The sequence below is a fragment of the Aquarana catesbeiana genome, linkage group LG13 (assembly GCF_042186555.1).
Source record: "Aquarana catesbeiana isolate 2022-GZ linkage group LG13, ASM4218655v1, whole genome shotgun sequence".
In the NCBI taxonomy this organism is placed as follows: domain Eukaryota; kingdom Metazoa; phylum Chordata; class Amphibia; order Anura; family Ranidae; genus Aquarana; species Aquarana catesbeiana.
In genome coordinates, this window is record NC_133336.1 from 158,298,849 (window position 1) to 158,370,937 (window position 72,089).

The following is a 72,089-nucleotide window of genomic DNA, read 5'->3' on the forward strand; positions in this document are numbered from 1 at the left end:
AAGCAAGGTTGGCAACAGGCAGTCAGCACGGTACAAAAGGAGCAGGCAGATACAAAGTCCAGGTCACAAGCAGGTTTGGCAGCAGGCGGTCGGCACGGTACAGAGGGGTCAGGCAGGTTCAAAGTCGGAGGCAGGCCAGGGGTCAGATGCAGGCGGATAGCAGAGCAGAGTCCAGTAAACAAGCCGGGTCACAGAGAGATCAAACAGTACGCAGGAAACAGGAAGCACGGGAACAGGAATGATCGGACAGCACCGAGCACAGCATCCCAGTAACCTAAATAGGGCAACCGGCGTCAAACACCGCGACCGTGCCGGCATGCCCAGGCGCGCGCCCACGCGCACCCGCACACGCCCGCACAGGAGCCAGCACGTGTCCTGAACCGAGATCCTCTCTGACAGTGCCCCCTCCTTAAGGGCAGCCTCCGGATGCCCAGCCGGGCTAACCTATCTGCATGGGTACTCTGAAAATCCCTTAAGAGTTCTTCAGCGTGCAAGTTGGCCTCCGGTTCCCAAGAATTGTCTTCTGGTCCATACCCCCTCCACTTGATCAAGTACTGGATTTGGTTGCGTCTCTTCCTACAATCCAAAATCGCCTCCACCTCAAACTCCTCCTCCTTGTCGATAATTACGGGTTCAGGCGGGCCAGTATTGTTACCCGAAAAAGAGTTGGGGATAACGGGTTTAAGTAGGGATACGTGAAAAACCGGATGGATTTTCAATTAATTAGGTAAGTCCAGCTCATAGGCCACATCATTGATTTTTCTCTTGACTGAAAAGGGACCCATGAACCTGGGACCTAACTTTCTCAAAGGACAAGCCATCCTTAAGTTACTGGTAGACAGCCAGACCTGATTGCCAGGTTCTAGCAATAGTTGTCCTCGCTTCTTCCTGTCATACATTTTTTTGTTGTATTCCTGGGTTCTAGCCATTGTTTCTTGCAATAGTTTGTTGTTGTTGATGAAGAAGTTCATAGTTTCAGAAACCGCGGGAATCGCACATTCAGGTAAGGAACTGGTTAAAAAGGGTGGGTGAAACCCGTAGTTCGCAAAAAACGGTGTCTGTTTGATGGCCGAATGCACAGATTTGTTGTAGGCAAACTCGGCAATAGGCAGGAGAGAGACCCAGTCGTCTTGTGAGAAGGCAGAAAAGCAATGAAGGTACTGTTCCAGCGACTGATTAGTTCTCTCCGTCTGCCCATTCATCTGGGGGTGGTAGGCCGAAGAGAATGCCAATTCTATCTCCAGAGACCTACAGAGAGCTTTCCAGAATCTGGAGGTAAACTGAACCCCACGATCGGATACTATACTTGAGGGAACTCCGTGGAGGCGTACAATTTCCTTAATGAATATTTTTGTGGTTTCCAAAGCTGATGGGGTACCCTTCATGGGTAGAAAGTGGGCCATCTTGGACAGTCTGTCTACAATTACGAAGATGGTGGAGTAGCCTTCTGCCAATGGGAGCTCAACGATGAAGTCCATCGCAATCATTTTCCATGGCCTTTCTGGCACGGGTAAGGGCCTTAATAGCCCCCAGGCCTTTGTTCGGCTGCTCTTGCTCTGAGCGCAGGTAATACAGGACTCCACAAAGCTCTTGCAGTCGCTTACCAGCTGGGGCCACCAAAAAGTACGCTGTACAAGTTCTGTTGTTTTCAACACACCAAAATGCCCAGCCAATTTGTGGTCATGGCAGAGTTCCAGTACAGCAATCCTCAGATCCTCTGGGACCAAGATTTTATCCTTGTATCGGAATAAGCTGTCTTGCAAGCTTATCTCGCCTTCCACAGAAGGGGACCAATTTCTTGAGGCCTGTTTGATCCGGGATATAAGATCTCCCTGAAAAAGCAGAAAACTTTCAGCAGGGAGAATGGTGTCTGGAGGCAGAGATTCCCTGGAGTCATGAAACATACGGGATAATGCATCTGGTTTGGTGTTCTTGGTACCTGGCCTATATGTAATGTGGAATTGAAATCTCGAGAAGAACAGAGCCCATCTTGCCTGTTGTGGTCTCAATCTCTTGGCCGTTCTCAAATACTCAAGATTTTTATGGTCCGTGTAAATCAGAATGGGGTGAGCGGCCCCCTCCAATAGGTAGCGCCACTCTTCAAGTGCGGCTTTAATGGCCAGCAACTCACGATCTCCTACATCATAATTTTTTTCTGCATCAGAAAGTTTTCGTGAGAAGAAGGCTACAGGATGAAGGAGAGCCTTAGCACCTTGCCGCTGAGACAGTACTGCCCCTACCGCGACCTCCGATGCGTCCACCTCAAGGACAAATGGCAAGGCAGGGTCTGGGTGCTTCAGGACAGAAGCGGAAGTAAAAAGTTTCTTGAGTTTATCAAAGGCTGCTTGCGCCTGAGGAGACCAACAGAATCGATTTCCCTGTTTCGTCAGTTCTGTGATGGGGGGCGATTATAGTAGAAAAACTCCTTATAAATTTCCGATAAAAATTGGCAAAACCGATAAAGCGTTGGACCCCTTTTTTATCGGAGGGAGCGGGCCAGTCCAGAATAGCTGCAACCTTTTGCGGGTCCATTTTAACACCATCGGTAGAGATGATTAGGCCAAGGAACTGAATGCACTGGAGCTCAAAATCGCATTTGTCCAATTTAGCGTAGAGTCCATGCTGCCTGAGCCGGGTTAACACATTCCTGACATGCCTGCGATGTGCGGTAACAGAAGAGGAGAAGATCAGAATATCGTCCAGGTATACGATAACATATAAATCCAGGAGGTCACGAAAAATGTCATTTACGAAATTTTGAAAAGTTGCCGGTGCGTTGCACAGGCCGAAGGGCATGACGAGGTATTCAAAATGTCCGAACCTGGTACGGAAGGCTGTTTTCCACTCGTCCCCCTCTCTGATGCGAATCAAGTTATAGGCCCCACGGAGGTCGAGTTTGGTAAATATTTTTGCTGAACCCAATCTTTTTTGAACAGTTCTGGCACAAGAGGTAAGGGATAGCGATTTTTGATGGTCACCTTGTTGAGTTCTCTATAATCGATGCAGGGACGTAGCGAGTGGTACTTTTTCTCGACAAAAAAGATGCCTGCCCCGGCTAGTGATGTCGAAGGACGGATAAAGCCTCTCTTAAGATTTTCATCAATATACACTTTGAGAGTACCCAGCTCCTGCTCTGTTAAAGGGAATATTCTCCCAAAAGGAACTTCAGATCCGGGCAACAACTCAATAGGACAGTCGTAGGGTCTATGAGGTGGAAGGGTCTCAGCCCCTTTTTTGCTAAAGACATCGGAGAAGTCCTGGTAAGGGATGGGAATCGCCTGCTGCGATTCCGTGTCGGTGTTCAGACACAAGAGTTGACTGGGTTTTGCAGGAGTTCCGTGCAAACAGTGCTGTTGGCAGTAACTGGAAGAGAACTTGACTTCCCCAGAAACCCAATCGATCCTGGGGTTATGCGCCTGCAACCAAGGCATTCCTAGAATAATAGGGAAGAGTGGTAAAGAAATGGCGTCCAGCCGGAGAAATTCCTGATGACAGGTGTTCATGGTGGCTAGCAGTGGGATGGTTTCCAAGGTGACCGGACCAGAGCTGAGGGTGGACCAATCCGCGAGATAGACAGCAAGTCCCTGCAATTTTGTCCGGAGAGGGATACGGTGTTGAGTCGCAAAGGTGAGATCAATGAAGCAACTGCACGCTCCTGAGTCAATGATGACCAGGGTAAGCAGATCCTGTCCTGGAAGCTGGAGGGTAATGGAGAGAGCCAGATGGTTAGCAAGGTTAGGCAAGGCAGGTGCGATTTTAGAAGTAGCTGAAAGAGACTTACGTGTCTTATTTGGGCAAGATCTCACGTAGTGACCTGATTCCCCGCAGTACATGCATAAGTTGTTGACCCGTCGACGTTGTCGTTCTTCGGGAGTGAGGGATGGGCGGAGAAGCCCCATTTGCATCGGTTCAGAAGTGTCAAGGGCTGAGGCAGCCGCTACCTGAAGGCTTTGGCCTATGGAGCTGGTAGCACTAGGGACCTTGGGGAGGACCCAAGTGGGGCGGAACAGGTTGACCGACCTCTCAGGAACGACGCTCTCTCAAGCGCCGATCAATCTGCACCGACAGGTTAATAAGGTCTTCAAGAGTTTGGGGTACGCCTACCCGTGCCAGCTCGTCTTTGAGCGAATCGGATAATCCTAAGCGGAATTGGTATCGCAGGGCCGCATCATTCCATTCAGTGTCTGAACTCCAACGCCTAAATTCCAGAACATAGTCTTCTGCAGGCCTGCGCCCCTGTTGTAGGGCGTGTAAGGTGGATTCAGCCGTGGCTTTTAACTGAGGGTCCTCATACAATTGAGACATGGCAGTGAAGAAGGTATCCAGATTATCCAAGCAGACTGACTTTTGCTCCAGGAGACTGTGGGCCCAGGCCTGTGGTTCTCCAGATAGAAGAGAAATGACAAAACCCACCCTGGTTGCTTCCAAGGAGAAGGTGCGTGGTTGCAAGGCGAAGCACAGTTCGCAAGCGTTACGAAATGCTCGATACTTGTTGCGCTCTCCGGTAAACCTTTCGGGTGTAGGGACCCTGGGTTTGGGAGGTAGCATAACCACTGAGGGTGCAGGTGAGAGCCCGGTAGCAGAAGCACCTTGCGGGTTAGCAGGTGAGGATAGCACCTGAACTCGTTCCTCCAGTCTGGTATAACCTTCTTGAAGGCTCTTCACAGCCTGCGTGAGACCCGCCAGGTGTCCGCATAGCTCCTCCATGGGAGAGGTCCCCTGCTCGGGCTCGGACATGGCTGCCCGATACTGTCAGACTTTCCCGTATCAGACTGACGAACCCGATATAGCAGAGGATGGCCTCCCGTACGTATCTGGTTCCCGGCCCCGGATAGAGCACACAGAAGGCACGGGAGCACAGAATGGTATGAGAGCCTGGCGGGTGGTTAGCAGGGATGAGGCCCAAAGTCCTGATGCAAGCTGGCAGGAGATGATAGGTAGGCTGTAGATCAGCTACAGGTGCAAAGCAGGAGTAGGCAGATCCGAACACAAGCAAGGTTGGCAACAGGCAGTCAGCACGGTACAAAAGGTGCAGGCAGATACAAAGTCCAGGTCACAAGCAGGTTTGGCAGCAGGCGGTCGGCATGGTTCAGAGGGGTCAGGCAGGTTCAAAGTCGGAGGCAGGCCAGGGGTCAGATGCAGGCGGATAGCAGAGCAGAGTCCAGTAAACAAGCCGGGTCACAGAGAGATCAAACAGTACACAGGAAACAGGAAGCATGGGAACAGGAAGCTGATGATCGGACAGCACTGAGCACAGCATCCCAGCAACCTAAATAGGGCAACCGGCGCCAAACACCACGACCGTGCCGGCACGCCCAGGCGCGCGCCCACGTGCACCCGCATGCGCCCACACGGGAGCCAGCATGACGCGGCTCACTCCAGAGTGCCCAGTAAGTGTCCTGAACTGAGATCCTCTCTGACAGATTGAGGAAGCAAAAATTACAACTGTCCCTTTTTTTATACACAGGATGAGCTCGGCCAGGAGGCGGCCATGCCCAGTGGTAGAAAGGAGGAGGCCTTGCCCAGTGGTAGAGAGGAGGAGGCCATGCCCAGTGGCAGGCAGGGGGTGGCTGGGCCCAGTAGAAGCCTCACCGAATGCCAGGTGCCTCCCCTCCACATTACCACCAATAGGCCCAGGAAGATGACCCGAACAGAGGAGGAATTACTTGCCCTCATTCGGGAAGCCAGCCAAATGCTGAGCAACCCCCCCAATGCTGAAGAGGCCTATGGTACTTGTTTGGCCACCAGGTTGATGGAACTTGAGAAGGGGCAACGCCTCCTCTGTGAGGGGATTTTTTATGAGGCCCTTCAGAAGGGGTTGAGGGGCCAGCTTACTCAAACAAGCCATATTTTGGATGAAGCCCCTCCTCCTCCTCTTCTTGCCACAAGTACACCACCAGAGGCACAGCCTCCAAGGAAGGCTGCAGAGAAGCGTGGAGGGAAGGCTGCAGGGCAGCGTGCAGGGAAGGCTCTACGGAAGAGTCGAAAGTGATTGCCTGGCTTCAGTCTGGTCTGACAGAAGACGCAGATTGTGCTTCCTATTCTATGGACTCCGCAAGATCCCAATTTTGATTTCCACTGACTTGATGTGTGCCCTGGGGGACAAAAGGCTTCACACATTCCAAAAGTGTCTCCAATGTTGCCTTCCTCATTTATGTTTTTCCCAGAATAAATGGCTATTTTATTTACCTAAAATTATTTACTATGTGTTTTTATTCAAAAACGACATTTTGTTTGTGAGTAGGCAGGTACATGTCAAAAAGACTATGAGGGTTATTTACAAAAGGCAAAATCATTTTGCAATTCAAGTGCAAAGTGCACTTTATAAATTGCACTGCAAGTGCACTTGTTGGAAGTGCAGTCACTGTAAATCTGAGGGGAAGATCTGATATGGGGGGAAGCTCTGCTGATTTTATCATCCAATCATGTGCAAGCTAAAATTATTTTTTTTGTTTCCTTGCATGTGCCCCTCGGATCCACAGCAACTGCACTTCCAAGTGCTCTTTCAGTGCAATTTCAAGTGCACCTTGCACTTGTAGTGCTAAATTAATTTGCCTTTTGAAAATAACCCCCCTATGTCAAATTAACAAGGGACACCAACCTCATTAAGGTTCATAAACAATACAAAATAATAATGTTATTGTGGTAACTTGAAACTCCTAAAAAAAATAAACATTTAAATCAATAGATTTTTGATAATTTTTCACAATCTGTGAAATATATATTGTGGAAATATAAAAGTTAAAAAGATGAGTCAAATAAATAATTTGCTACATTATTTATGGAGATCTGGCTTTTAAAAACTATAATATTAGTCATGACATGAGGATAAATAATGAAGAAAGTAGTTTGTGAGAACTCTGTGTGAATATAAGCAGAAAAACAACTTCATTCTTCTCGCATTATAAAGAAGAAAATAATGCGCTGTATTAAAAGATCACAGAATTAGCAGTGTGAGGAATGTGCTAGCTTCAATACGAAGGCTAGTTTTACCAGACCGAGCGCTTCCGTGTTGTACTTGCTTCAGAGCATGCATCAGTTTTGGTCCTTCGGACTAGCACACAGACGAACGGTTTGTACGCTAGAAAGCCGAGTCCGTTGGAAAGATTTGAAACGTTTCATTTCTAGCTCCATCAAACTTTTGGGGAAAAAAGTCCGCTGGTGCCCACATGCGATCGAATTATCTGATGGAGTCCGGTCCGCCAGACCAAGTCTGCCGGAAAGTCCGCTCGTGTGTACGCGACATTAGCCATCTCTGGTTCAGCCTACACCATATTAATGCACAAAAAATGCACATTTGAGATTCAATAAACATTTAAGGGGAGCTGTAAAACAGTTATTTTTATCATTTAATTTCAAATGCTCTTCTGAAACAGTTTTTTTTTTTTTAGTCGTGTAACCAGCACCGCACCAATCAGGGCTATGCAGACACAGACTCACACTGTAGAGAGCATAATAGAAGCCCCTCCCAAGGATGATTCCCTGCAGATGCCAAAGAATAGAAAAAGATCATGTGTACACACAACAGTGCTGCAGGAATAAGGTACTTTAAAAAAAATAAAAATAAAAATATGATATACTGTATGTGATTTATGTGAATGAATTATGGAAATTAACACTCTGTTTAGTATCACTTTAAAATAAGAAAAGTGCCTGAAACATCTGGACATTAATATTGCTGCCATTCTTTTTTACATGAATGTTGTGAATATCAACTCAGGTAAGTAGATCAGCAAAATCAAAGCAGGAAATGTAAATTTTTAACACCTAATACAATGTATATTTATTGTAATGCAGTTATTCTAATGTTTGAATCATGTTATGTGGTTTATTTAAATAATTAAAGTACTTTGTGGAGCACTTAAAGTTTATGAATAGCCAAACTTTTTTCAGTATTTTATTAAAGATTAGACCCGGAGCAGAGGGAACCTTAGAGGAGGGGCTACATGACTGGGGACAGCTGGCAGGTGCTCAGGAAGTTGGGACAGGTTAGTGTGCAGCACAGTGGGGCGGGTTCCTACAGTGCACATGTAGTGAGGATAGTGGGTGGAGCTTTTCAGTCAGGAAAATCAGTGGAAGAGGTAACAGCCCAGCAGCAGCTTTTTGTTACCTCTTATTGGAGTGATTAGAGAACATTCTTGAGCACCTCCGCATGGTGGCCGTAGTCCTCGGGCCCTGATGGGTCCAGGGGAAGGTATGTCGGATTCGCCCCCCCCAGGCAGCGGGCATGGAGGTCGCGGCCTCCAACACGATTCAGCCCTGAGCCTGCACCCAGGGTGAGCCGCCGCTCAGGGAGCCCGATTCCAGACCCTCCTCCTCCCAGGGCCAAGCGTCATGCACCTGCCTCGGCCAGGGGGGTTGGGAGGAATCCCTGTCTCGGGGGGACCCAGCCAGAAGGGGGGTGTCTCCTTCCCCCTCTAGGCCTTCTACAGCGGTGGAACGGGACACAGAAGCAGCAAGTGTGGGGCCTTCCGCCCTGCATGGCATTGCTCATCGAGGAAGAGCTGTAGGACCGGGCACGGGCTACTCTCCCAGGGCGGCCGTGGCCCTCGCAACTAGAAGCCGAGGTCCAGGTGGTGACAGCGCTGGTTCGAGAGCAGCATCTGCTGGCGGGCAGAGGGCTCAGCGGGGGAGGTCGGTAGTGAAGAGCCGCGCGGTGGGGAGGAACATGGTTGAGGACAACATCCGGGGGCACCTGGCCCTGTCGGCTTCCACAGCATCCCCCACAAAAAGGGAGGATCAGTGGTCAGAGGGAGAGCTGTCTGACTCCAAGTTTGATGTACCAGAAGTGGCGGCGGGCCAGTCAGTGCTTCAGCATGGATCCGGTGTGACGGCTGGTCGGCCGGTTTCCCTTGGGCAGCCTGGTAAGTCATCTTCTATTCTTTGCCAGTGCTTCTTTAGGGGTTGCGGGTGGGGATAGTCCGCAGGTGGCATCTGACTTGGCATCAAGGGGTGGGGGAGGCTTGGCGGCAGGCAGTGCCCCCCGGGCCTGGGGAAGCTTTGCTGCAGCAATTAGTGGCATCGTTGCTGGCGGGCTGCAGGGATATGGTGGCTAGAGGGATTGCAGCGGAGCCTGGTGCGCCACAATTTCGCCCACTGCGGCATGGGTGGCAGGTAGGGAGTCCAGCACTGGGGCCCTTACTCTGCCGATGGTTACTCTGGGGACCATGGTAGGTCCAGTGGTGCAGTTGGTAGCAAACGGGGTGGCTGCAGATCCCCAGAGGGTGGGGGGACCCACACAGGTGAGTACGAAGGGGGAAGCAGCCCCTTTGACAGTGGTTGGTGCCTTGCAGGTAAGTTTGGGGATAGGGGCCGACCCTCCAGTGGTGGCCAGGATAGCACAGACGAGGTTGGGGGTGGTAGCCTCCCCCCTTCCGGTGGTAGGTTCCAAGGTGAGTACGGAGGGGGGCGCTGCAAAGGGGTCAGCGACCACGGGTGGGATTCGGCTGGCGGATGCAGTTCTATTTGTGCTACAAGGGACCTCTGAGCGCTCATCTTAGATAAGGTTAAACCAGGCGAGAGTAAGAAAGAGGAGGAAGAGAAACGGCGTTATCACCTTATTCCACGCACATTCGGGAATTTATCTCAGGCGTTTTACATATTGGCCAGTGTCATCGGACTCCATTAGCGAGGCCCAGAGGGTTTTCGGGGGGTGGCATGGCTGCGCTATGACAAGCAGTACAGGCAACAGAAAGCAGTGAGACCATCGTTGCGATAGGATCATAAGGACATAGGTTTGTGGATGAAGCCCATGACGCAATCCAGGGTAGGGCCGCAGCCCTTTCATAGGGGGGCGGGGTTGCCCTGGCCTCTTCACCATCGGCAGGAAAGTGGAAGGGGTTCTGTTGGCAGTACAATGAGGGTACTTGCAAGTTCAGGGGGTCATGCTGCTTTAGACATGAGTGTTCGGGCTGCAGCGGTGCCCATCCCTTGTCAAAATGTTTTAAAAAAGGAAAAAAAAAACAGGGTGATGCTGGAAAAAGGGAAGACACCGGTGAAGGTGGAAAAAATGGCACCGTACCTAAGTAGGTATCTGAATTGGGGAGCGGTGAGGAAGCTGTGGTTGGGCTTTAAGGAGGGCGTCTCGGCCAACCTACAGTTGGCATATCAGCACTCTGACGTGGTTTCCAGTAAACTGCGGAAAGAAGTAGCTTTGGGTAGAATGGCGGGTCCGTTCGCGGTACCGCCAGTGGGGGATTTGGTGGTGTCACCATTGGGTGTGGTTCCTAAGCGGTAACCAAATCAGTTTCGGCTCATTCACCACCTTTCCCACCCGAAGGGTGGGTCGGTGAATGAGGCAATTGATCCGGCTCTTTGCACCATCTCTTATGCCTCGTTTGATGAGGAGGTTAGGTGGGTGCAAAATTTCAGAAAGAGGGGAACTGGTGGCTAAGACCGACATTGAGTCTACCTTTAGATTGCTGCCGGTGCATCCGGATAGTGTACGATTGTTGGGATGTTGCTGGGGGAGAGTTTTTTGTTGATAGATGCCTGCCAATGGGTTGCGCTATATCTTGTTCATACTTTGAGTTATTCAGTTCCTTTCTGGAATGGGTAGTCAAGGATTTGTCGGGCATTGGCTCGATCCTGCATTATTTGGATGATTTCTTGGTCATAGGCCCCCCTAATGATCGCACTTGTGCGATCTTGCTAGCTACTATGCAGCATGTTTTTCACGTTTTCGGGGATTCTACGCTTATCAGGAATCTGATGTTGTTAGAATTGTTCCCCATAGTGTTAGCAGTGGAGCTTTGGGGTAAGGAGTTTCGGGATCGGAGGGTCCGTTTTCATTGTGATAACTTGGGGGTGGTGCACGCGATCGACTCACTGTTGGCAACATCGTTGCCAGTAGTACGTTTGTTGCGGCATCTAGTGCTACGTTGTCTCCTGTTGAACATTGTTGTTTGTGCTGTACATATTCTGGGTGTTGAGAATTGCATGGCTGATGCATTTTCTCGGTTACAGTGGGACAGATTTCGTCAGTTGGCCCCGGAAGAGGAGCAGATAGAAGTTCAGTGCCCCAGCTGTCTATGGGATCTGGTGCTAGCACTATAATGGTGTTGGTTCAGCGGTCAGTTGCGGACGCTACCTGGCGGTCGTATGAACGGGTTTGGCGGGAGTGGCATGAGCTGGTGAGTAGCATTGGTGGCTGTCCAGGCAATGATGACAGACTACACGCGTTGCTCTATTTATTAAGTCGTAATTGCAAGGCAGGGGTGTCAGTAGCTACCCTGAACTGCAAAATGGCGGGTCTAGCTTTCCTGTTTAAATCAAAAGTTAAGTTAATAAATTAAGAAAACTGGCTACAAGGGCGAGTTCATAGGGTGGTGATAAATGGGGAGTACTCGGTATGGTCAGGGGTGGGTAGTGGGGTTCCCCAGGGTTCTGTGCTGGGACCAATCCTATTTAATTTGTTCATAAATGACCTGGAGGATGGGATAAACAGTTCAATCCCTGTATTTGCAGACGATACTAAGCTAAGCAGGGCAATAACTTCTCCGCAGGATGTGGAAACCTTGCAAAAAGATCTAAACAAATGAATGGGGTGGGCAACTACATGGCAAATGAGGTTCAATGTAGAAAAATGTAAAATAATGCATTTGGGTGGCAAAAATATGAATGCAATCTATACACTGGGGGAATCTAGGATGGAAAAGGACCTGGGGGTCCTAGTAGATGATAGGCTCAGCAATGGCATGCAATGCCAAGCTGCTGCTAGCAAAGCAAACTGAATATTGGCATGCATTAAAAAGGGGATCAACTCCAGAGATAAAACAATAATTCTCCCACTCTACAAGACTCTGGTCCGGCCACACCTAGAGTATGCTGTCCATTTCTGGGCACCAGTCCTCAGGAAGGATGTACTGGAAATGGAGCGAGTACAAAGAAGGGCAACAAAGCTAATAAAGGGTCTGGAGGATCTTAGTTATGAGGAAAGGTTGCAAGCACTAAACTTTTTCTCTCTGGAGAAGAGACGCTTGAGAGGGGATATGATTTCAATATACAAATACCATACTGGTGACCCTACAATAGAAATAAACTTTTTTGCAGAAGAAGTTTTACTTTTTAAATAGCTCTTTTTTTGTTTTTTTTCTTTGGTTCCTTCAGGCTATCAATTAAGGGGAGTGGTTAATTGCTCACAGGTGCTTGCAGCCTATATAACTGTGTGTAGGACTCATCCTGAGCCTGCTCAGTGTGAGGCTGTGGAACTTAGTCCAAGTGGAACTGGTCTAAGTGGTGAGTTAAAAACCAGAGTTTAAAACAGGAGGTTATAGCAGGGGTCATAGTACCTGTGTAGTGTGAGTACATGAGTGTTGTCTGAGTAGTGTGTGTGGATCGTTAGTACTTGTGTATTGTGTACTGTATACTTGAGTATTGTGAGTGCACGTAGGTCTGCGACTGTTCTGCGATTGCACGTAGGTCTGTGAGTACCTGTATATTGTCTTGTTGTGTACCTGTGTATTGTCTTGAGTATTAGTGCCAGGAAGCTAGCTGTTAGGTAATTTGGACAGGGTAAAATCCCCAATCCTCACTAAATTTAATAGGTACGATGCCCGGCGGGTGTGGAGAGGCGACTCTTTGTACATCTTGCTGCATGCATGCGTTCCTTGATCATCCGATCGAGGGCAAATACTGCTGTGCAAAATGTAAGCACATTGTTTCCCTGGAAGCCCAGGTTCTGAATCTGGGGAAGCAACTGTCAGCACTGAGAAGTCCCTCTATACTAAAGGAGAGCCAGGAACGTACACGGCAGGTGCCGGCAGGGGCCAGCACAGAGGCGGGTGGAGACAAAGAGGTGCAGGCACTAGCAAAGAGTAGATGGGTGACAGTCAGGAGGGGTAGAGGGGGAAGTGCCAGGGAGGCCGATCCAGAACTGGAGCATCCCAATAAGTACGCTCCATTGAGTGACATTGGTGAAACCAGTCAGGGATCAGCACTGCTGGAGCTGAGGGACTCTCCTAGCTGCCGTTGGAAGAACTCCTCCAGTGAGAGTGGGGGGGCAGCAAAGGGAAAGGAAAGACAGATTCTGGTGGTAGGGGACTCAATTCTTAGAAGGACAGAGAGGGCAATCTGTAACCAAGACCTGAAGTGCCGAACAGTATGTTGTCTACCGGGCGCTCGGGTTCGGCACATCACGGATCTTGTGGACAGATTACTGGGAGGGGCTGGGGAAGACCCAGCTGTCATGGTGCACGTTGGCAGCAATGACAAAGTCAGAGGCAGATGGAGTGTCCTAAAGAACGATTTTAGGGACTTAGGAGCTAAATTGAGGAAAAGGACCTCCAAGGTAGTATTCTCAGGAATACTACCGGTACATTGAGCCACACCAGAAAGGCAGAGGGAGATTAGGGAAGTAAACAAGTGGCTGAAGAGCTGGTGTAGTAAGGAGGGGTTTGGGTTCCTGGAGGACTGGGCTGACTTCTCAGTCGGTAACCGGTACTATAGAAGGGACGGACTGCACCTAAATGAGGAGGGTGCAGATCTGTTGGGAATGAAGATGGCCAAAAAGTTAGAGGGGTTTTTAAACTAGGCGATGGGGGGGAGGGTCCAGAGGCAGAGATAGCCAGCGCGGAAGATATTCCAGAGGGTAGTATTGGGGGCATTAGTGGTAGGTTAACCAAAGCACAAAAACACAAGGTGAGTATAGTAGCAAGTTCTAGTTGCAATCTCGAAACACCCAATACGAGGACAATATGCGACCGGTCTAAACTATGTGGCATGTTCACCAATGCCAGGAGCATGGCAGACAAGATGGGTGAACTAGAGATACTGTTGTACAAGGAGGATTTGGATTTTGTGGGAATTTCAGAGACCTGGTTCAACAGCTCTCATGATTGGCTGGCAAACATTCAAGGGTATACCCTATACCTCAAGGATAGAGAGGGTAAAAAAGGGGGAGGGGTATGCCTATATATCAAGAATAATGTACAAGTGAATGTGAGAGATGACATCACTGAGGGAGCTAGAGAGGAGGTGGAATCCTTATGGGTGGAGCTCCAAAGGGATGAAGCTAAGGGGAAAATAATACTGGGAGTATGCTATAGGCCCCCTAACCTGAGGGAGGAAGTGGAGACAGATCTCCTATCACAAATTGGATTAGCAGCAAGGACGGGAAGTGTTATCATAATGGGGGATTTTAATTATCCAGACATAGACTGGGCGGAGGGAACCGCGCATTCATTTAAGGCTCGCCAGTTCCTTAATGTCTTGCAGGACAATTTTATGGGTCAGATGGTAGACGCACCAACTAGAAATAAAACATTACTGGATCTACTGATTACCAACAATACAGACCTGATCACGGATGTGGAAATACGGGGCAATTTAGGTAACAGCGATCACAGGTCAATTAGTTTCAGTATAAATCACACAAATAGGAAACATAAAGGGAATACAAAGACACTGAATTTCAAAAGAGCCAACTTCCCTAAACTAAAAACCTTGCTAAAAGGCATAAATTGGGATAAAATATTAGGAACAAAGAATACGGAGGAGAGATGGGTTTGCTTTAAGAGCATATTAAATAAGGGCATTAGCCAATGTATCCCATTGGGTAATAAATTTAAAAGAGCGAACAAAAGTCCTGGATGGCTTAACTCCATTGTAAAAATGCATATAAGAGCAAAGGAGAAGGCCTTCAAAAAATACAAGGTTGAGGGATCATCCTCAGCATTCAGGCTTTATAAAGAATGCAACAAGAAATGTAAGGGTGCAATTAGGACAGCTAAGATAGAACATGAAAGATACATAGCGGAGGAGAGCAAAAAAAATCCCAAGAAATTCTTTAAGTCTGTAAATAGTAAAAAAGGGATGACAAACCATATTGGCCCCATAAAGAATGAGGAAGGACATTTGGTTACAAAGGATGGGGAGATGGCGAAGGTATTGAAGGTATTGAATTTATTCTTCTCCTCAGTCTTCACGAGTGAATCGGGGGGCTTCAGTAACCAAAATTGCAGTGTTTATCCTCATGAAACAACACAGGAAGCACCTCCATGGTTAACAGAGGACAGAATTAAAATTAGACTTGAGAAACTTAACATTAATAAATCACCGGGACCAGATGGCTTGCATCCGAGGGTACTTAGGGAACTCAGTCAAGTGATTGCCAGACCATTGTAATTTTTACAGATATTCTACTGACTGGAATGGTACCAGCTGATTGGAGAAAAGCCAATGTAGCACCAATATTTAAAAAGGGCCCAAAACACATCCCTGGGAATTACAGACCAGTTAGCCTAACATCAATATTATGCAAACTCTTGGAGGGGATGATAAGGGATTATATACAAGATTTTAGTAATAAGAACGGTATCATTAGCAGTAATCAGCATTGATTCATGAAGAATCTTTCTTGGCAAACCAATCTATTAACCTTCTATGAGGAGGTGAGTTGCCATCTAGATAAAGGAAGGCCCGTAGACGTGGTGTATCTGGATTTTGCAAAAGCATGTGACACAGTTCCCCATAAACGTTTACTGTACAAAATAAGGTCCGATGGCATGGACCATAGGGTGAGTACATGGATTGAAAACTGGCTACAAGGGCGAGTTCAGAGGGTGGTGATAAATGGGGAGTACTCGGAATGGTCAGGGGTGGGTAGTGGGGTTCCCCAGGGTTCTGTGCTGCGACCAATCCTATTTAATTTGTTCATAAACGATCTGGAGGATGGGATAAACAGTTCAATCTCTGTATTTGCAGACGATTCTAAGCTAAGCAGGGCAGTAACTTCTCCGCAGGATGTGGAAACCTTGCAAAAAGACCTGAACAAATTAATGGGGTGGGCGGCTACATGGCAAATGAGGTTCAATATAGAAAAATTTAAAATAATGCATTTGGGTGGCAAAAATATGAATGCAATCTATACACTGGGGGGGGGGAGAACCTCTGGGGGAATCTAGGATGGAAAAGGACCTGGGGGTCCTAGTAGATGATAAGCTCAGCAATGGCATGCAATGCCATGCTGCTGTTAACAAAGCAAACAGAATATTGGCATGCATTAAAAGGGGGATCAACTCCAGAGATAAAATGATAATTCTCCCACTCTACAAGGCTCTGGTCCGGCCACACCTGGAGTATGCTGTCCAGTTCTGGGCACCAGTCCTCAGGAAGGATGTACTGGAAATGGAGCGAGTACAAAGAAGGGCAACAAAGCTAATAAAGGGTCTGGAGGATCTTAGTTATGAGGAAAGGTTGCGAGTACTGAACTTATTCTCTCTGGAGTAGAGACGCTTGAGAGGGGATATGATTTCAATTTACAAATACCGTACTGGTGACCCCACAATAGGGATAAAACTTTTTCGCAGAAGAGAGTTTAACAAGACTCGTGGCCACTCATTAAAATTAGAAGAAAAGAGGTTTAACCTTAAACTACGTAGAGGGTTCTTTACTGTAAGAGCGGCAAGGATGTGAAATTCCCTTCCACAGGCGGTGGTCTCAGCGGGGAGCATTGATAGCTTCAAGAAACTATTAGATAGGCACCTGAATGACCGCAACATACAGGTATATATAATGCAATACTGACACATAAAATATATATAAAACAGCGCTCGCAAATGAATTCATGTAATGTAGTGATCTTTAAAAATCCTCTTGCAGCTGCAGGATAAAAGTGCTTACACTTTGATGATATATAACAAATAAACCTGCGCTAGCAATTTACTAAAAATAATTGATTAACTGTACCAAAACCAAATCATAAATAATCTATACAAATAATAGTGAATGTGAGAAATGTGTAAAAAATATTGATAATGTATACCATACACAATTAACCGCGCACTGGGTGAAATCGTGCATGAAATGCACTAATAAGGAAAAAATATGCAAAGTGAAAGAGGACAAATCGCAAATATATGTGATGAACAAGCGCGACTATGAAGTGATATAGTGTCATTAAACTAATGCAAAAATTATATAAAATAAAAGCACTCTCATAAATGGTGAATGACAATGAAGTAAGCCTCTAAACAATCATAGACGCCAAGTGAGAAAATGAAACAAAAAAGTCAATTGCATCCAAATTTACAAATGATGGAATATCCATAGCTTTAAGTAGCTCCTTCACAGAAGGGACAGATGGCAGACTTCCAGCATATTCATCCGCAGGATGATATATGGCTACCGATATGCTGATGTTAAAGATGGTTGGGACCATAGAACTCGCGTTCCACCAAAAAAGAAGGGAAAAATATATAGCACATCACTTCCTGTTTTGGTGGAACGCACGCCGATCAGCGGCGAACCGACCAACTATCTGAATGCCTGCTCTGCATGCCGGTCTTGTGAGTAGCGCATATATGCGCAGGTGACCTTATGCTATCCTAAGGTTTTATGCTATATATTTTTCCCTTCTTTTTTGGTGGAACGCGAGTTCTATGGTCCCAACCATCTTTAACATCAGCATATCGGTAGCCATATATCATCCTGCGGATGAATATGCTGGAAGTCTGCCATCTGTCCCTTCTGTGAAGGAGCTACTTAAAGCTATGGATATTCCATCATTTGTAAATTTGGATGCAATTGACTTTTTTGTTTCATTTTCTCACTTGGCGTCTATGATTGTTTAGAGGCTTACTTCATTGTCATTCACCATTTATGAGAGTGCTTTTATTTTATATAATTTTTGCATTAGTTTAATGACACTATATCACTTCATAGTCGCGCTTGTTCATCACATATATTTGCGATTTGTCCTCTTTCACTTTGCATATTTTTTCCTTATTAGTGCATTTCATGCACGATTTCACCCAGTGCGCGGTTAATTGTGTATGGTATACATTATCAATATTTTTTACACATTTCTCACATTCACTATTATTTGTATAGATTATTTATGATTTGGTTTTGGTACAGTTAATCAATACTGACACATAATCACACACATAGGTTGGACTTGATGGACTTGTGTCTTTTTTCAACCTCACCTACTATGTAACTATGTAACTATATGAGAGTTTAACAAGACCCGTGGCCACTCATTAAAATTAGAAGAAAAGAGGTTTAACCTTAAACTACGTAGAGGGTTTTTTACTGTAAGAGCGGCAAGGATGTGGAATTCCCTTCCACAGGCGGTGGTCTCAGCGGGGAGCATCAATAGCTTCAAGAAACTATTAGATAAGCACCTGAATGACCGCAACATACAGGGATATACAATGTAATACTGACACATAATCACACATAGGTTGGACTTGATGGACTTGTGTCTTTTTTCAACCTCACCTACTATGTAACTATGTAATTCTTGATGACTTTGCTGCCTGGCTACCCTACTTTCTCTCCTCTGAAATACCCACCATTATTCTTGGTGACTTTAACATTCCTGTCAATGTTAACAGCTCAACTACAGCTAAACTTCTCAACTTAACCTCATCTTTTGACCTAACCCAATGGACACATACTTCCACTCACTCCAATGGTAATACCCTTGACCTTGTATTCTCCCATCTCTGCAACCCTGGCAACCTCACCAACACCCCCTTTCCTCTATCTGATCACAACCTCATTACTTTCACTGTATCCTTGCCTCCAACCACCCATCCCTCCAAGCAGCAAACAATTACTTGTAGAAACCTTCGCCACTTTAACCCTTCTCTTCTCTATTCTGCTACTGACCACCTATATGACATAATCTCTCCCCTGTCCTGTCCTGACCTGGCCACTTCTGTCTACAACAGTTCACCCTCATCATCACGAGATGCACTTGCTCCTCTAACCACACGCAGAATTAGGCCCCGACCGTTACAACCCTGGCAAACTGACAACACTAGAAATCTCAAGAGACATTGCCGTGCTCTTGAACGACTGTGGCGTAAAACCAAATGCCTGCAAGACTTCACCCTATATAAATCTGCCCTTCTAAAATACAATTCATGCCTCCATGCTGCCAAACAAGCCTACTTTGTCTCTCTTATTAATTCCTTGTCATCCAGTCCCCGTCGGCTCTTCTCAACCTTTAACTCTCTGCTTCGTCCACCACCCCCTCTACCCACTAACTCACTCACTGCCCAAGAGATTGCCAATCACTTCAAAGACAAGATCGATGCAATTCGTGAGGACATCTCCACTGTGCGTACGTCTTCCCCACCCATCATACCTTGCCCAGCAGCACATTCAACTCTCTTTTGAATTGGCTACTACGGAAGAGGTTACAAAAATTTTCTCGGATGCCCACCTAACCCATTGTCCCTTGGATCCTGTTCCCTCACAACTACTACGGTCACCCTCTTCTTCTATCCTATGCTCCCTCACCCACATCTTCAATCTCTCCCTTTCTAGTGGCATTTTCCCCTCCCCTCTAAAACATGCACAGATCACTCCCATTCTTAAAAAGCCCTCACTGGACCCTACTGACCTGAACAACTTAAGACCCATCTCATTACTTCCATTCACCTCTAAACTTCTAGAACGCTTAGTCTACAACCGTCTTAGCTCCTATCTCAATGAAAATAACCTTCTTGACCCCTTACAGTCTGGCTTTCGCTCGCAGCACTCCACGGAAACTACCTTACTAAAACTCACTAACGATTTACTAACTGCTAAAACCAACAGCCAGTACTCCATACTCCTACTACTTGACCTCTCTGCGGCCTTTGATACTGTTGACCACCCGCTCCTTCTCAATAAACTACATTCCCTTGGCCTCCGAGATTCTGCTCTATCCTGGTTCTCTGGCTATTTATCACAGCGTTCCTTCAGTGTCACCTACAACTCTGTCTCCTCCTCTCCATTGCCCCTTTCTGTGGGGGTCCCCCAAGGCTCGGTTCTTGGACCCCTTCTCTTCTCTATCTACACCTTCTCCCTTGGTCACTTAATAACTGCCCACGGCTTCCAATACCACTTATACGCTGATGACACCCAAATCTATCTGTCTACTCCTCACCTCACTCCTTCAGTCTCCTCTCGCATTACTAACTTACTAACTGACATATCAGCATGGATGTCGCACCACTTCCTTAAACTAAATCTCTCTAAAACTGAGCTATTAATATTCCCCCCCGCCCGTGCCCCCCTCCATGACTTTTCCATCAAAATCAACAATGCAACCATCAGTCCCTCCCCTCACGCCAGGGTACTAGGTGTAATCCTAGACTCTGACTTGTCATTTCAGCCTCAAATCCAATCGTTGTCAAAAGTTTGTAGAATTCACCTCCGTAACATCTCTAAAATTCGCCCTTTTTTAACAAATGAAACCACCAAGCTCCTCATTCACTCCCTTGTTATCTCTCACCTTGATTATTGCAACTCCCTTCTCATTGGCCTACCGCTCCATAGGCTATCCCCTCTTCAGTCTATCATGAATGCTGCTGCCAGACTTATCCACCTTACCAACCGCTCAGTGTCTGCCAACCCTCTACTTCAATCCCTACACTGGCTCCCAATCACCCAGCGAATTAAATTCAAAATTCTAACCACAACATACAAAGCCATTCACAACTCTGCCCCAAGCTACATCACTAATCTTGTCTCCAAATATAACAAATTTTGACCTCTCCGCTCTTCTCAAGACCTCCTGCTTTCAAGCTCTCTCATCTCCTCCTCCCATGCTCGTCTCCAGGATTTCTCCAGAGCCTCTCCCATCCTCTGGAACTCGCTACCTCCATCTATCCGGCTATCCCCTACTCTTGCTACCTTCAGGCAATCCCTGAAAACTTATCTCTTCAGGAAAGCCTATCACGTCTCCAACTAATCTACCACTTCCACCAGCTCATTCCCCACAGTTACAACCTTTTGTACCACCTGCCCCACCCTATTAGATTGTAAGCTCTTCTGAGCAGGGCCCTCTTAATCCTATTGTATTGTATTGTATTATAACTGTATTGTCTCCCTTTTATATTGTAAAGCGCTGCGTAAACTGTTGGCGCTATATAAATCCTGAATAATAATAATAATAATAATAACTATGTAACTATGTAAGTGGGGTCGAAGACATAACTAAGGCTTTCATAGTACGGAAAGCGCTACGTGGTTACAGAAAAGGGTGAAGCCTGATTCCAGGCATCCAGTGTCATTGGGAATGTTAGAAACTTTGGTGGGGGTGTTACTCCGGGTTTGTTTTTCTCCTTTCGAAGTTCAGTTGTTTAAAACAGCTTTCGTGTTAAAGTTTTTTGGGGCCTTGAGGGTGGGCGAATTAGTTAGTCCCTCAAAATCGGTTAGTGGGGGGCTGAGTCGGTGACATTACTGATACGCAAGTCCAAGACGGATCAGTTGGGAAAAGGGATTAAGGTCGTTTTGGGAAGTATGCCTTGCTTGGCAGTATGCCCGGTCAAGGTTATACGGGAGTGGTCTGTTTTACGACCTCCCGGTAGTGGTCCTTTGTTAAATCATGAAACTGGTTTGCCGTTGTCACGATATCAGTTCGTGGCGATCTTTAAAAAGTGCTTGGAAATGGGGGGGGTCTTCAGTTGGTGATTACTCGTACCATTCTTTTTTAGAATTGGGGCGGCAACGGAGGCGTCACGCTGGGGTTTGAGTGATCAAATACTACAGCGGATTGGGCGATGGGAGTCACATCGTTTCAGGTTGTCCGCCCTCACCTACTGTAGGGAGAAAAGGGGGGGAATTCTATATGGTGTTTGTCATGTGTGTGTTTTGTGTGTCATGGGATGTTTTTTCTGGGTGCTTGCATGATGGGTGTGTGATGGTGATTGTCCTCTGGGTCTATGTTTCTGTGTTTTTTCTTTCTTTTCAGCCCCTACCTGTCTGATGTGGATCCTGGGCCATTCCTATGTGCACTGGGGGGAATAGATATGTGGTTCCTGGGGCTTCAGGAAGGTCTCCAGTGGGCCTTGCAGCTGTAGCGGGTCGCCCACGTGTAAGGGATCACTGGTGGGCATCTGTGGTAGGGGTCTCGGGTTCCTGAAAGTTGGAATGGTGGTGGTAGATATATATATGGATATATACTATCTGGTGTGGTATGGGTTGGAACCTTTCTCGGGATGGGTACCTTTCCCTAATTGGTAAATGGACTATCGGTCATCGAGCTGAAGGTACAAGAAAGAGATAGGCATTTGTCCCTGTGCTGAATGGATCACAGCTAGGGGCCGGGATGCTATGATGGTGGTCAGCCGATGAGATTGTGGGGCCTTCTTTCAGGAACCTCAGACATAAAGATTATTTCTGGTTAATAATTTATGTTGTTTGAAATATATGTTTTATATATTTTTTTATATATATATATATATATATATATATATATATATATATATATATATATATATATATAGGTTAATGTCGATACTGTTCTGGTTTGGATTTAATAAAGGGGCCCTTGTTGGCCATTTAATCCAGAAGTTGTCATGTGTTTTAATTAGATTTAGTATGTTAAGTTATTATTTAATGGGGGTGGTTTTAGTATGGTTATTTAGCTAGGCACCAAGCATCTCAGCACTACACCAGTCAAGTAGGGAAAGGCTACAGCCCAATTCCAGAAAAAAGTCCTACAGTCCTTGGTGCCCACACTGCAAGGGGGTAATTGCTTGTTTCTGCTTGATGATGATGTTGATGATGATTAAACAAAAGTAAATTACCGCGCTATATCACAAACAACAAACCATGTACAGCTGCTGATATAAGTGAGATACACCCAATAGTATAAAGAAAAAAGAAACAAGAGCAGTGCTAAGATTGATAAGAATGTGAATAAAATACTTAGTGAGCATCAATGTTAAACGTTAATAAATGAATCACTCAATTATTAGTTAACAATATCTATATTGTGAAAAACCTTATCCCTAGGGGTACAAATAAATTGAAGGATTAATTATTAAATAAGTATTGAATAAAAGATAATCAAAGAAATAATCAAAATTGTGCAAAAGTATAAAGTTCAAATATGATGGAAGTAATTCCATGACAAATCCACCACTGCATCCAAGAAATGACCACCATAACAAATGCAGGCTTACCAAACAGCAAGCAAAGGGAGCTTGTGACCTTAAACCCAGTCAGGGCCTTTATCCCAAGGCAGGCAGGTAACTCTGAGTGCCAAACTGGTCTTAGGGACAGAGCGGATGTCTCAGGGAAATTCAGCGTTCATCAGATGATATGAATGATCAGCTAACTCTCTCGGGCCAGAGACCTCCGACATGCCGTCATATAAAACCCTTCATCGTTCTTATAAACCTCAAAGACCCCCTCTGTATCCATGACTCTAGAAGCCCAAACAGCAAGCAAAGGGAGCTTGTGACCTTAAACCCGGTCAGGGCCTTTATCCCAAGGCAGGCAGGTAACTCTGAGTGCCGAACTGGTCTTAGGGACAGAGTGGATATCTCAGGGAAATTCAGCGTTCATCAGATGATATGAATGATCAGCTAACTCTCTTGGGCCAGAGACCTCCGACATGCCATCATATAAAACCCTTTACTGCTGTAGGCCGGCTGGCACCTGTTGTTCCACTAGCTTGTGTTCAGCTCTGTGCACTCTGCAGAGTGCAGATTGCACTCTGTAATGAAAAGGTATCATTAGCAGAAATCAGCGTTGGTTCATGAAGAATCTTGTCAAACCAATCTATTAACCTGGAGGTGAGAAGCCATCTAGATAAAGGAATTTTGCAAAGGCATTTGATACAGTTCCCCATAAAGTTTACTGTACAAACTAAGGTCTGTCAGCATGGACCAAAGGGTGAGTACATGGATTGAAAACTGGCTACAAGGGCGAGTTCAGAGGGTAGTGATAAATGGGGAGTACTCGGGCTGGTGTAGAAAGTGGGGTCCGCCAGGGTTCTGTCCTGGGACCAATCTTATTTAATTTATTCATAAAAGACCTGGGGGATGGGATAAACAGCTCAATCACGGTATTTGCGGACGATACTGAGCTAAGTAGGGAAATAATTTCTCTGCAGGATGTGGAAACCTTGCAAAAAGATCTGAACAAATTAATGTGGTGGGCAACTACATGGCAAATGAGGTTTAATGTAGAAAAATGTAAAATTATGCATATGGCAGGCAAAAATATGAACACAATCTACTCATTAGGGGGAGAACCTCTGGGGGAATTTAGGATGGAGAAGAACCAGGGGGGTCCTAGTAGTTAACAGGCTCAGCAATGACATGCAATTATAAACAGTGAGCCAAAAGATCTAGTCAATAGTCCTCTGGCTTAAGCAACACTACATGTTAAAGTGCAAAATGAAGCTAGTAATAGTGTAAACCCAGGTGAGAGATGTTAATCCTGATTACTTGTGTGACAGTTCATATAGAAAGCATCAGATGCCTGAGGGTTCAACCTTCACCACACCAAGTGATTGCACTCACTGGATTTATAATTAATCAACGCCTTTACATACAGTACCTCACAAAAGTGAGTACACCCCTCACATTTTTGTAAATATTTTATTTTATCTTTTCATGTGACAACACTGAAGAAATGACACTTTGCTACAATGTAAAGTAGTGAGTGCACAGCTTGTATAACTGTAAATTTGCTGTCCCCTCAAAATAACTCAACACAAAGCCATTAATGTCTAAACCGCTGGCAACAAAAGTGAGTACACCTCTAAGTGAAAATGTCCAAATTGGGCCCAAAGTATCAATATTTTGTGTGGTCACCATTGTTTTCCAGCACTGCCTTCTTGGGCATGGAGTTCACCAGAGCTTCACATGTTGCCACTGGAGTCCTCTTCCACTCCTCCATGATGACATCACAGAGCTAGTGGAGGTTAGAGACCTTGTGCTCCTCCACCTTTCATTTGAGGAAGCCCCACAGATGCTCAATAGGGTTTAGGTCTGGAGACATGCTTGGTCAGTCCATCACCTTTACCCTCAGCTTCTTTAGCAAGGTAGTGGTCATCTTGGAGGTGTGTTTGCTGTTGTTATGTCGGAATACTGCCCTGCGACCCAGTCTCCGAAGGGAGGGGAACATGCTCGGCTTCAGTATGTCACAGTACATGTTGGCATTCATGGTTCCCTCAATGAACTGTAGCTCCCCAGTGCCGACAGCACTCATGCAGCCCCAGACCATGACACTCCCACCACCATGCTTGACTGTAGGCAAGACACATTGGTCTTTGTACTCCTCACCTGGTTGCCGCCACACACGCTTGACACCATCTGAACCAGATAAGTTTATCTTGGTCTCATCAGACCACAGGACATGGTTCCAGTAATCTATGTCCTTAGTCTGCTTGTCTTCGGCAAACTGTTTGCTGGCTTTCTTGTGCATCATCTTTAAAAGAGGCTTCCTTCTGGCCATGCAGACCAATTTGATGCAGTGTGTGGTGTATAGTCTGAGCACTGACAGGCTGACCCCACCCCCCACCCCTTCAACCTCTGCAGCAATGCTGGAAGCACCCATACGTCTATTTCTCAAAGACAACCTCTGGATATGACGCTGAGTAGGGATGAGCTTTGAGTTCGAGTCGAACTCATGTTCGACTCGAACATTGGCTGTTAGCAAGTTCGCCGAACAGCGAACAATTTTGGGTGTTCGCGGCAAATTCGAATGCTGCAGAACACCCTTTAAAAGTCTATGGGAGAAATCAAAAGTGATAATTTTAAAGGCTTATATGCAAGTTATTGTCATAAAAAGTGTTTGGGGACCTGGGTCCTGCCCCAGGGGACATGGATCAATGCAAAAAAAAGTTTTAAAAACGGCCGTTTTTTCAGGAGCAGTGATTTTAATAATGCTTAAAGTCAAACAATAAAAGTGTAATATCCCTTTAAATTTCGTACCTGGGGGGTGTCTATAGTATGCTTGTAAAGGGGCGCATGTTTCCCGTGTTTAGAACAGTCTGACAGCAAAATTACATTTCGAAGGAAAAATTTCATTTAAAACTACCCGCGGCTATTGCATTGCCGACAATACACATAGAAGTTCATTGATAAAAACGGCATGGGAATTCAACACAGGGAAACCCCGAACCAAAATAAAAAAAAAAATGACGTGGGAGACCCCCTAAATTCCATACCAGGCCCTTCAGGTCTGGTATGAATTTTAAGGGGAACCCCGCGCCAAAAAAAAAAAAAAAAAACGGCGTGGGGTCCCCCCAAAAATCCATACCAGACCCTTATCCGAGCACGCAACCTGGCAGACCGCAGGAAAAGAGGAGGGGACGAGAGTGCACCCCCCCCCTGTACCATTTCACTAAAAAACTGTCAAAAATGTTAAAAATGACAAGAGACAGTTTTTGACAATTCCTTTATTTAAATGCTTCTTCTTTCTTCTATCCTCCTTCATCTTCTTCTTCTTCTGGTTCTTCTGGCTCTTCTGGTTCTTCCTCCGGCGTTCTCGTCCAGCATCTCCTCCGCGGTGTCTTCTATCTTCTTCTCCTCGGGCCGCTCCGCACCCATGGCATGGGGGGAGGCTCCCGCTCTTCTCTTCATCTTCTTCTTCATCCTCTTCTCTTCTTCCTTCTTCTCTTCTTCATTTTCTTCTTGTCATTTTGCTGTCAGACTGTTCTAAACACAGGAAACATGCGCCCCTTTACAGGCATACTATAGACACCCCCCAGGTACGAAATTTTAAGGGATATTACACTTTTATTGTTTGACTTTAAGCATTATTAAAATCACTGCTCCTGAAAAAACGTCCGTTTTTAAAACTTTTTTTTGCATTGATCCATGTCCCCTGGGGCATGACCCGGGTCCCCAAATGCTTTTTATGACAATAACTTGCATATAAGCCTTTAAAATTAGCACTTTTGATTATTCATGTTCGTGTCCCATAAACTTTAATGGTGTTCGCGTGTTTGAGCGAACTTTTTTCCTGTTCGCATGTTCTGGTGCGAACCGAACAGGGGGGTGTTCGGCTCATCCCTAACGCTGAGCATGTGCACACAACTTCTTTGGTCCACCATGGCAAGGTCTGGTCTGAGTGGAACCTGTCCTGGTAAACCGCTGTATGGTCTTGGCCACCGTGCTGCAGCTCAGTTTCAGGGTCTTGGCAATCTTCTTATAGCCTTGACCATCTTTATGTAGAGCAACAATTCTTTTTTTCAGATCCTCAGAGAGTTGTTCCCAGAGGTGGTTCTGGCCAGCTCAGTAGATTGCTTTAAGAAAGGCTTGGATACTTTCCTAAATGTACATAATATAACTGGGTACTAACATTTATAGGTAAAGTTGATCCAGGGAAAATACGATTGCCTCTTGGGGGATCAGGGAGGAATTTTTTCCCCTGCTGTAGCAAATTGTAACATGCTCTGCTGGGGTTTTTTGCCTTCCTCTGGATCAACTGAGGGTATAAAATTGAGTATATTGGATTGTATGATATTTTTTATTTTATTTATTTATTGTTTTTAAGGTTGAACTGGATGGACTTGTGTCTTTTTTTTAAGTTCTTTGCCATGAGGTGCCATGTTGAACTTCCAGTGACCAGTATGATAGAGTGAGTGATAACACCAAATTTAACACACCTGAGACCTTCTAACCTTAATGAGTCACATGACACCGAGAGGGAAATGGCTAATTGGGCCCAATTTAGACATTTTCACTTAGGGGTATACTCACTTTTGTTGCCAGCGGTTTAGACATTAATGGCTGTGTGTTGAGTTATTTTGAGGGGACAGCAAAGTTACACTGTAATGCCCCGTACACACGGTCGGATTTTCCGACGGAAAATGTGTGATAGGACCTTGTTGTCGGAAATTCCGACCGTGTGTAGGCTCCATCACACATTTTCCATCAGATTTTCCGACACACAAAGTTTGAGAGCAGGATATAAAATTTTCCGACAACAAAATCCGTTGTCGGAAATTCTGATCGTGTGTACACAAATCCGACAGACAAAGTGCCACGCATGCTCAGAATAAATAAAGAGATGAAAGCTATTGGCCACTACCCCGTTTATAGTGCCGACGTACGTGTTTTACGTCACCGCGTTTAGAATGATCGGATTTTCCGACAACTTTGTGTAACCGTGTGTATGCAAGACAAGTTTGAGCCAACATCCGTCGGAAAAAATCCTAGGATTTTGTTGTCGGAATGTCCGAACAAAGTCCGACCGTGTGTACAGGGCATTATACAAGCTGTACAGTGTACACTGACTACTTTACATTGTAGCAAAGTGTCATTGCTTCAGTGTTGTCACATGAAAAGATAGAATAAAATATTTACAAAAATGTGAGGGGTGTACTCACTTTTGTGAGATACTGTATGTTATGCCTTTTGCGATTACTGCCTGAGAGACAATTGCCCAGATATCCAAAAACGATCAACCATCAGATTTCAAACGTTCCGGTCCTGTATTCACTCAGACTCTACATGCCAAATTGTTTCAGTGTACTCGAACATAAGAAAGGAACAGAATCCTAATAGTGTGAATCCGTTAAAGCTTTATTCATACAAAGAACCCCTTTCCATTATCCCTATGCACTTACAAATACATTTTAAAAGATAGTGTTCAATATAAAAGTATTGCACTGTATATCCAGTTCCAATACTCTCACCAACCTTTGTGAAAATCTGATTGTCCTCGGTGGTTCCCGGGAGGAGATCAGAGCCAGTGACAGATGCAGCAAGCCGTGTGGTCACGCCTAGATGTGTTTCGTCATTCCGGCTTTGTCAATAGCATGCAATGCCAAGCTGATGCAAGCAAAGCCAACAGAATATTGACATGCATTAAAAAGGGAATTAACTCCAGAGATAAAATGATAATTCTCCCACCCTACAAAACTCTGGTCCGGCCGCACCTGGAGTATGCCATCCAGTTCTGGGCACCAGTCCTCAGAAAAGATGTGCTGGAACTGGAGAGAGTCTAGAAAAGGGCAACAAAGCTAATAAAGGGACTGGAGGACCTTAGTTATGAATAAAGATTATGAGCATTGAACTTATTCTCTCTGGAGAGGAGACGCTTGAGAGGGTATATGATTTCAATGTACAAATACCGTACTGGTGACCCCAGAATAGGGATAAAACGTTTCCACGAAAGGGGAATTAAAAAGACGCACGGCCATTCACTAAAATTAGAAGAGAAGTGGCTTAACCGTAAAATGCTTAGAGGGTTCTTTTGTGTAAGAGCAGTAAGAATGTGGAATTCTCTTCCACAAGCAGTGGTTTCAGCAGGGAGCATAGATCATTTAAAAAACTATTACATGGGCACCTAGATTACCTTAACATACAGGGATATACAATGTAATACTGACATAAAAGCACCCACACAGGTTGGACTTGATGGATTTGTGTTTTTTTCAACCTCATCAGCTATGTAACTATGTAACGTTCAGTCAATTTCTTCACTTTAAATTCAAGTTTAATCATTTATAGAATTCTGGTTGAGTTTTTTTTTTTGTTGTTCATCCCCTCTGATAGCAATTAAAGTAACATATAACATATTTAAACGACAATCACACCAAACATGTGAAGTATTTCTGTAAATATCAGAGCAAGGGAAATATTTTGTGTGCCAGACTTCCTCTGTAATTCTAAACTGGTAACCTGTAAAGGATTTCAAAGCATAACCTGGAGATGGAAATTTTTAGGTATCATAGTTTGCTGCCGCTCCACGGCCTGATGCAATTTTAAAGCATGAAATGTTTGGTATCTATTTACTCTGCATAACATTATCTTATATTTTACCAAAAAACTGGGTATTTTATTTTGTACATAAAAATGTAATAAAGTGTATTTTTTCAAAAAAAAATTGCATTAAAAAAATCACTGCACAAATATTATGCAACATAAAAAATCTCAACACCCACCATTTTAGTCTCTAGGGCCTCTGCAAATATATAATGTTTAGGAGTTCTAAGTAATTTTCTAGAAAAAAGTGTAGATGTCAGAATAGGCCCCGTGTTGAAGTGGTTAAACCTCAGATATCTAGGGTTTTGTGTTCTGATTGCTATTGGAATGTGTGGTGTCACAATGTCAAAATCAAAAGAGCTCTGTAAGGCCATCAGAAAGAAAATTGTGGATGCCTATGAGTCAGGATTTCAAAAGATTGCCAAAATATTTAAAATTAATCATTACACTGTAAGGAAAACAATAGCGATGGGTGAACAGTTTGGCCCGAGCATGAGTACAGGCCAAACATTTGCCTGTTCGGCCGTCCGCAGAACACCCGAATTTGCAGGAGTTCGCCCGGACTAACACCCTGCTGCCAGTGCATTCTGTGCCCTCAATGGGCACTTTTGTTTTTTCCTGTTCGGCTCCCATAGAACTTCAATGGGGTTTGCCATTCAGGTTACAACAATTCAGGTGTTCATGAGTTTTGCTGCGAGTCGAACAGGGGGGTGTTCGGCCCATCCCTAGAAAACAATTTATAAGTGTCATAGATTGCCAATGTCTGTTAATTTGTCTCGGACTGGCTTACCCTGCAACTTCAGCCCAAGAGCTGATTGTTGATTCTAAAAGAATCTCCAAGAACCCAAAATGTAACTGCAGAATCAGCAGATAACTATTGCAACAGATGGTGTATCAAAAAGATATGGCACCCTTTTTAGATGTATGGTAGGTGTGCTGGTAAAAAGTACAAAAAGAAAATTTTGCATGCCTACAGTTTTCCATTGAACACCAGACCTTTTGAAACAATGTGCTGTGGATTTATGAATCAGAGATAGAGTTGTTATTGTTTGGGGTTGTTTGCTACTTCAGGGACCTGCAGTCATCAATTCAGCTATGCAATCGACATCATATCAAAGTGTACTTAATAGGAATGTGTGCCATCTGTACAAAAGTTGAACCTAAGCTGGAAATGTATCTTTTAATACAAAAATATTTTGAAGCTTGTTGGCATATCCAGGAATGGCTCAAAACAGAAAAAATAAAGGGTCATGGATTGGCCTAGTCAAAGCCCTAATTTGAATCTCACTAACATGTTATGCAAGGATTTCAAATGGTTAGTTCATGCAAGGAAACTCACAAACCATCTTGTAACTTAACAAATTTTGCATGGAGAGGTAGTCAAAAATGCCACTAATGACAACTTTTTTTATTGCAATCTGTGCCAAAAAAAAGAGTAAAAAATATATGCCAAAGCATAGGGGCAATCCACCCCTAAAGTTAGGGGCAATTCACCCCTCCACCCCTGCCCTATGCTTCGGCATATATGCTCTTTTTTTTTTAACTGCAGTGGTGAAATCACCTCCTACAGCGCTGGACTTGCGGCTTTACGTATCGTGAGAGCAAACCCTGTTGCTGTCAGAATAAATAAACCTGTGCTGCAGCTGAATGGAGTACCTGCAAAGCAAATAATGCTTAACAATAAAACACAGTAACATTACAGTATAACAATAGGACATACCATACCTGAAAAGCAAACACAATAAAACACAGTACAATAAAACATTACAGTATATCATAAAATACAGTAAAAACAGAGGAGAACAATAGAGAAAGAACAATAGAGAGAGAAGAACAATAAAATGACAACTATTTTTGGCTTTTTTTTTTTTTTTTTTTTTATGTTTTATTTTTTTTTTTTTACACTTTTATTTTAACTTTGAATGTTCCAGAATAGGGTCTCTCAAAATGCGATGGCCATGTAACATCTTTCGAGACCCTGTGTAAGTGTGCCCTAGGACTGTGCCATGCTGTACCCTATGCTAATACTCCACTAGTGTGATATAGCGACGGAAACATTCAGCGATGCAGAGACCAGGTTGGTCAGGACAGGAGGGACAATAAAAGCGGGTGTCACTCCTATATCTGCGTTTTATGCAGACACTACATCTTTTTTGGGGTGTTCTTTGGCCTGAGGTACCTCGGAGGACTTCTGGAAAGTGCCTCTCATGCAGCCAGCTCACAGCATTTGCATTGGGAAGTTGGGCCAATTTCACGTACCTGGTTGGAGGCCGAAGTGCCGAGAGGGCTCCCCTTGTGGCTAAGTGCAGTACACCCCTGAAGATGGTACAGAAGGTGTGTTGCCCAAATAAGCACAGGTTGCCAGATGGGTACAGGAGGGTAGAGCCGGTGGTCACTGGATAATGCAGGATACACAGCTGGGCCAAAGTCTCTAGGGATCCTCAGGAGCACTTGGCAAAGGTGTGTGCAGGAGATGGTAGTGGAAGCCAGGCCGGAGGTCAAACACTGTGGATCAGACAGGAGGAAGCAGGTAGCAAAGTCTGTTATGCAAGCCGGGTTCAGACACTGGATACAGTAGCAAAGTCAATAAAGCAAGCAAGGGGTCAAACCAGGACAGCAAATCAGACAGGTCAGGAGCAAGCCAGGTCACAACAAGAAATCCAAGTATAGTATGCACAGAGGCTCAAGAACACAGGAAGCTTGACGACAATCCAGCAATGTGATGGGCTCAGCAGCAGTCTTATTTTGGCCAGTAAGTGGCTGCATCTGTCACACTATGTGCCTATTGGTGTACACATATACGCCAATTAGTGCTGTTGCGCATGCTCATTTGCACATTAGCATCATCGCTAACCCGCGTACGCCCGTTTGATCTTCTTGCACCAGTGCGCATTGAAAATGCGCCGGAAGCGTCCATTACTAGTACTGCCACTATTGCCAGTTCTCTTACGGCTATTTCCCTGACAAGCACCGTCTGGAAACAGAAGGGCTGTGATGATCTCTTCCTGGAATTTTAGGAAGAATCCAGTTCGTCCTGACACTTTGTTGTATAGCACATAAGCGTTCAGCAGAGCCAATTGAAATAAGTATACAAACTTTTTATTATGCCAGTGTCTGGCTCTACAGGCAATTAAGTACAGCGCTATCATCTGGTCTTGAAGTCCACCCCTCCAATGTTAAGGCTGTATTCGTGGACACGGAGGGGCTTCACAACAACACCAGTCGCCGTTGGAATTTCGACTGTCGTATCTGCGTGAATAGAGGACAGAACGAAAACATTCCGTGTGTCCCTCCACTTCACTGCAAGCAATTTATTACTTCTTAAGCAGGCTCTCTCCCCCCATCTTAGTCTGGATTCTACAAGCCATTGGGGGAAGCCACGGCGATTAGATTGCACTGTGCCACATGCACCAATTCCACAATCAAAAAGGTGACTAAAAAGTGTTACGCTTGTGTAATAATTGTCCAAAACAATCTTATCGCTGCTCCCTATGTAGTTTCAGCAGTTGGGGGGCTCCACGTGACTATCTCTTCCCTTGTAAACCATAAAACTATATGTATAGCCTGTTGCCCTGTCACAGAGCTTATTCAACTTGACCCCATATCTGGCACACTTGCTGGGGAAATACTGTTTGAAAGACAGGTGGCCAGAAAATTTCATCAGGGATTCCTCCACACAGACATCTTGATCAGAAATAAATAAGGCTGCGAATTGTTGGTTAAAGTGTTTTAGGAGGAGCCGAATTTTGTGGAGCTGATCGTATTCAGGGTCACCATGAGTACAACAGAGTTCATTGTCGCTGAAGTGCATGAACCACAAGGTCTGCTCGTATCTAGTCCTGGCCATGGAACACAGATAAATGATGAATTGGGTCAGTGGACCAATATGACCGCAACTAATTTTTTTTAGTTATGCCCATGAGGAGGGATAGGCCCAGAAAGGTCTTAAATTCGGGAACCGTAATAGTAATAATATATTGACCAGCATATAAATTACTTTTGCCCACAAGAGATCTGTAGAGATCTTCCGTGAAAAACAGTGAATAAAAGTCAAGAGAAGTAAAATCCGCTGTTTCCACCTGAATTATGGGTTGGCCAGTGAATGAGGGAAGTACGGGAGCTGCAGAAGTGGTGGGCTCCCAATAAGGATTGGCAAATGCAGTGGAAAGGACACTATGGGCTCTACGGGCCTGCGTTCAAACTCTTGATGGCTGCTTGTGCTAGCCACCACACCAACTTGAACTGCATTTATGGGACTCGCCAAGTCACCAAGTGTTACTGCAGTACTGGTTTGTCTATGGCCAGGATGTACTAGGCTTCTGGTGCTTATCAGTTCACCAGAAGGTTGAGCGGCACTAGTACTGGCTCTCTGCTCCATACAAGAACCCTGCGGTTGTTGCACCTAGGGAACAGAATGACGGGGTCGGGTACGCCTGACCTTAGCAGGGACTACTACTCCGTCGTCAGAGCTATCTGTCAGGGTGCCGCTACCCTCTACTGGTTCATATACTGAGCCTGAATCTGACAGTGAGGCAGGCTCTCATTCGTCATGCTCAGCATCACGTAGGCCTAAATGCAGGTGCTAGCAGGTGTCTGGGCTGATCCTGCTAACGCCGCGTTTTTGGGAACACTATACTACTGGGGACGCTAATATAGTTCTGAGCAGATCAAAAATATTGACCCGTTCAAACACTATACTAGTAAGGGAGGTGTATGGTGTGTGCTTGTGTGTTAGCTCTACTGGCATTAATCTGACGCTGCCTGGGATTGATGCTGACCCTAACTGACACCAAAATCTGATGTCACCCATGACACTAATACGGTGATCAGAAAAAATATCTGTACACTATACTAGTGATACTGTGAAGGAAATATGCAGCGGGTACCCTGATGCTATAAAAAAAACTAACAGTGACACTAACTAGCGTCACCCATGACCCTAAATACAGTGATCAGAAAAGAGTACACTATACTAGTGACACTGGTGACAGGGGGTAAAAGTGTTAACTGGGGGGTGATCAGAGGGTTAAACCTTTATTAGGGGGTTAATGGGGGGTACCCTAAACCTACCTGGGCCTACTAACTATGCTAACGCTGTTAAGTGTCACAAGTGACACCAGTACAGCGATCAGTGAAAAATCTGAAAACTGCATTGTTGTGTACTCATGGTAAGATGTCTTCTCACACTGGAACCCAAAAGGGCTCCATGAGGGAAGGTGACATCACTTCCTCTGCCTGTGTTTACATTACACAGGCAGAGGACAGTCTTCCATTCGCCAAAACCGATCACTTGGTCCAGGCCAGAAATCATTGGCCTGGGCCTGGAGACTGATCTGGAACAAATTTGATCGCCATGGGCACGCCTGGCGTGTGCGCGCCCCCTACCCATGGGAGCGAGCACAGTACAGCTACAGATGTTCGTGCAGGAGTGCCAACCTGTCGCCGTATAATGATGGCAGCTGGTCGGCAACTAGTTAAATTGTGACAGCGCAGAATGCTGAAAATTGGCCTGGGCATGAGGGGGGTTTAAGTGCCCAGTAAGCAAGTGATTAAAATAGAGTCAGGAACATTTATATACTCCTAGATTAGTGTTTTTTACACTGCTGGCTGCAGGCCAGCAGTGGTCTATGGCTATGTCAGGTGGTAACCATCGTCCTACACTTTTGCAGTCACTGTTGGCAGTGGGCAGGTGGATCTTTTTCTGCTACAGCTTCGAACAATCCAAGGATAAGTATGGTTTCATACTGTGCTGTCACTCATGATATCACTAATGGAGTCCATAGCCAAGCCGTGTACTGGACTGGAGTGTGCGGACAGTCAGACACCATGCTTATGAGCCCCATAGCAGTTACCTGATGTGCTATGGCTATAGTTACACCTTTGGAAAGAGAAATAAATATGCAAACATAGGTAAGAAGCATGTAAGCAGGATGTGCTTAGTTTTTAGATTGTATCTGCAACCACCCCTGTGGACATATATTTTTGTAAGCACTGCTTACAAAGTGGGGTAGAGCAGAAGAGGAGGAGGAGAAGTTGGGTAGCCATTAATCTGAGCCAGGTGCCACACAGTGACAGAACACAGACGAAAATGAAGATCATAACACTCACACACTGCACAGAGTACTCCAGTCCAGAGTCTCCAGACACAACTCAACTCCCGGCTGCTGCGCTGCTGTCACTCCCAGAGTCCCAGGTCAGGACCCAGACTAGTCCCTTTGCTGCATGATCATAGCGCTGGATGGTGGTCCCTCAAGGCTGATTCACAGACCAGAACATACTCCCTTTGGATGACCAGTGCTGTTTACCACCTTACATCTGGAAATTTCCATTCTGGGCACCTGTCACATGTCCCTCCCGGTTCCTGCTGCTGGAAGTTTACCCTGTGTATTTCAACATCCTGGATTTCCTTCCCGGCCCGATGGGGCTCATTGCCTGATTGACTCCATATCGCTGACAGGGGAGTCCACCTTTTTCGGTAAGAGTATCCACCTTTATTTATTTATCTGATGTTTAATATCATCGATGTCAACCTAGTCCTACGGATCTACACTATATCTACCAGTCCTTTGGGTCTTTAACCATCCATTTTTGTTCTACCTTCAATGTATGGACTATGAGATAATACTCCATTACGCACCTTATTGTACTCTTTGGACTTATGTTTTGTTATCACATCTTTTATTTATACGTATATATGGACTCATGCATGTTTCCATTTTTTTTCTTAGCTTTAATAGTACTTAGCGCTGCATTTTTTTTATTTTATCCTTAGTTGTTTGTCACAACGTATGCTGCTGCTTATGCACTTTTTATAGAGCGCAGTGTTTTTATTTACTTCCTCTTTGGTTTATCATATCAAGGAATATCCTTGAACATATCAAGGAATATTGGCATAAAGTCATGATCATTGACTATATTTTCTCTGCAAGACACAACACAAGACAAACCCTAATGTCATGCTAAAGTCTCCTAATCTTGGCCCAATATAGGCCTCAATCTATAAGCAGTATAGGCCCAAGTTAAAATGGTACCTTTGTTATCACGATCAACGCTTCCGATACTCCTTCCTCTGCTCACAGATCGTATGTACGACGTACGCGTGTTGCGCTTTATATACACTGAGCATGCGTGAAACTCCGCCCACCCCTGACGTCCTTTCTAGTCTATTCCCCGCCCCTTCTCGTTCGCAGTGGGGAAGAGCACATGGCAGAGACAGAGCAGGTGCATGATAATAGTAGCAACGAGGAGGAGGAGGAAAGCCCAGAGCCAGAAACGCCATAATCCCGGAGAAGATTTAAGGCCTCAAATATGGCCTTTGTTGAGATGGTGGACATATTGAAGAGGGCCGACTATGACGGGAAGCATGGACTTTACCCAAATGTCAGAAAGGCCAAGATCATGGAAAAAGTTGTGAAGAGTCTGCACAGGAATTTTGGGGTACTGCGATCCAGTGATCAACTTAGGAAACGGTGGTCGGACCTCAAATTAAGGGAGCACGATCAGTATAGAAGGATCAGGAGAGTGCTGCAAAAAAGTAATTAGTTGTTCTGTGTTCCTATTCTTTCCATTTATTACGATTGTGCTGCTCCATGTGCTTTTCTTTACTGATGTACAGTTTAAAATGGCAACTTTCATGTTCATGGGCACATTATTCGTTCGTAGGAAACATTGTTCGTTTGGCCACTAAAACACCACGTTTTGGCCAGATGCAGTTCAATACATTTTTTCTGGCCTACTTCTCTTAAAATAAGTTGGTTGTCTATATGGGTTTGTAACTAGAATGAAATGCAAACTAGATTCTGTGTAAGGAGAGGACACTCAGCAGCTGTTTACACATCTGGACACAGGAGCACTAGTGGGGGACACCAGAACACCCTTTTTATTAGGGGGTCCACACAGGTGCTCCAGTGTATACCATAGGGGTGTCTCCATCTGTGAAGCTAGCACAAAACAGGTAAGTATTCAAGCTTGACAAAGAAGAGGGTGACTGGTTCTCCTAGGTTAAGAAAGAGAGGGGGCCGTGCCACATCCAGAAAATTTATTCAAACAAAGAGAGAGGGTTCCCCTAATTGGATTTTTATGGCACTTGCACAAAAATTAATGTATAGTAAGAAAGTACATATTCATATATAGAAGAATAAAACAATGTTTGTATTTATTTAGAAACTTTTCATATTAAAAACAGTGCAGACATTTGCAAACAACAAAAACATAATATAATGCATATGATTCAAGAACATTCTGTATCCATGTCTGTTAATAGATGACAATAGGATGATGGGGTTCTTTTCAAGCCCTACGCGTTTCGGGGTATATTCTATTTCAAACCTTCTTCAGGGTATGTTTGAAAAGAAAAATTCATCTAAATTGATTAAAGAAGTATAATTGATCAATTGCCATATATATCTATATGCCAATAGTTATTTCTAGGTTAAATGATCCATTGATCACCTACCTGTTGTGTTGTCGTTGATTTCTATGCAAAAGGATGATGTCAGTTTAGGATAAGGAGCAAGGGGTGCTTGCAGAGGAAATGGCGCTTACTTGGGTGTTCGTAGATCGGGAATGCTGTTCTCTGGGTACTTTAATTACATGTGTGGTACTTCCCCAAAGAAGGGGGAAGGACGGGGGGGGGGGTTTATTTGTTTGTATTAAGTATATAAAGCTTCACCTACCCCTGCCCTCCACGGATGCATGTAGGCCACAGCGATATACTGGAGCACAGAGGAACAATTCTATAGATAAAAATCCACATAATTTCAATAAGTAATAGGTTCTCACTGAACAGAGAGAGTAGTAGAAATTTTTTAATTTTTTATGTGAAAGAATATCAAATATATCACTGATCCTATATCTAATATACCTTGGAAAAGTGATTGTTGTGAAACAGTCCTGATATGCCATTATGAAAAAGAAAAATCGGTTCATGAAACTTATATGAGATTTGTGCTGTGCGTTCCCATCACGTTAACCAGTGTGGTGTATGTTTGAGGCATGATGACAGGGAATTTTTTATTTATTTTTTATTTATATATATGTATACATCTATATACACGTATACATCTATATACACACACAATATATATCTGTATGAGTGGGAGATCAAGGGTTCATAAGGTAATGGTTCAGATGTTACATCTTTAGGATTTCAAAGATAACAGGCACAGTACACGTAGTGGCAAACAGAAGGAGTGTTTCACAGACAATGGCCAGGTTTAAAAGAAAAAAACCAAAGTTTAAATAGCAAAAAGAAAAGGATTCATTTACCTTGACTCAAACAGTATGTAAGACTGGTCAGCCACACATCCCAGCATCCGGCAGGTACAGCGCCTGAGCTGGGAATGAGTGGGGCCAGTCTATATAGAGGACGAGTTCCAATCAGCCGGCGCAATAATTGCGTTCAGCTGACTGGTGTTACTCGTCAGCTGGAGAGCCTCACTAATGCTCCCTGAGATGGGGATGCGCGGCACCGCCCCTACCGCGCATGCGTGAGCGCAGTTACATTGGGGCAGCGTCACGCACACCCGTCCCACCGGCACGGGATGCCTCACCGGCAGACTGCGCATATATCCGCCGGAGTGGCAATATGGAGGCAGTCGGCAAAGTTGTTGTGTTGCCATGGTAGCCTCCTACAGTGCCGCCCAGATAGGAACGCTGGGCGGCCTTTCCGTGCCGGGCAACCGCTGGTGGAAAATGCACCCGGGGGGGCCCGGGAGAGGCAAGTCAGATGGCAACTAACATCCCTAGGGGAACTATTAAAGATTTGGTAACATAGGAAAGGAGGCGTATCGTAATATTTATGAGTTGTATATGTACAGAGGTAAACAGAGAACAGCAGGTATAGTTTATAATAGCACATGAATGTGCTTGCAAATACTCTATATGAATGGTCTGTTTATAAATGGACAAGAAAAAGGGAAGGGGGGGAAAAAAGGAGGGGAGGCTAGTTCTTTTCGTAAATCTTACAGGAGCTGAGAACAATATGCATAGTATAGGTTGTTGTGAATATATTATGACATTTATAGTTATGAAACGTATGACACAGTCAGGGGACAGACACACTACATGTCTCGATATTGGTATTAACATATAGACTGATAATTTCAATACATATGTAATAAAACAAGCAAAGCTCAATTCACAAATCAAATCAAATGGTCCGTTACAGCAATACAATTCACATAAACATTCACATGGAGTTTGGCAGACTGGACATAATGTTGAATAAATACTATTGGGCTATCTGCATGTCCTCATACATGTTTCCCCAATTTAGTTGTTACTGGAAGTGGAAGGATCTCAATGGTGTGACGGTTTCCTATAGAGCCGTTTGGTCTTGGCTTTTAAGAGGTAAGGAACAAACCTTGTCTAGATGGAAATAAAGGAATCAGAGCTGGCTATTATGAGATTGAGGCAATTCATGATATAGGTGTCGTATGGACAAGCATCCAGATAGCCCAAGAGTTTACATAAAGATATCAAACACGGTATTATTATATGGTATTTAGAAATGATCAAAGGTACAAAAATAAGTACAGGTAAGAGGCGAGAGATATATTTTCCCTTTTTATGCTAAAGTAAGTGTGGAGAATCTCATGATTTGGTATGTTGATGTTATTATTTCTCCATTCCACCGGAATTAAAGCCTTCGAGGAATGGTTTAAAACAAATAGCATCGTTGAGGCCCGGAGGCAGGGTAGCCTTCAGTAAATAAATCCATTTTAATTCCCTCTGGAGTAGGATTTTGTTCCAGTCACCCCCCCTGGGACTAGGGTGCACCCGATCCAGAATCAGAAATTTAATTCTGGGGAAGTTGCTCCCATGTACCAGGGAGGTGTGGCGACCCAGAGGGAGATCAGGATCAGAAGTTTGCATCGACACGATGTGTCTGTATGCTCTTTTCCAAAATTCCATTTTAGTTTTTCCTATATAAAAACAACCACAGTCGCACTGGAGTAGATAGACGACTCCAGTGGTTCTGCAGTTGGCGAAGTGCTTTGGGTAGAATTTTTTGCCGTTTGGAAGATAAGGATTCTTTTGTGTCAGCATGTATCCACAATACCGGCATAAATGTCATAATATATTCACAACAACCTATACTATGCATATTGTTCTCAGCTCCTGTAAGATTTACGAAAAGAACTAGCCTCCCCTCCTTTTTCCCCCCCCTTCCCTTTTTCTTGTCCATTTATAAACAGACCATTCATATAGAGTATTTGCAAGCACATTCATGTGCTATTATATACTATACCTGCTGTTCTCTGTTTACCTCTGTACATATACAACTCATAAATATTACGATACGCCTCCTTTCCTATGTTACCAAATCTTTAATAGTTCCCCTAGGGATGTTAGTTGCCATCTGACTTGCCTCTCCCGGGCCCCCCCCGGGTGCATTTTCCACCAGCGGTTGCCCGGCGCGGAAAGGCCGCCCAGCGTTCCTATCTGGGCGGCACTGTAGGAGGCTACCATGGCAACACAACAACTTTGCCGACTGCCTCCATATTGCCACTCCGGCGGATATATGCGCAGTCCGCCGGTGAGGCATCCCGTGCTGGTGGGACGGGTGTGCGTGACGCCGCCCCAATGTAACTGCGCTCATGCATGCGCGGTAGGGGCGGTGCCGCGCATCCCCATCTCAGGGAGCATTAGTGAGGCTCTCCAGCTGACGAGTAACACCAGTCAGCTGAACGCAATTATTGCGCCGGCTGATTGGAACTCGTCCTCTATATAGACTGGCCCCACTCATTCCCAGCTCAGGCGCTGTACCTGCCGGATGCTGGGATGTGTGGCTGACCAGTCTTACATACTGTTTGAGTCAAGGTAAATGAATCCTTTTCTTTTTGCTATTTAAACTTTGGTTTTTTTCTTTTAAACCTGGCCATTGTCTGTGAAACACTCCTTCTGTTTGCCACTACGTGTACTGTGCCTGTTATCTTTGAAATCCTAAAGATGTAACATCTGAACCATTACCTTATGAACCCTTGATCTCCCACTCATACAGATATATATTGTGTGGGTATATAGATGTATACGTGTATATAGATGTATACATATATATAAATAAAAAATAAATAAAACATTCCCTGTCATCATGCCTCAAACATACACCACACTGGTTAACGTGATGGGAACGCACAGCACAAATCTCATATAAGTTTCATGAACCTATTTTTCTTTTTCATAATGGCATATCAGGACTGTTTCACAACAATCACTTTTCCAAGGTATATTAGATATAGGATCAGTGATATATTTGATATTCTTTCACATAAAAAATTAAAAAATTTCTACTACTCTCTCTGTTCAGTGAGAACCTATTACTTATTGAAATTATGTGGATTTTTATCTATAGGATTGTTCCTCTGTGCTCCAGTATATCGCTGTGGCCTACATGCATCCGTGGAGGGCAGGGGTAGGTGAAGCTTTATATACTTAATACAAACAAACAACCCCCCCCCTGTCCTTCCCCCTTCTTTGGGGAAGTACCACACATGTAATTAAAGTACCCAGAGAACAGCATTCCCGATCTACGAACACCCAAGTAAGCGCCATTTCCTCTGCAAGCACCCCTTGCTCCTTATCCTAAACTGACATCATCCTTTTGCATAGAAATCAACGACAACACAACAGGTAGGTGATCAATGGATCATTTAACCTAGAAATAACTATTGGCATATAGATATATATGGCAATTGATCAATTATACTTCTTTAATCAATTTAGATGAATTTTTCTTTTCAAACATACCCTGAAGAAGGTTTGAAATAGAATATACCCCGAAACGCGTCGGGCTTGAAAAGAACCCCATCATCCTATTGTCATCTATTAACAGACATGGATACAGAATGTTCTTGAATCATATGCATTATATTATGTTTTTGTTGTTTGCAAATGTCTGCACTGTTTTTAATATGAAAAGTTTCTAAATAAATACAAACATTGTTTTATTCTTCTATATATGAATATGTACTTTCTTACTATACATTAATTTTTGTGCAAGTGCCGTAAAAATCCAATTAGGGGAACCCTCTCTCTTTGTTTGAATCAAGCTTGACAAAGGACAAAAATATTTCTTCATCTTGGAACTCTGCCAAAAGAGACAATTGTACCCCACTTCCAAGCAATGTTTCATATTCCTATTTCTGGCCTCAAATATCTGTGTGCTAAGTATACCTATTTTTGTTCACATAGGGGAGAAAAGACTCGGAGGACACCACTCATCAGAGGATACCAGGGACCCCCCCGCCTCAGGAAGAAGGGGAAATCCCCCAAACCCAACCAGAGGAGGAGGAGGGAGACGTTGTAGAAATTGTCACCACAACAGGTGAGTGTCTGCGACCACAGCTTCAGGTAAGAGATGGATGCCTGCATATTTTTAATACATGGTGTGTTTTTTTTGTTTTTGTTTTAGGTTATCGTGATGTTCTGGAAGAGGAATGTCATTTCACAAGTGAAAGTGGCCAGATCCTCATCGGGGAGATCATGGGGTGTAATAGGGATTTATAAAACCTAAAGAAAAAAATCAATGATGTTCAAAACAAAATGAAGAACATCATTGATGTTTTAGGGAGAATATAAACCACCCAGAAATCCCTAACTTATTGCAGGTTTATTTTTGTTTTTATGACTAATTTTACATATTAGAGAAGCCAAATTTTGAAGATGCACACAGTGTGTCAACATGTACTATCTGCCATCACGGGAGATCAATGTACGTGTTTTGTGGGTGCAACCCCTTCCTCAATAATAAAGTAGCTGAGAGGAAGGGGTTGCACCCCTAAAACATGTCCCTTGATCCCCCATGATGGCAGCTAGCACATGTTGACATTAGGCAATTTATGTGCATCTTCAAAATTTGGCTTTTCCAGGGGTGACATCACCCCATCTGCTGAGCGCAATATCAAACACAGTTTAGAAATACTTATGTCTGATATTGCCTTCACTTTCTATAAGTTGAACTTTGTAAGTTCCAGAGTTGTGTATTTTTTTATGGTTTTAAACATGCCTGTTTTACCTTAAAAGGCAATTTCTACTTATTAATGTGACCTAAAAAAAATGTTATACAACAAACATGTTGGTTTGTTCAAAAACCCTTTTAGAAACGCACATGAGATTGTGCTTTGGTTAAAAAGATTGATAATCAACAATGTGTGGCTTCTTCTTTCAATGCTCAAAAGCAGTTTTTGGAGTAAAGTTGTTGTTTTCAGTGCCAATGGGGGTTATTTACTAAAGGCAAATCCACTTTGCACTACAAGTGCAGTTTCAGTGCAGTCTCAAGTGCACTTGTAGCGCCCACAGTGCTTTCTAATTTTACACAATCATGCCATTTTCAGGACCCCAAATTTCGGTCATGGTGTTGAAAATTATTAATATTTTTGTCAGTAATGCATTACATGCATTAACAAAAAAAAACAAGGTGTGTGTGTAGCAGACCCACAACATAATAATAATAGTTAGCCGAAGAAGAGATTGTCACCTCACGTGTCAATTAAATTTCGTTTGCACTGTTGAAGAAAAAGGCCAAAAAATTAGAACATTAATAAAAGATAACTGAGGAGACAGCTAAAAGAAAGCCAAGCAGTAAATCAAAGCAAATATTTGTTCAGTTTCAAATATATTTTTATTTAAAAAATGTCTCAGACATTGTCTGGCATATCGATGGCCCCCCTACCCACAATTTATTCCATGTATCTTATCGGACCTTGCGGACACTCTGGCGGGGCAAGCCAGGACAGCCAGTTTCAAGCGATATCAAGGTTGGTTCATTAATATTAATTCTGGCCTCAGGCCCAACTGAGCCAGCATAGTTCAAAGAATTTCTCCTTAAAAAGTTGTGGAGAACACAGCAAGACATGATGATGTGATTGAGTTTATATTCCGCCATGTGTATCGGTGTAAGAAATAGGCGGAACCGGCTGGCCATTATTCCAAACGTGTTCTCCACCACTCATCTGGCTCTGGCCAGCCAGTAATTAAAAACCCTCTGGTCCGGGGTGAGGGTCCTCATAGGGAATGGCCGCATAAGATGGTCCCCCAGCACAAATGCTTCATCCGCAATGAAGACGAATGGGAGTCCTTCTGCATTGTCTTCTGGAGGTGGCAAGCCCAAGCTGCCATTCTGGAGACGCCTGTAGAACTCCGTCTGGGCAATGACTCCACTATCCGACATCCGGCCATTCTTCCCCACGTCCACATACAGGAACTCGTAAGTAGCCGACACCACCGCCAACATCACAATACTATTGAACCCCTTGTAATTATAATAGTATGACCCCGAGTTGGGGGGTGGGACTATGTGGACGTGTTTCCCATCAATTGCCCCTATGCAGTTGGGAAAGTCCCACTGCTGGGCAAAGTGGGAGGCCACAGTCTGCCATTCCTGTGGGTTGGAAGGAAACTGTGGAGTCAAACAAGAATAAAAAAATGTTTAATTTTGCACATAAACATTGAAAGCAGATTAGACACAAACATTCTTGGCCAACATCAGTATAACATTTATTTTAGGGAGTATTTAAAGAAAAAAGTATAAGGTCCACCTATCAGATTCCTCACCCCTTCTGATGGCCCGTTGTTAAACTTTTAGGGGGGAGTTTTGGACAGGTAACCCTCTCCACTTTATTGAGAGATGAATGCCTAAATAATGTGTATTACTTTAGCCAGCCCCTCCTTACTTACACTATTGGCAGCCCACTGGACATGTAAGAAGTGTCATAATACGTAGGGAGGAGGACGGCACTTTCCTACACATGGTATGGAAATGCAAAAAGGTGAGGCCACTGTGGTCACAGGTGACCGAATTTATTTCTGATAAATTTGCTTTACCTAACATTTGCTCACCCTTATGCTGTCTCCTAGGGGTCTTTGACCAGGAGAAGAGGAACACATGTACTAAATTGTTCCTTAGGATGCTATACTTTGAGGTGCGGAAACTCATTGCCAGACGCTGGATTCATGATGAACAATTGACACTGGGAATGTGGATAAAAATAGTAAATGCGGATGTGCTGATGTACAAGATGACCTATGAAGCTAGGGGAGCTCCCAAGAAGTTTAGGAAGGTTTGGTTTAGATGGGTGGATTCAAAAAACACGCTGGAGGAGGAAGAACCACTGAATATTGGACAGTAAGGGCGGTTGTTTTTGTTGTCAATTTGATGATGACGGGAGGATAGGAGAGGTTTTCTCCTCTTACGGAGGTAGAGCATAGAGTCTCTTGATTAGTGCACAGAACACCGAATGCGGACATCTCAGGGGGGAATGGGTCTTGTTTTAATGTTATGGGAGCTTTCCTCTCTTGTTTTTGTTTTCCCTTTTTAAAAAAAAAATGCACATATATTACAAAAGTAGAATGGGAATGGAAATCCATGTGGCACATGCAGAAAAGGTGGATATGTGTGATAGTGATGTAATGGATATGTAATTTCTATTTTCTGTTGGATGTTGTAATCCTAACTACTGTAATGTATGCTTATTCTGATATGTGCGCAATAAAAATTCTTTTCAAAAAAAGAAGTGTCATAATACAAAGATATAAATACATACTGTACACATTTTAGCACATTTTTACATTCTGCTATTATCTATCAAGATAATAATAGGATACAAAAACTTTTAACATTACCATTTGAAAGTATTCAGGCAGGCCCTTGCACTACATGCTTTGGGGTATAGTGTGTATGGGTTTGGCAAAGTCAGCAGATAGAGGATTGGTATCAGCTGACTTAGCAGTCGGGGGGGAGGGTTCCAAATGATTTTGGGACCCAAAAAAAAAGCCTCTGGCACTCTGCCTGAATTTGGAGCTGACAAAATACATTGTTAAGTGACTAGACGAGGTGGATATAGGCCCAGGAGAGCATGCTGGGGAGGTAAATGAAGGCAAATATGCATGAAGGACAAAAAAAAAAATTTAAATTGCAGAATGCATGAGGACAAAGGGGACATTCACAGCATATCACAATCATGGTAATTAGGGAATAAGGAAAGAAATACAATACAAATAGCAAACATTAAATACATATAATGAGATTTTAAAGGATAAATCTTACCTTAATATAGTCCTTCTGCAGGACCTGGATGATGGCAGAACAGGTCTCTGGGATAATGATCCCCAGAGCCTGGGGGGATATGCCTGTTGAGAACTTGAAGTCCTGCAGGCTTCTCCCCGTCGCCAAGTACCGCGACTAGCCTCTGCTCTAGAGTGATGGCTTGCCTCATGCAGGTATCCTGCCTGCTGATATAAGGGGTCAGCAAAGCCAACAAACGGTGAAATACGGGGTCAGCCATCCTGAGAAAGTTCCTGAAATCGTCAGGATTATTCTCACGGATCTCATGGAGCAAAGGCATGTGACAGAATTGGTCATGCTGGAGCAACCAATTCTTGGTCCATGAATTCCTCCTCTCCCTGTTCATGGACTGGGCTTGTGTCAAAGTAAGAACCCTGACACCAAGCCCTTGCACAGCATGAACTCTATGATGAGTACGTACACGCAACATGGCTAGAAAACGGTCGGCTGGTCAGAACGAAGTAACAGAACGCACTGAAGAACAGCAAAGCCTGTGAAGAGCGACCTGAAAATCAGTAACGAACGGAAAAGAACACGATGATAAATCAATGGGAACTCACTGCACGCACTGAAGACCAGATACAAACCCACAAGCACAAACTGAACAGCAGAAAAAACGAACTGAAAACCACGAGTCTGAAAAAGCACAAATTGTCTCTCACCAAACTTTTACTAACACGAGATTAGCAAAAGGAACCCAAAGGGTGGCTCGCTTGGTATTGAACTGCCCTTTTATAGTCTCGTCGTACGTGGTGTATGTCACCGCGTTCTTGACGTTCAGAAATTCCAACAACTTTGTGCGACCGTGTGTATGCAAGACAAGTTTGAGCCAACATCCGTCGGAAAAAAACTATGGATTTTGTTGTCGGAATGTCCGATCAATGTCCGATCATGTGTACAGGGCATAAGACTGTGAGGGAATATTGGCATCAATGGACACAGAAAAGAAATGGGAATTCTTCAAAGTGACTGAACGTAAACTTACTGCAAAGTATAGTGCTGTGGGCAATAAGTTTAAAAGGCTAAAAATAAGACCTATGTGGCTCATGCCCAATGTTAAAATGACTATAAATAATAAAAAAAGCTTTTAAAAAATATAAAAATGAAGGAACTCTATCATCGTTTAAATGTTACAAAGAATATAACAGAATATGTAAAAAGGAAATCAAGGACACAAATATTCAAAACGAACGACAGATTGCAAAAGATAGTAGGACAAACCCCCAAAAATTCTTCAAATATATTAACCACTTGCTTACAGGGCACTTAAACCCCCCTCCTATCCAGACCAATGTTCAGCTTTCAGCGCTGACGCACTTTGAATGACAATTGCGCGGTCATACAACACTTTACCCAAATGGAATTTTTATCATTTTTTCCCCACAAATAGAGCTTTCTTATGGTGGTATTTGATCACCTCTGTGGTTTTTATTTTTTGTTAAAAAAATTTAAAAATCAGAATTTAAAAAAAAAATTTTTTTTTTTTATATTTTGTTATAAAATTTTAAAAAGGGTAATTTTTCTCCTTCGTTGATGTACGCTGATGAGGGGCCACTGATGGGCACTGATAGGTGGTAGTGATGGGCACTGATGGGTGGCAGTGATGAGCACTGATTGGTGGCAATAATGGGCACTGATCTGGTACTTCGACAGGCAACACTGCTAGGTGGCACTGATTGGCACCACTGGTGGGCATTGATAGGTGGCACTTGTGGGCATTGATAGGTGGCACTTGTAGGCATTGATAGGTGGCCCTCATAGGCATTGATACGTGGCACTGGTGGGCACTGTGGGCACTGTCAGGTGGCAATGTCAGGTGGCACTGGCAGGGGGTACTGGTGGCACAATTGAGGCATTATTGCCTCCTCCTCTTTGGGACCGATGTCCCTTGCTAATGAGCCGGTGATCGGCTTTTTTTCTCCTCGCACTGTCAGCGCGAGGAGAAAAAAAAATGATCACAGGGCTTTTGTTTTGATCATGTGATCAGCTGTCATTGGCTGACAGCTGATCACATGGTAAGGGGCTGGGACTGGCCCCTTACTTGGATCAGTGATCACCCGAGTCTCAGTGACTCGGTGATCACAGCGTGCTCCACGAGCACCCTGTAGGGCGCGCGCACAGGGGAGGCCGTCATATGACGGTCACCCGGGAATTCAGGTCTGCGCTGTAGCCGTCATTCGGCTATAGTGCGGCTATCAAGTGGTTAATAGTAAAAAGGAGCATGTAGGCCCTTTACAAAATAATCTAAAGTGGGTGACTGGGGACAAACAGAAGGCAAATTTCTTAAATACTTTCTTTAGCTCTGTGTATACAGAGGAGCATGGAGGAGCTCAAGTCCATAATAGGGATAGTATTGACACAGCCCAAAATGATCCAAAATGGCTCAAAAGTGATATGGTCCGGAAATATTTAGACAGAATAAAGGTAGATAAAGCACCTGGACCAGATGTCATTCATCCACGGATCCTAAAAGAATTGAGCTCTGTCATTTCAAAACCATTGTATCTAATTTGTAGGGACTCATTAATGATTGAAATGGTACCACTGGATTGGCGCAGGGCCAATGCGGTGCCCATATTTAAAAAGGGATCAAAGTCTTTACCTAGTAACTATAGACCTGTTAGTTTAACTTCTATAATCGGGAAGATACTGGAGAGTTTAATAAAAGACCACATAGACGAGTTCTTGCTGGAAAAAATTATTTTAAGCAACAGACAGCATGGATTCATGAAAGACAGAAATTGTCAAACAAACCTGATTTCTTTTTAATGCGGAGGTAAGTAAAACCTTGGACAGAGGGGTGGCTGTGGATGTGGTATACCTAGATTTTGCAAAAGCGTTTGACACAGTTCCCCACACATGGCTGATGTGTAAGGTAAAGTCTACAGGTTTGGAAAGATCAATTTGTAAATGGATAGAAAACTGACTAAAAGACAGAATTCAGAGAGTAGTGGTTAATGACTCTTACACTGAATGGTCTAAGGTTATCAGTGGTGTACCCCAAGGTTCAGTGTTGGGACCCTCACTTAGTAATATCTTTATAAATGATATAGGGTCTGGGATTAAAAGGAACATTTCTGTCTTTGCGGATGACACTAAGCTATGCAATGGAATAACGTTCTTACAGGATGTCTCCAATTTACAAGCCAACCTCAATGCACTGTCTAATTGGGCAACTAAGTGGCAAATTAGTTTTAATGTTGATAAATGTAAAGTTATGCACTTGGGGACTTACAATATGCTTGCATCATGCATACTAGGGTGAATACAACTGGGGGAATCAATGGTGGAGAAGGATCTGGGGGTTTTTGTAGAGCATAAGCTCAATAATATCATGCAATGCCAAGCTGCAGTTTCTAAAGTGAGCAAAGTCCCTTCTTGCATTAAGAGAGGTATGGTCTTCCGAGAGAGAGTGTCAGAAACCATGAATCAGACCAAGACAGAAGTACAGTTAAATCACACTTGTTTAATAATAAATGTAAATAGAACAAACATATTCAAAACATAGCCAAAGTTCGGTAACCGGAACAGATAGTCAGACAAGCCAGAAAGTCATGAAGCCAGAGATCAGCATAGTGGAACAGCAAGCAGGATCTGTAGCTAGAAGGAATGTCAGCCAAGCAAGTCTTTAACAGGAGCGCAGGAGATCTCTGTGATGTTGACCAAGGCAAAGGCAGAGATCATCTGGGCTGGGCGGCTTAAGTAGGCAGGACTGATGAGCAGGATATCATCAACTGGTGAGTCACTGTGGAGAGATAGGAGCTGGCAATTAGCCGACAGCTGAGCGGCCAGCTCAGAGAAGGAAGGGCTGAGCCCAGCCCTGACAGTGGAGACATGAAATACATTAGAGGTACTCATATTAGAAGGAAGGTCTAATGCGTAAGCCACTGGGATAATCCTGCGAAGAATACGGAAAGGCCCAATAAACTGAGGTGCGAACTTCAGAGAGGGAACATGAAGTTGAAGGTTGCGAGATAACAGCCAGACCCTGTCCCCAACCTGGTAGGAAGGCGCAGGCAGACGTCTGCGGTCAGCATGGAGTCTGTACCTATCATTAGCATGTCGCAAAGCCTCCTGGACTTGAGCCCAAGTGGAATGAAGACCACGGAGCTGCTCCTCTAATGCACAAAGACTCTGCGGAACAAATGAGTCTGGTAACATGGAAAGTTGGAAACCATAGATCGCCATAAACGGGAACAATCGGGAAGCAGAATTCAAGGCACTATTGTGAGCACACACCGCCCACGGTAAGAGGTCTGACCAGTTGTTATGATGGTCAGAAATATAGCAACATAGGATTTGCTCCCAGGACTGACAGGCTCGTTCTGTGGCCCCAGGATTAACCCAGTGGCTTACGCATTAGACCTTCCTTCTAATATGTGTATTTCAAATGTATTTCATGTCTCCTTATTAAAACCTTTGGTCTGCAACCGCTTTACCACCCCGGTGCCATGTCCTCACTCTGTACAGGTTGAGATCCATGAGGAGTATGAAGTACAGTCCATTGTTGACTCCGTACGTTCCGTGGGCGCATACAGTACCTGGTGCATTGGAAGGGGTACGGTCCGGAGGAACGCTCTTGGGTCTCATCCTGGGACGTACATGCCCCTGTCCTCCTCTGTGATTTCCTTACACTTTTCTCCTCAAGCCTGGTGGTCCTCCGTGGGGGAGGGGTCATTTAGGAGGGGTACTGTCAGGGTTGGGCTCAACCCCTCCTTCTCTGAGCTGGATGCTCAGCTGTGGGCTAATTGCCAGCTCCTATCTCTCCACAGTTACCCAGCTGTTGATGATATCCTGCTCATCAGTCCTGCCTACTTAAGCTCTCCAGTCCAGAGGAACTCTGCCTTCGCCTTGGTCAAAATCACAGAAATTATCTCCTGTGATCCTGTTCAAGACTTGCTTTGCTGACATCCCTTCTGGCTCCAGATCCTGCTTGCTGTTCCACTAATTGTGACTATGTTTCAAAAAAAGGTAGAACAGGGTGGGACTTTGATTGTGCCTCAGAGGAGTATAATGAAAAATAGAATACACATACTTGAATTATAGAAAAATATACAAACTTTATTAATGTGCCATACGGCAGTACCTTCAAAGAGTAAACAAGTTAAAATGAGTTACAATTTTGGAATTTTGAAATCAGGGTGTGCAAATCCCAGACAGACTATAAAAGATATGGCCTACGTGTTTCACGGACAGTTCCGCTTTGTCAGGGCCTTGAGGGCAGCACAGTAGATATAACATGAGTTCTAAAAATATTAATAAACAATGTGTAAGTGAAAGTGGAAACTCCTGTGCTGTCGGGGGGGGGGGCTACGCTAAAAGGACACTGCTGCAACACCTAAGTACTGATCCAAGGCAGGACAAATGAGACATAAGTAGAGGAAGATGGTAGTTGCGCTGTGATGAAGGGGGGGAGGGGAGCTACAAAGATGACTAAAGTGGCAAAGTGAACGAAAAAAGCAGAAACGGGCCAATGCATGAATGGATCCTACATGCTAAAAAAACATGGTGGGGATGCAGTGCAGTGCAATTTATTGATTAGGATTAGGATTGGAGCACGGGACGCTGCCACAGACAAACAACAGGAGACGAGCTCGGCGCTCGTAGTTACTACATACTGCAGGATTGTTTTAAATGTAAGTTGATTGGACTTTTTTTATTAAATAAATATACCTTTTATATGGGATCACGCTATGTGCGTCTCTTTCCCCCTCACACTGTACATCACTACTCTACCTGACGAACACTGAGGAGAGAGGCACGGGGACATATTCCAGTTTCCAGGCACGGGGACAGATTCCAGATTGGTGACACTCCTGGAGGCATACGAGCTCGGCGCTCGTAGATTGATGCCCACACTCACTTCATGAAAGTGAGTGCAACCTCCCCCCGTGTGTGTCTTGCCCCCCCTCCACTGTGGTCATTGCAGAGTTATTTTACATGCTGTATACTTTTTATTTTTTATATTTCGCTTGGCATGTTCATCATTGTCACTGCCTGTATACACGGAACGTCTACACCTGTGGGTCATTTGCAACACAGGCTGTACACCTTACAGCTGTAAGGTAAGCGGCTTGCATACACGGAGGTGTCCTCACTGAAGATCCCCCCTCCCTTCACGATTGGACTTGTTTTGTGTTTCTCATCACGAGTTTTTGTTTTTTGGACTGGATGATAGAACTAATATCCATGTTTGTCCTAGGGATTTGTCACTTGTAGTTCACCAGGATCTGGGACGTTTTTGCTAATGGGGCACTAGCCCACATATATTTTTCTTGCATTATATATATATATTTTTTTTTGCATTGTGTCATTATTCATCTTATTTGTGTTAGTATATGCATTTTTGTTTTGCTATATTCAAGCAGTCACTGTTTCACGATTACCTTTATAAATTAGGCTTTGTCTGCCCGCAACATTATAGTCATGTTGATCAGCTACGTTGCACTGCACTGCATCCCCACCATGTTTTTTTAGCATGTAGGATCCATTCATGCATTGGCCCGTTTCTGCTTTTTTAGTTCACTTTGCCACTTTAGTCATCTTTGTAGCTTCCCTCCCCCCCCCCTTCATCACAGCGCAACTACCATCTTCCCCCACTTAAACAATGTGTAAGTGACATGATTAACATGAATGAAAAGTTACAGATACATGAAAAAAAGAAAAAGGATATAATAATACATTTGTTTCACATAGGTGTGTATAAATATTATATCATGTAAAGCATTTGTTAATACAAACTATACTTTATATTCTAGAACATCCAACAATATGTATATACAGTTACATTGCATAGATATTTATGAACAGCTGCGTTTTTCGCATGCATGGAGTATTCAAGTTCGAATACTCATATAAATGCAGGTTGAAAAGCATATAAAAAATGTCTACATGCAAGAGTTTAATTCTCTCTACATGTCAATATAGACAGTTTTGATCTCAAATACATGCTTTTCGACTCACCCAGAGACTGTGAACGGAAGACGCCAGCTCAGGGGGACATAGGTTCGGCCTTTATGCCTGTGGGAGCACTCCACCGCACCACAACAGAGGCAAATTGACAGAGGGAGAACCCCTATATGAAATTGAAGGTGTCTAATGAACCTTGTAAACTGGATGTAGAGGGGGAGAGGGAAGTGAGGGGAAAAGGGAGGTTAAAATGGTGAGCAAAAAAAAGTGGGGGGAGGAGAGATGGGGAAGGAGGTAGGAGGAAAGGGGGAAGGAAGGAAGGATGGGGGGACGACGGGAGGGGGGTAAAGACTTTTCTTTACCCCCCTCCAAAAGGGACGAGACAAAGGGGGGCAGAAGGAGAGAGAAAGAGAAAGGGGGGTTGTTAAAGAGGGAGGGGAAAAGAAAGGGGGGAGGGGAATTAAATAAGTGAATGATAGAAAAAGAGGGGAAAGAAGTGTGTATGAAATGGTGAAAATATTGAGAATGTTAATGGTTACTCACCCAAAGTATATGCTGTGATTTACAATTACTTCTGTTGAAAATTCCCAACCACCGGGCAGGCCCATTATTTCAGGGATAGGTTGTCTCACCCATCAAGCCAGCTCTTTGATAGACGATTACCTACGCCCCCATGTGGAAAGTCTATCCACATACCTTACGGATACCATTCATGTTCTGACCATTTTGGAAGGCCTATCTGTTCATACCAACACCATCTTAGCATCTATAGACATAGAGGCTCTATACGCCAGCATTCCCCACGACAAGGGGGTTGCAGTAACATCAACCTTTCTAAATGAGAGAGACCTCAATACCATTCCCTAGAATCTATTCATAACGGAGATGCTGCGTTTTATTTTGACCCACAACGCTTTCACCTTTGACGGCTCCCACTACCTCCAGGTGCAGGGTGCAGCGATGGGGACCAAGTGTGCCCCATCGTATGCAAACCTGTACCTGGGGGGGTGGGAGCGGGAGGTGTTTGCCCAGGATGAATCCTCGATACACCTGCGCCACATTTTATTGTGGCGCCGGTATATTGATGACATCCTGATTTTTGGACGGGCACACCAGTACTCCTCACGGAGTTCGTGGAAAAGCTTAACCATAATGACTAGACTACAATCTGCCCTTTACCTTCAATTGGCATAGAGAAACCCTTCCCTTTCTTGATCTAAACATACATAAAAATGCAGAAGGGGTTATCACCACAAATTTACATCGGAAAGACACAGCTGGTAATTCTTTATTATATCCTAGTGCCCACGCATCCCATTTGATTAATTCCATTCCCAAGGGCCAATATTTACAGGCCCGGCGCAACTGCACCAATGACGAGGCCTTTAAAATCGAAGCCTCTACTTCCGGCGCCACATGGAACGGCTGTAGTCAGATACAGCTCCCGCCGCCGTCCTCCAATCTACCGCTATAAACACGGACAGAGCTTCGGGTCGATCTCCATCTACCACTGCTACACAGGGGGCACACATGGACCGCTTCCTGAAGTGGTCATACGCACAAGCGGTCACCTCCTCGGCACCCCCCGCAGGAGACACGGCTCCGGGCTCAGCCAAAATGGCGGCCGCTCCATGCTTGGTGCAATCTCTGCTCCCGCACGCTACAGACACACAGGCAATGGACCCTGCATCACCAGAAGGCATTGTCCAGGAGGTAGTTGCCTTGCAGGGACCCACACTGGCCGCCACTGTAGATGCTGCGGTGCACAGAGGGCTAGAACAACTCCATTTGGAGGTACAGGCACAAGTCCAGAGAATCACCCAGGCAGAAGACAGAATATCATCCCTGAAAGATGATACCACTGCACAGTCAGCAGTGATAGCCCGCATAACAGCTGAAAACAGGGAATTGTGGGACAAATTGGACAATCTGGAAAATCGTTCCAGAAGAAACAATTTGCGCATAATTGGTCTGCCAGAATCAGTAGCGAACAACCAACTCACAAATATATGCGCTAAACTTATTCCTGAACAATTGGGGCTCCGCATACCCTGCAGTATCGAGCTTGCCCAGAGCATCGGTCAGCTTACGGATACTCGCGCCAAACCCAGACACGTAATTGTCAAATATCTGAACTACGCCGACAAAAACACCATTATGCAAGCGTTCCGCCGCACAGGCTCCCTATCAGTGGACGGAGCAAAACTGTTGCTATTCGATCGAGGTGATGAAGCAACGTAAAGCATTCTACCACAATCAAGTGAAATTTTCTCTGGCATATCCGGCTACCCTGCGTATCCAAACGCACTCAGGGGAACACCTCACTTTTACTTTGCCAGATGAAGCGGATCAATACCTTGCAACAGCCAGCACAGAAATGGATCACACCAACTCCGCAGAAGGCTGCTCCTCATCGCCGACTACTTCTACCTCTGCATCCAGCAAACAACACTACAGCCCGTACAAGCCACCATACAAACACAGTCACTTTACCCATCAGGCGGATCGTTCCGGCAATCACTGAAGACGAACTTCAGAGTCTACCTATCGGCAGATGCACATGAGAGATGGGTAGTATTATCACCCCCTTTGTTTCCTTTTTTTCTCCACATCTCCCACATTACTGTTTGAGTAAACTCTTTGCTCCATATGCTGGGCTACATTACTACACCTAAATGTGGACACTAGGTCATTTTCCCCTCTGTTGCTTGTCTCCCATTTTAAATTACTTAGAGTGCTGGATATCGGTGGATTCAGTCTCCCTCAAGGTATCTGCCTGTAGCTAACTGCCCTGCTCACGCTTCGAGATGGCCCTTGACATTTGATACAACCTTCTGGAGCATAAACACTCCACTCATCTATGCCTAGATACCCATCTACCCCCGCCGAGCTGGCAAACACCCCTCTACCCTCTCCTCTTCCCCCCCTCCTCTCCCACCCCCCTCCTCCTCTCCCCCTTTGCCTCTCCTCCTCCGAAGATCGCACTTCATCCCTAAGAGAGGAGCAGGCGAAAGGCGGGGGGTCCTGCTATCTGGTTTAGCCTCATGTGGAAAAAAGTGAAGTACTTGATGTTTGATAGATGCTTTTTCCACCTAACCTCTGTTATGTTATTTCTTTACAGCTTCAGTTTAATGGTTACACAATTTCTAATTTTCTGTTTTGTGCCTTTAGCTTTAAGAGACCTACAATACTTGGTGACCCTCGGATTGATGACGCAATGCCTGTAGGAAGACTTCCTCAAGCTCAGGACATCCCTACACATCATACATGGCCTCCTCAATTGATGGGAATCACCTAAAGATTGTATCGTGGAACGTTAAGGGACTTCACTCTCCAAGTAAGCGCATGTCAATACTCAGACACTTAAAGCGTCTGCGGGTGGATGTGGCGTTGCTTCAGGAGACACATCTGTCCGCAGACGATCTGACCCGTCTACGCAAATTATGGGTAGGAACTGCATATGGCTCCCCCGCCGTAGGACGCAAAGCTTGAGTAAGTATATGTGTTTGTGTCACATATAGGACTCTGCAGCATAGATGATCAATATTATTTATTTTTGATGCGCAGTTATTTTTTCACTTTTCTCTTGCAAAGCTTGAGTAGCCATCCTACTACACAGGAATCTGAAATATACTATTAAGGACATTAAGACTGACCTGACAGGCCGCAAAATGATGATACACATGACCTTAGCTAACAAAGACATAGCTATCACCAATATATATGCTCCCAACTCGCCAGATGCCTCATTTTTTCGACATATGGTGACTTGGATACAGGCTGCACCAGAGTCTCTACACTTAGTAGGCGGGGACTTCAATTCAGTTATGTCCACCACGATTGACCGCACTGGTGACGCGACGCATAGGAATAACACTCCGACCCAGACGCTCCTAACACAAACAATAGATTCCATGCAGTTGATAGATGTATGGCAATTAACACACCCGATGGATCGAGAATATGCCTTCTACTCCCCCCCCCCCACAATTCCTTCTCTCGCATCGACTACTTTTTTGCATCTCCTGCACTCTTACCAACCCTATGTGACTCGGAAATCAACAATGCTAGAATTTCAGACCACAGTCCCATCGCAATACACTTGATTAATACGCAACCCTCTACTCCAACGCAAATGTGGACCTTCCCTTCTTACCTAACGGATAACGAGGACTTCTGCCACATGCTCTATACAGCATGGACTGAATATACCTCAACCAACACAGTGCACCTCACAGACCCAAACCTCTTCTGTGAGACTGGAAAAGCCTTCATGAGGGGGGAAATTATTTCTAATACCACCCAATTTAAGAGGAATGCTAAACAGCACTAGATGCGAGCCAGTGAGGTTTTACGTTCAGCACACGAACAACTCACGCTTAATCGTACACCCGACAACATCCAGGCCTGGAGAAAAGCCAAACGAGAATTCGACCTATGGGCTGAGAAACAAGAATAGCCAAGACCTCATACTCTACTTTATACTTCCATAGGTTTGGTAACAAGGCGGGCAGACTGCTAACGATGCTCTGTACGGGGTCCAAATGGCCCACCCTTATCTTTGCCCTGAAAAATGAAGCTGGCACAATAGTTACCACACCTACGGAAATCAGTAAACTATTAGCAGACTACTACACTAATCTATATTCAGCAGACCTGAATGATTAGCCAACGGCTGAAGCCCTATTAGCTAAGATCCGTTTGCCCAAACTTCAGGAGGATCATTTAGCTGTCCTTAATGAGCCCATTACCATTGAGGATATCCAACTGACAATCAAATCGCTGACTTCCACTAAAGCCCCAGGCCCAGGTGGTTATACGGCCGAATTCTACAAGTTAACAAAAGACTTTATTCCAGATACCCTGAAACTTGTTTATGCAGTCATGTGGGATGGGGGCCCCTTTCTCCCTACAGGAATGCAGGCACATATCAGATTAATCGCTAAAAAAGGTAAGGACCCCTCACTTCCAGGATTATACCGACCAATCTCATTAATTAATATAGACGTTAAAATACTGTCCAAAATAATTACGACGCGCTTAGCTCTCCTACTCCCATCTTTTTTACACCCAGCCCAATCAGGATTTGTCCAGGGACGCTCGGCCACCCTAAACATACGCAAGGTCCTAATGGCGCTAGATTGAATCCCGAACAGGACGTCGCTATAATGTCACTTGATGCCGAAAAGGCCTTTGATAAGATCAGTTTGTCTTGGCTATTTCATGTGATGGCGGACTTCGGTTTTTCGGGCCCAATCATACGTTTTTTACAGCGAAAGTATCTGGTCACCCCCGACTTTATTTCTGATACGATCCCCCTGACAAAAGGAACTAGACAGGGATGCCCACTCTCCCCCCTACTATTTAACATCGCAATCGAGCCTTTATCCAGACTACTTAACTCGACTGACGGAGTCAGTGGCATCACAATAGGTAGGCTGACGACATATTGTTATTCTCTACCGAACCCCTAGCAGACTTTGATAGACTAAGAAAACTCTTCCAGACTTTCCGACTGTGCTCAGGCTCTCTAATTAACTTTGATAAAAGCGAAGTATTATCGCTACATCCCAAGTTGTCTGCCAAATGGTGACATCGATTAGCCATAGCAACGCATCATATCACATATCTAGGCATTTATATTGGTCAAGAACCTTCCTCTTTATACACACTCAACTTCCCACCGTTAACATCAAAAATTGTAAAGGAGGTGAAAGCTTGGGCAGCTCACCCCCTCTCGCTCTTTGGGAGATGTCACTTTTTCAAAATGGTGTCGTTTGCACACCTACTTTACCCAATGCAGACCATTTCTCTCTTAATAAAGCACTCAGATACAAAGAAAAATTCACAAGGCATTATCCGCCTTTTTTGTGGTCTCGCAAAAAATCACAAATTGCCCTACAAAAACTATGTCTCCTGAAGTCCGAAGGAGGGGCGGGCTTGCCCAATATATGTTTTTATAATCTCCCCTGCCTACTCAGACAGGGTCTTGACTGGATAATTGGTAAATCTAGATATTCCAATACCATCCTCGAGGGTGCCTCGACCTTTCCATATGCCCTACCAGCCATCCTCCACTCAAACCCTAACAAGCTACCAACATACCTCAAGTCGAGTGTACTAATCAGGGACACAATTATAGCCTGGAGAGAGGTACGGAGACTGCTGGGACTACCCTCCAATATCTCCTACCATCTGCCAATCCAAGGCAACCCAATGTTTCTCCCTTCCACCCTACACAAAGTCTTTGACCAGTGGAGAGCTAAGGATCTTATCAACACTACCTCAATATACCTTAATAACCCTGGCGAATTTAAATCCTTCCAAACCTTGTCAAGGGAATTTTCCCTACCAGCAACACATGTTTTCTTTTACCATCAACTGGTCAGTTATTTACGGTCCTGCTACGGACCTGAAATGGATCCCCTCCAAAAGTACTTTATTGACACTGTGCTACACAGGGATGACTATTCCATTTCCAGCTTATACTCTCATCTTATTGCCCATCAGACTGCCAAGTATCATCCTAAACTGTTTCAAAAGTGGGCCAATATATTTGACAAGGAAGACCTTCTGGAGTTCACAGACTTACTGTATCCGAAACATGGCGTGAAACGCAATTTAAAATTATTCATAGGACATACTACCCTTTTCGTATCAACAAAACAGATCCAGCCCAGGAGCGGTGTCCCTGGTGTTCCACACCCCACACTGGTTCACTGCCTCTGGGAGTGCCAATCCACTATCACATACTGGGACTCTGTACTGAACTTTATATACAAGATCAATAAAATACGGATCCCAAGGAATTACCTTATATGTCTGTTTGGGCGTGAACCACCCTTATCCACACCACCAGAAAAGAGTCCAGTTCACATCTCCCACTGGATGCATATATGCCTCCTGGTGATCCACAGGACTATCATGTTGCACTGGATCAAGCCAACACCGCCGGCGGTGAAAAAAGCCCTCTTATCGCTCTTTCATCTGGAAAGGTTGGACACCATGGTATTGAACTTTCGCCCCACCTCATGATTCATGGAACACACGTTCTCCCAAGAAGAACTACAAAAACTCATGCAACCATTTCGCTACACGGATTGATATCTCAAACTAGACCTTACAAACTTCCTAGGTAACCTTAAACTATCCAATCTGTCGGATGCCTCTATGTTTTTTCCGCCCTGAAATACAAAAACAAATCTTGGAGGCTCCTTGACATTCGTGATTCTTCAATACCCTCACCTGTCAACTTCACCCACCACCACCGCTCTGACTAGATCAATATATAAGATAGCTATCTTAATTCTCCAAATGTTGCTTCCACTCCTAAAGGCACTAAATCTTATGGTATTCTGTAACCTCAACACGATATTATAAAAATGTTACACAGTCTATTTACCCTTTACTAATGTAAAGTAAAAAACCCAATAAACATTTTTCAAAAAAAAAAAATCCAAGCCTCCGATTTGCAGAAGTGCTTCTTGGGCCGTGGATACAGTAGGAAATCACTTAAAAGAGCATTTAAAACGCAAGTGATAGTCCACGCAATCTTTTATTATTTCAAGGTGAACAAGGAACTCTCTCTCAACCCCCAGGCATTCGTCCTATCTCTAAATTTAATAACCAATTCCAAACTGTAAAAAGAATTCTAAATACCCACTGGCACCTCCTACGTGATGACCCTATGTTGAAACTCTTTGTAGAACCTGAGCCGCATGTGATTTACAAACGTAATCAGTCTCTGAGAGACATTCTAGTATCTAGGCATTTCATGCCGCAGGAATCTAGGGAGCCTTGCGGCACTTTACTGGGAGGCACTTTCCAATGCGGTAACTGTGACTTCTGTAAATTCATTCAAAATGGAAAAAATTTTGTTTTGCCTACAGGTGAAAACCTAATCATGTAACACTTTGTAAATTGCGATACCATTGGTATTGTATACCTGCTTACATGCGAGTGTGGAAAACATGTAGGTAAAACCAAATGAAATTTTTAGAAATGGATCAAAGAACATGCTATAGACATATGGATAGGTGTCATGGAGAAACCCATACCCAGACATTTTGCAGACTTTCATGACTACAGCACGGATTCCTTGAAATTCCAGGTCCTAGCCCCCAACCTGTGGGGGCAATTTTGATCAGAAAATTCTCCAGGTGGAAGCTAAATGGGTCTTCAAATTAAGAGCGACCCAGCCACCAGGCCTCAACGATGCCATTAGCTATGCTAATTTTTTGTAAACATTAACATCGATCCATCCTTATTTTCCTTTTTCTTTTCCATCCCTTTCCCTCCCTCTTCTTTGCTTCATTTGGTGCTGTTTTCTTTCATATTAGTTAACCCACACATTTTATGAAATTACATTTCCAGCAGGTATGTAAAGTACCATATGTATTTAGGCCACTCTGTTACAGTATGTCGATACGGATGCGTTGAAACCTGTATGTATGATCTAGATGCTCAGCGGTGTTTTGAATGCATGGAGAAATTGTAAGGACTGTTTATAAACTGTCTTTTACTTATATCTAAATAATCCTCTCCTTTTAATTCATTTACTTTGTAGTGCATCTCCAGGCGTCATTCCAGGACTGTTTCCGGATGACATTCCCAACTCAGGGGACTGCCCGTGTCTGTGCACCTCCTGGGATGTCTGTTAGAGTGCTGTCCGTTTCGTTGGCCGCACTTATTAACAGCCCGCCACCCACATCAGGCGCCCCCAGAGACTTTCCCACTGGAATCCACAGTGGGGACACCACTGCCTATCAGCTTCCAGGTTGCCGGGTACGTGGCCCCTCCCCCTCTCCCGTGTGGAATGCAGCGCAGACGACGCTGGTTACTTACCAGCGCTGACTCTACACTACGCCGATTTAGTCTGGCCCTCTACCATCTGGTTCAGTCTCGTCCGCCTACCTGGCGGCCTATCAGGGAGAGCCGGGCAGAGAGATCCGCCCCCCTCCCCTCTCCGCTAGGAGTATATGGCGGATGGACACGTACTGGGGAGTCTTGCATGCAAGTTTTGAGCATGCATCCCCCACAGCTCAGTTTGCACAGATGGGCTCGCTCCCATCCCTCCAGATCCACCAGCGGTTTTCCCACGATCTGGGCGACTGGAGCGACCCCAGGGATCCTCTTCATATACGCACCCCTTTGGACGGAAAATGGCGGTCACCTTGTATATAAAAAGCACACCATCTCATTTTCTCTCCTTTTATGTGAGGGACGTGGAGGAAAAATGTTTCTTTGAAATATTACTGGTATGGATACTCCATCCTACTATTTACTTCATTGATATGCCTTTCTAGCTTTCTCATTTAAATTTGCATCTGTCTTTGTTTAGATTTCCTACTTGAGGCTTAACTTATGGATATTTTCCTAAAGTCTATATGCACATATTCCATCTTTTCTAACCTTACCTTACCTGATCAGCTGGTATTGAGTGCATTCCTGATTTTTCAACAGAAGTAATTGTAAATCACAGCATATACTTTGGGTGAGTAACCATTAACAACCTCAATATTTTCAACATTTCATACACACTTCTTTCCTCTCTTTTTCTATCTTTTACTTATTTAATTCCCCTTCCCCCTTTCTTTTCCTCTCTCTCTTTCCTTAACAAACTCCCCCCCCCTTTCTCTTTCTCTCTCCTTCTCCCCCCTCCCCATTTTTTTTCTCTCCCCCCCTCGCCCCTTTGGGTCCCCTCTCTTCATTTTTGTATATTTTTCTATAATTTAAGTATGTGTATTCTATTTTTCATTATACTCCTCTGAGGCACAATCAAAGTCCCACCCTGTTCTACCTTTTTTTGAAACATAGTCACATATTCTTAGGGGATGGTGCCTCTGCAGGAGTATTTGTGATTCCACGTCTACCCCAACCCCTACACATAAATGTTCCACTCATTGATCCCTGACGTTTGGCTTGTCTGACTATCCGTTCTGGTTACTGAACTTTGGCTATGTTTTGAATACATTTGTTCTTTTTACTTTTAATATTAAACAAGTGTGATTTAACTGTTCTTCTGTCTGGGCCTGATTTCATGGTTTCTGACAGTATGGCACCAGGTTGAAGGTCAATTGCGCAATCATACGACTGGTGTGGAGGCAAACTACCGGCTTGCCCGTTGTCAAAGACATAGCTAAAATCGTGGTACTCCTCCGGCAGGTAGGAGAGTGAAGAGGTGCACAGGACATTGGCTACCTTCTGGAAGCATGTCTTACTGCATTATGGTGACCAGGAGAGAAACTCAACACGAAAGAGGGGTTGTGCCTCTGTAACCAAGGATAACCAATAACCAGCGGAAACTTAGGTGAGGAAATAACTTAGAATTGGATTATCTCAAGGTGAAGAGCACCTACGGCCATGGACAATGGAACAGTCTTTTGAGTCACATGGGTAGGCTGTAGAGGTCTCTCATCAAGAGCCTCAATGGCAAGTGGAGTGTCACTCAGCTGCAGCGGAATCGAGTCTGGAGTCAATGAGGATGGCAAATGTGATCAACTTCTCTAGCTCAGTAGGTATATCTCGGGCTGTTATCTCATCCTTGATGGTATCCAAGAAACCATGAGAAAAAGCAGCCATGAGGGCCTCATTGTTCCAAGCAACCTCTGCTGCCAGAGTACTAAATTCAATGGCGTAATCGGCAACAGTTCTCGTACTTTGTTTGATCGCCATGAGGCACTTGGCAGCAGAAGCAGAGCGTACAGGAACGTCAGATACCCTTTTAAAAGAAGTCACAAACTAGACATGTGCGCTGTCAATAAATTTGTTTCGTTTCGTTCCGTTTCGTATTAGAATTCGTATTTTGCCCAAGCTGACCTCGATAGAAAGGGAATCCTTGGATATTCCTATAACAATGGCAGAGCTGGAGGAAGCGGTGGGACAAATTCAAAACAACAAAGCTCCAGGGATGGATGGACTCCCCGTGAAGATATATAAACTATACGGTCAGATCCTGATCCCAGAACTCCTCAAAGTACTCAATGAAGCATATGTCACACGGGAACTCCCTAAATCGATGATGGAAACAATAATAATCATAATTCTAAAACCGGATAAAGATCCACTAAAGCCCAGTTCTTATTGCCCAATATCTCCTTACATCTGATGTTAAAATACTAGCTAAGGTCTTGGCAAATAGGTTATCCAGACATATTGATACTTTGATCCATAGGGACCAAACAGGTTTCATCCCCTCCAGATCAGCAGCAACAAATATTCGCAGGCTCTTTTTGAATCTGCAATTGCCAATGGACAACGGGGGAGCTAGTGCCATTCTGTCATTGGATGCCCATAAGGCATTTGACATGGTAGAATGGGAGTATCTATGGATGGTATTGATTGCCTTTGGTATAGGTCCAGGCTTTATAACCTGGCTAGGCTGCGTATCAATGGCACTATGTCACCAGCTTTCCCGTTATCCCGGGGAACTAGACAAGGCTGCCCTCTATCCCCGTTGCTGTTTGCATTGGCGGTGGAACCATTGGCCGCCGCAATTAGACAGTCTTCGGGGATAGAGGGATTCCGACGTGCAGGAAGAGAGGACAAAATATCCTTATATGCAGATGATGCCTTAATCTTTCTGAGCGACCCCACAAAATCCTTAGAGGAACTCATGACACTTGTATCTGCATTTGGACAGTTTTCTGGGTTTCGCATCAACTGGGAGAAGTCGGTATTGATGCCACTATATAAAGCCAAAATTTCATTACCAGACTGTGCAAAACAAATTCAAATAAAACATAAAATTAAGTATTTAGGGATCCAGGTAATTCGAAAAGTGGGGGACTATGTGGACCTTAACCTTAGGCCATTATTGACTAGGCTTAAAGATAAATGTCGGACCTGGTGCAAACTCCCATTAACTGTGATTGGCAGAGCCAATCTTATAAAGATGATTTGGGCCCCACAATTATTGTACATTTTTCATAACTGCCCGATGTGTATAGCCGCATTTTGGTTTAAAACGATAGAATCGCTCTTTCGCAAACTCATTTGGAAGAAAAAATATGCACGTATTAAATTAACAACCTTAATGCTGGCTAAAGATGAGGGGGGACTCTCTATCCCACATCCAAAAAATTATTTTTTGGCTTCACAAACCCAGCAATTTTTTGGCTGGACAGAGGTAGATGAGAATGATCCCATACAGGGGTTATTACTTCCACTGGGTAAGGGATATTCAATGATGTCCCTACTAGAGACAAAAACCTTTCAAAAACATAAGAAATTCATGACAGGTGAGCTATTCAGTAAGGTATGGCTAGCAATAAAAAAGATTACTAGCATTACAGGTTATACTTCCTATTAGGGATGAGCTTCGTGTTCGAGTCGAACCCATGTTCGACTCGAACATCGGCTGTTCGCCCGTTCGCCGAATTGCGAACGATATGGGCCGTTCGCGCTAAATTCGTGTGGCGCGTCACGGCCCATAATTCACTGCGGCATCGCAGTGCATTGCTGGCTGATGATTGGCCAAGCATGCACTATGACCCGCATGCTTGGCCAATCACAGCGCCGTCAGTAGAGAGAGCTGTAATTGGCCAAAGCCAGGGTGGCTTTGGCCAATTATGGCTCAGGGGATTTAGTACACACCCCACACTATATAAGGCCGCCTGCACGGCGGCCCTGTGTAGTGTGTGTTCCGGTGTGCTGAGAGATAGAGAGAGAGAGAGACAGTGTCATTTGATTTGAGTTAGATAGATTAGGCAGAACAGTCAGTCAGTTAGCTGCACTTACAGTGTATTGTGTATATATATGCATCCCAGGTGTTGCATATATATATATATACACTGTATTCAGTTTAGCTAGATCCGTTCCTGTTATCTTCTATCTAGACTATTTACATTTAATGCAGTGCGTCCTGCTCACAGTGTTCAGCTAGATCCGTTCCTGCTATTTACATTTAGTGCAGTGCGTCCTGCTCACAGTGTTCAGCTAGATCCGTTCCTGTTATCTTCTAGACTATTTACATTTAGTGCAGTGCGTCCTGCTCACAGTGTTCAGCTAGATCCGTTCCTGCAATTTACATTTAGTGCAGTGCGTCCTGCTCACAGTGTTCAGCTAGATCCGTTCCTGCTATTTACATTTAGTGCAGTGCGTCCTTCTCACAGTGTTCAGCTAGATCCGTTCCTGCTATTTACATTTAGTGCAGTGCGTCCTGCTCACAGTGTTCAGCTAGATCCGTTCCTGTTATTTACATTTAGTGCAGTGCGTCCTGCTCACAGTGTTCAGCTAGATCCGTTCCTGCTATTTACATTTAGTGCAGTGCGTCCTGCTCACAGTGTTCAGCTAGATCCGTTCCTGCTATTTACATTTAGTGCAGTGCGTCCTGCTCACAGTGTTCAGCTAGATCCGTTCCTGCTATTTACATTTAGTGCAGTGCGTCCTGCTCACAGTGTTCAGCTAGATCCGTTCCTGCTATTTACATTTAGTGCAGTGCGTCCTGCTCACAGTGTTCAGCTAGATCCGTTCCTGTTATCTTCTAGACTATTTACATTTAGTGCAGTGCGTCCTGCTCACAGTGTTCAGCTAGATCCGTTCCTGTTATTTACATTTAGTGCAGTGCGTCCTGCTCACAGTGTTCAGCTAGATCCGTTCCTGCTATTTACATTTAGTGCAGTGCGTCCTGCTCACAGTGTTCAGCTAGAGCCGTTCCTGCTATTTACATTTAGTGCAGTGCGTCCTGCTCACAGTGTTCAGCTAGATCCGTTCCTGTTATCTTCTAGACTATTTACATTTAGTGCAGTGCGTCCTGCTCACAGTGTTCAGCTAGATCCGTTCCTGCTATTTACATTTAGTGCAGTGCGTCCTGCTCACAGTGTTCAGCTAGATCCGTTCCTGTTATCTTCTAGACTATTTACATTTAGTGCAGTGCGTCCTGCTCACAGTGTTCAGCTAGATCCGTTCCTGTTATCTTCTAGACTATTTACATTTAGTGCAGTGCGTCCTGCTCACAGTGTTCAGCTAGATCCGTTCCTGTTATCTTCTAGACTATTTACATTTAGTGCAGTGCGTCCTGCTCACAGTGTTCAGCTAGATCCGTTCCTGTTATCTTCTAGACTATTTACATTTAGTGCAGTGCGTCCTGCTCACAGTGTTCAGCTAGATCCGTTCCTGTTATCTTCCTACTGACAGGCAGGCTTGTCTGGTTACAGTATATAAAGCTACCTGAAGAAAATTACAGGTGTTCTATTTGATCCTATTAGTACCACGGTCAGGCAGCTAGACTATTTACATTTAGTACAGTGCGTCCTGCTCACAGTGTTCAGCTAGATCCGTTCCTGTTATCTTCCTACTGACAGGCAGGCTTGTCTGGTTACAGTATATAAAGCTACCTGAAGAAAATTACAGGTGTTCTATTTGATCCTATTAGTACCACGGTCAGGCAGCTAGACTATTTACATTTAGTACAGTGCGTCCTGCTCACAGTGTACAGCTAGATCCGTTCCTGTTATCTTCCTACTGACAGGCAGGCTTGTCTGGTTACAGTATATAAAGCTACCTGAAGAAAATTACAGGTGTTCTATTTGATCCTATTAGTACCACGGTCAGGCAGCTAGACTATTTACATTTAGTACAGTGCGTCCTGCTCACAGTGTTCAGCTAGATCCGTTCCTGTTATCTTTCTACTGACAGGCAGGCTTGTCTGGTTACAGTATATAAAGCTACCTGAAGAAAATTACAGGTGTTCTATCCCAGCTTAGTGCAGCTACAGGCCATTAGTATGTCTGGAAGGCCAAGAAGGAGAGGCAGACAGTCACAAGCCAATAAGAGAGGGCAAGCAGGCTCTGTGTCTAGTGCTGGTCGTGGAGACGGTGCATCCTCATCAGCACGTGGCCATGGGACACGCTTGGCCTTTTTTTCGGCAGCTGGCCGTGTTGAGCCGCAACATGCGGAAGACTTGGTCGAGTGGATGACCAAGCCGTCCTCATCCTCCTCATCCTCTCTCACCCATGCCCAGGGTGCTTTGTCTGGCAAAGCAGCGGCCTCTTCCCTCAGCTCAATGTCATCAGTGACTCCTTCCCTAGCTCCACCATGTCCTCATGAGGATTCCCTCGAACTGTTTGACCACAGTGTTGGGTACATGCTCCAGGAGGATGCCCAGCGTTTGGAAGGCTCTGATGACGATACTGAGCTCGATGAAGGCAGTAACATGAGCACGGACAGAGGGGGTGCCCAAGAAGGACAGCAATCTGGCAGTCATGCTCCCCCTGCTGCAGCATACTGCCAGGTTTGCTCCAGTGATGAGGAGGGAGGGGATGATGAGGTCACTGACTCAACGTGGGTGCCTGATAGGAGAGAGGAGGAGGAGGAGGAGGAGGAGGAGGCGGCGGCACATCACCAACGAGGCAGGATGCCCTCCAGGGGCCAGCCTAAGGGCAGCACATTGACTGCATCACACCCCAAAGCTCCACATGTGCAGGGCGCTGCAGTCTCTGCGCGTTATTCAAAAAGTTCTTTGGTGTGGGCCTTTTTTGAGACGAGTGCATCAGATCGCACCGCTGCTATTTGCAACATATGTCTCAAGCGTATCTCGCGTGGCCAAAACATCTCCCGCTTGGGTACCACATGCTTGACCAGACATATGTTGACCTGCCATGCAGTTCGTTGGCAAGCGTATCTAAAAGACGCACACCAAAGAACAAAGAGGATCTCTCCTTGCTCCTCATCAGCTGAGATTTCCAACCCCACTAGACCTTCAGTCCTCTCTGAGACCTGCAGTGAGAGGAATGAAGGTGTAGAATTAGGTGTGTCACAGCCAAGTACTTGTGGGCAATCTGCTTTTGGTACACCGACGTCAGATTGTACCAGGCAAATTTCCCTGCCCCAGCTGCTGCACCGCCGAAAGAAGTTTGCTCCCAGCCATCCACATGCCCAGCGGTTGAATGCTAGCTTGGCAAAATTGCTAGCACTTCAACTGCTGCCTTTTCAGTTGGTAGACTCTGCCCCCTTCCGTGAGTTTGTGGAATGTGCGGTTCCTCAGTGGCAGGTACCCAAACGCCACTTTTTCTCACGGAAGGCGATTCCGGCTCTCTACCGGCATGTGGAAGGCAATGTCCATGCCTCGCTGGACAGGGCGGTCAGCGGTAAGGTGCATATTACCGCTGACTCATGGTCCAGCAGGCATGGACAGGGACGTTACCTAAGTTTCACGGCGCATTGGGTGACTCTGCTGGCAGCTGGGAAGGATGCAGGACAAGGTGCAGTAGTGTTGGAGGTTGTTCCGCCACCACGCCTCCAAAATGCTGATTGTGACACACCTCTCTCCTCCACCCCCTCCTCTTCTTCTTCCTCCATGGCCTCTTCCTCGGAACCAGCGGTGCTCCGTAGGCGTTCAAGGGGCTACGCAAGTACGCAGGCCAAAAGATGCCATGCGGTGCTTGAGCTGGTGTGCTTGGGGGACAGGAGCCACACTGGGGCAGAGGTTCTGTCAGCTCTGCAGGGGCAGGTTCAGAGGTGGTTGACGCCACGCCAACTTAAGGCAGGAATGGTGGTTTGCGACAATGGCACCAACCTCCTCTCTGCCCTCCGACAGGGACAAATGACCCATGTGCCCTGTTTGGCTCACGTCCTTAACTTGGTGGTGCAGCGGTTCTTGGGCAGGTACCCGGGCTTACAGGATGTCCTGAGGCAGGCCAGGAAAGTCTGTGTGCATTTCCGCCGGTCATATAATGCCAGTGCTCGGCTGACGGACCTCCAAAAGGAGTTTAACCTGCCCAAGAACCGCCTAATCTGTGACATGCCCACCAGGTGGAACTCAACGTTGGCCATGCTGCAGCGGCTGCACACGCAGCAGAGGGCCATCAATGAGTACCTGTGCGACTATGGCACCAGGACAGGGTCAGGGGAGCTTGGTTTTTTTTCCCCACGCCAGTGGGCCATGATCAGGGATGCATGCACTGTCCTGTCACCATTCGAGGAGGCCACGAGGATGGTGAGCACTGACAGTGCATGCATCAGTGACACTGTCCCCCTTGTCCACCTGTTGGAGCACACGCTGCGTGGAATAATGGACAGGGCACTTGAGGCAGAACAGAGGCAGGAAGAGGAGGACTTCCTTAGCTCTCAAGGCCCCCTTTATACAGACAGTGTTCCTGCGTGCCCGCCGATCACACAGGAAGAGGACGAGGAGGAGGAGGAGGAGGAGGAATCCTCGTATTCGTGGTATCAAGGAGAAGGACCAATACTGGCTGGCAACCCTCCTTGATCCACGTTACAAGGGTAAGGTTGCGGACCTTATCTTGCCATCGCAGAGGGAGCAGAGGATGAAACATCTTCGGGAGGCCTTGCAGAAAGGTCTGTGCAACGCGTTCCCAGAGACTGGGAGGTTACAAACTCCTGTTTCTGGACAACGTGTTGCTGAGGCTTCGGTCAGTCAAAGAAGGAGCGGTGGAGAAGGTGGCCGTCTGACCGATGCGTTCAGACAATTTTTTGGTCCGCAGCCCCAAGGTATGATCGGTTCCAGCAACCATCGCCAGCGTCTGTTTTACATGGTGCAGGAATACCTAGGGGCAAGATCAGACTTGGACACCTTTCCCACCGAAAATCCTCTGGGTTACTGGGTCTTGAGGATGGATCACTGGCCAGAGCTTGCACAGTATGCAATTGAGCTACTGGCCTGTCCTGCATCCAGCGTTCTTTCGGAACGCACATTCAGTGCTGCTGGAGGCGTGGTAACCGATCACAGGGTGCGTCTGTCCACCGACTCGGTCGATCGGCTGACCTTCATAAAAATGAATGAGTCTTGGATCACCACCAGCTACCAAGCACCTGATGCTGATGTAACCGAATAATTTTTTTTGAAATCTCAGATCCCTTCAAAGACTGCCTATGCTGATGCTGAGTGACTATCCCTGAGTAATTATCCTCTTCCTCCTCAATCATCACGCTGATAGCTTGTAAGAACATTTTTGGTTCTGGGCGCCACCACCAGTGCCTAAGGCACAATTTTTCAGCCCCTGTTTAACAGGGGCGTGTAATTACAATTTTTGATGTAATACTTTGCAGCAGGGCTCGTTCCTGCATTCCAACTAGAGTGTCTGTGAGGGGTTGCAGTGTTGTGGCACCAGCACCAGTGCCTAAGGCCCAATTTTTCTGCCCCTGTCTAACAGGGGCGTGTAATTACAATTTTTGATGCAATACTTTGCAGCAGCGCTCGTTCCTGCGTTCCAACTAGAGTGTCTGTGAGGGGTTGCAGTGTTGTGGCACCAGCACCAGTGCCTAAGGCCCAATTTTTCTGCCCCTGTCTAACAGGGGTGTGTAATTACAATTTTTGATGCAATACTTTGCAGCAGGGCTCGTTCCTGCGTTCCAACTAGAGTGTCTGTGAGGGGTTGCAGTGTTGTGGCACCAGCACCAGTGCCTAAGGCCCAATTTTTCTGCCCCTGTCTAACAGGGGCGTGTAATTACAATTTTTGAAGCAATACTTTGCAGCAGGGCTCGTTCCTGTGTTCCAACTAGAGTGTCTGTGAGGGGTTGCAGTGTTGTGGCACCAGCACCAGTGCCTAAGGCCTAATTTTTCAGCTCCTGTTCAACAGGGGCATGTAATTACAATTCTTGATCTAATATTTCACAGCAGGGCCCTGTGAGGGCTTACAGTGTTGTGGCCACAGCAACACCTAAGGCCCAAATTTCTGCTGAGTATATAGGGCAGGACCCTA